The sequence below is a fragment of the Dendrobates tinctorius genome, unplaced genomic scaffold (genome assembly GCF_039654945.1).
Source record: "Dendrobates tinctorius isolate UK_male_01 unplaced genomic scaffold, ASM3965494v1 ptg000036l, whole genome shotgun sequence".
In the NCBI taxonomy this organism is placed as follows: domain Eukaryota; kingdom Metazoa; phylum Chordata; class Amphibia; order Anura; family Dendrobatidae; genus Dendrobates; species Dendrobates tinctorius.
In genome coordinates this window covers 25,727,147-25,799,235 of record NW_027361704.1, presented here as the reverse complement: position 1 = coordinate 25,799,235, position 72,089 = coordinate 25,727,147, and the positions used below count along the sequence as shown (strand labels likewise).

The window sequence follows — 72,089 nt, the reverse complement described above, 5'->3', positions numbered from 1 at the left end:
CCGGGGAAACGGTACCCTTTCTAACCTTTGTGCAATCACGTGCAATCCATACTGGGCCTAACACCGTCTGAGCCTGCCTCCTGAGACATATATTTTGAATGTGTACGCTATCCATACATGTTATCTGGGGATACGGTACCCTTTCTAACCTTTGTGCAATCACGTGCAATCCATACTGGGCCTAACACCGTCTGAGCCTGCCTCCTGAGACATATATTTTGAATGTGTACGCTATCCATACATGTTATCCGGGGATACGGTACCCTTTCTAACCTTTGTGCAATCACGTGCAATCCATACTGGGCCTAACACCGTCTGAGCCTGCCTCCTGAGACATATATTTTGAATGTGTACGCTATCCATACATGTTATCCGGGGATACGGTACCCTTTCTAACCTTTGTGCAATCACGTGCAATCCATACTGGGCCTAACACCGTCTGAGCCTGCCTCCTGAGACATATATTTTGAATCTGTACGCTATCCATATATGTTATCTGGGGATACGGTACCCTTTCTAACCTTTGTGCAATCACGTGCAATCCATACTGGGCCTAACACCGTCTGAGCCTGCCTCCTGATGTATAGACATATATTTTGAATGTGTACGCTATCCATACATGTTATCTGGGGATACGGTACCCTTTCTAACCTTTGTGCAATCACGTGCAATCCATACTGGGCCTAACACCGTCTGAGCCTGCCTCCTGAGACATATATTTTGAATGTGTACGCTATCCATACATGTAATCTGGGGATACGGTACCCTTTCTAACCTTTGTGCAATCACGTGCAATCCATACTGGGCCTAACACCGTCTGAGCCTGCCTCCTGAGACATATATTTTGAATGTGTACGCTATCCATACATGTTATCCGGGGATACGGTACCCTTTCTAACCTTTGTGCAATCACGTGCAATCCATACTGGGCCTAACACCGTCTGAGCCTGCCTCCTGATGTATAGACATATATTTTGAATGTGTACGCTATCCATACATGTTATCTGGGGATACGGTACCCTTTCTAACCTTTGTGCAATCACGTGCAATCCATACTGGGCCTAACACCGTCTGAGCCTGCCTCCTGAGACATATATTTTGAATGTGTACGCTATCCATACATGTAATCTGGGAATACGGTACCCTTTCTAACCTTTGTGCAATCACGTGCAATCCATACTGGGCCTAACACCGTCTGAGCCTGCCTCCTGAGACATATATTTTGAATGTGTACGCTATCCATACATGTTATCGGGGGATACGGTACCCTTTCTAACCTTTGTGCAATCACGTGCAATCCATACTGGGCCTAACACCGTCTGAGCCTGCCTCCTGAGACATATATTTTGAATGTGTATGCTATCCATACATGTTATCCAGGGATACGGTACTCTTTCTCACCTTTGTGCAATCACGTGTAATCCATACTGGGCGTGAGAACGGCTGGCGAGCTGTTAAGCAAGCTACAGCACCTGTGGTTTGCACACGTAAGTTTTTCATTTTTTCAGGAATGACGGTTAGGCCTAATTCTGGAACTGCGGTTGACCTGCACTTACTGGGAAATCATTGTTCGCGGGTAATAATTGTAATCAGTGATCCCCATCACTAACGTTGTTCAGCGGGTTATCTGCACCTGTAAGCGACAAACGCTGGCCTTTTCAGTGTAGCGCACATGCAGCCACGGACATGTAAGGGCCTGACACACCAGTTATTGGCCAATCTCATGTGCCAGAGCCTCACGTGTCCCTCTAGTAAGCCGGACTCGGACCGCGGGGCATGACGGAGTCTCGTTCGTTAACGGAATTAAGCTTGCAATGTGTGCATCTGTTCTGTAGCTGGCATGGTTGAGGTTTCCCAGGTGGAGTCGAATTTAACCGTAGGCTCCACTCCTGGTGGTGCCCTTCTGGACATTCCTTTAAGGTTCAGCTTTGCAACCATACTGCCCACGTAAAACAAACACTTTGCCTTCATGAACGCTGTTTGGAGGGTCATGACTCGTGGGAATAACGCCGCCCAATCAGTTAACCTGCTAGAGAGATCCTTCGTTGCTCCCAAGCATGACATCACACTCCCTAGGAAGAAGGTAATGCCACTGTGGCGACCGTACTCCTGGGGGCGACACAAGTGCACTGATGCCCAGCCACTGCTCGATGAATCTGCTGGTACATTGACCCAGACCACTACATTCCCCTCGCACGCTACCCGGCCTGAATCTGACCCTGATGAAACTCAGGTTACCCTTCCCATATACAGTTCCATCTTACACGGTGACAAAGAGGAAGCTGCAGATGAAAGTGCAGGTTCGGCCCACCCGCCATCAGACACACCACCGTACTATCAGGGGCCCTGTGCCAGTGCCGTCGCCAACGAGTGGGCCCCCCCTGCTTGCCCAGGATCACAGCACTTGCAAAGTTGAAATACTGTGCAGTGAGATGGAAGATGGGGACGACGAGGAGTCTAGACTAGTACAGGGATTCCCTAGCGAGGAGACTTATTTGATTGTTTTCAATGTTGGGACAGCAATTTTTGGGGAGCACTATACTCTGGAGAATGATAGATGGGGCCCACCATACACTGGAACATTCCAAAGGTGGACATCAGACACTGGAGCAGCATTTACAGGGCCCATTATACACTAGAGCATTAGAAATGGGGCCCATTATGTTTGGAGCATTATTTGGGCCCATAAGACAGTGGAGCTTCATTCATGGGGACCAACATATACTGTAGCATTATGTGGAGCTCATCATATACTGTTTCAAACATTATATGGGACCAATGATTCTGTATGGAGAAATAGATGGGCCTCGTCATGAGATGTAAAAAGTGAAGTATTTTTCATTGTACTATACCGCTATTTCTCTGCCGTATCGGAGCATGATGAGTTGTGGTATGTGTTAAAGGGGCGCTCTTTCGCCCAGGGCACATGAAAACCTGGAGGCAGCCCTACCCCCCCACAACTTTAGCCAAATAACCCTCATTTTTCAGTGCGTAACTTGTATTATGAAGTTAATTAAGGTTGACAAGCTAAAGTAAGAAGAATTGATGCTTTTGGCATTCAAATGGGCACTGTAGGTGTGTTTCCTGTCCTCCTCTCACTGCCGACTTTTATTCCCCATTGACTTACATTGGGTTTCGTGTTTCGGGACGACCCCGACTTTTCCCTATAATCGGCCGATCTTGCTCGACCCGACTTTTGGAAAAGTCGGATTTCACGAAACGAAACTCGACCCTAAAAAACCAAAAGTCGCTCAACTCTAGTTGTCAGCAATGGTCAGTCTTTACCGCAAGTAGAATGTAAAGAAATTACTGTTAAAGTGGGGAGAGTAGAGTTAAATCTCATGGTCTGATAGTTGTAGACATTGATTGACGAGAATGTAACCCAATGATAACTCTTGGTACAAATGTGATTGAAAATTGTCTTTCCGAGGTTATTGTCTTGTTGCAACAGGTGGCCGAGACTGCTAGTTCCAGTGAACAACGAGTCCTGCAGAAGGAGATCAAGGCCCTGATGCAAAGACAGCAGGTAGAACTCTCTGGCGGAGAAATTGGCAGCATCAGAGTGAGTGATTCTTTCCCCAATGCAATACCCCCCAGATGTGAAATGTTGATTTGGTGTCGGGCAGCCATAGGCCTCAGAGGAAAAGATTACCAGGCAATGGTAGAACCAGTGTACTCTGATAGCAGGCCCACTGTCGTGACAGCCAGAGTTGATGTCCGTAAAGGGAGGGTACCTGTACGCCTCTTGAATTGTGGGGAGGAGGAGGCCACAATACCTCGGTATGCCACAGTTGCTAAGCTGCTTACTGTCAGTAACAATGCAATGCAGGCAGCAGAGCCCTTGGTCTCATCCGACCAGGTGGAGGACAATGGCTCTGTAAAGCAGCTGGAGGAATGGTGCCAGCAACTGCAGGTGGGAACTGACTCCACCCCTTCATACCAAAAGAATGGGGTTTACCGAGTGACTCAGGAGTATGAGTGGGTATTCAGTAAACACCCTCTAGATTTTGGGAAGGCAAAAGGGGTTCAACACCATATCCCCATTGTGGATCATCCACCCATTAAAGAAAGGTACCGGCCTATACCCCCAACACAATACCAGTGTGCCAAAGGTATGTTGCGAGAAATGAAGGAGGCTGGGGTGATCAGACACAGTTGAAGCCCATGGGCAGCCCCAATAGTCTTTGTGAAAAAGAAGGATGGTACCATGAGAATGTGTGTTGATAACAGAAAAATTAACAGCATTACACATAAAGATGCCTACCCATTACCCAGAATTGAGGAGTCATTAGCTGCACTTAAAACTGCTAACTATTTTTCCACCTTAGATCTCGCAAGTGGGTATTGGCAGGTTCCCGTGGCAGAGGCAGACAAGGAGAAAACAGTGTTTACCACCCCAATGGGTCTCTGTGAGTTCAACTACATGCCATTCGGGCTCTGCACCGCTCCAGGGACATTCCAACGGCTAATGGAATGCTATCTTGGGCACAAGAACTTCGAGACAGGCCTGTTGTACCTTGATGATGTCATTGTTTTCTCCAAGACTTATGAAGACCATCTGAAGCACCTGGCTGAGGTGTTTGAAGCCTTGTCCAACTTTGGCCTGAAGGTGAAGCCTTCCAAATGCCACCTCCTGAAGCCCAAGGTTCAGTACCTCGGTCATGTAGTGAGTGCAGAAGGTGTAGCACCGGATCCTGACAAAGTCACAGTCATCCAGGACTGGCAGAAGCCCAGCAACCTCCATGAAGTACGTCAATTCCTCGGGCTGGTAGGCTACTACCGAAGGTTCATCAAAGGCTTCACTGAGATAGCCACTCCTATGCAAAATCTTCTGGTGGGTCAGCCCAAGAAGGCCAGAAAGCAGAGTCCTACATTGGAATGGAATGAGGAGCTGGAGAGGTCCATCACTCGACTGAAGATGGCTCTCACAGGAGATGAAGTTCTGGCCTACCCAGATTATGACCAACCCTTTGTGTTGTATACAGATGCCAGCAACGTGGGACTTGGAGCAGTACTGTCACAGGTACAGAATGGCAAAGAAAGTGTGATCTCCTACGCCAGCAGGAAGCTTCGTCCCACAGAAAGGAACCCTGACAACTACAGTTCCTTCAAGCTGGAGTTCCTCGCCATAGTCTGGGCTGTGACTGAATGATTCAAGCATTACCTAGCTTCAGCCAGGTTTGCCATCTTCATGGACAACAACCCGTTGACTCACTTGGAAACTGCCAAACTAGGTGCACTGGAGCAGCGATGGATGGCCCGGCTGTCTAACTATTAATTTACTATCAAGTACTGAGCGAGGCACAAGAATGCCAATGGTGATGCGCTGTCCAGAATGCCCAATCTGCCAGATGCAGGAGAAGACCCTGAGGCACTCAAAGAGATAGAGTTACCTGCCTTCCACCTGCCAATTGCGGCCCAATGTGCCCAAGGACTGAGAAACCAACGGTCTGTCGTGAAAGAGACCACCCTAAATCCATTGCCTCATCATGACTGGGCAGAAACCCAGGATAGCGACCCCGCAGTCAGCCTGGTAAAGGAGCTGCTGTCACAAACTGACTCACGCCCAGGTCCAGATGCACCTGAAGAAACCCAGCAGTTGTGGAAGGAAAGAGGCAGGCTGTTCCTCTATGAGGGAAAGCTGTGTCGGAGGAGTATCAATGCCCGCACTCATGAGCTGTTCTGGCAGGTGATAGTCCCAAAGAGGAAGGCATCAATGGTCTTGGAAGCATACCACAATGGAGCTGGACACTTCGGAAGGAAGAAGTTGGAGGCCTTGCTCCGGGAGAGATTCTACTGGGCTGGAATGAGGAAAGCCATTGAAAATTGGTGCCGGGAGTGTGGACAATGTAAGTTGCGCAGAAAGGACCGTAATAGCCAGCGAGCTCCTTTGCAGCCAATAATAACCAAACAGCCACTCGAGTTGGTCGCCCTGGACCATGTGAAGCTGGTCCCAAGCCGTTCAGGCTACATTTATGCTCTTACCATCGTTGACCACTACTCAAGATTCTTGGTAGTTGTGCTTGTCAAGGATCAAACAGCCAGGACAGCAGCCAGAGCCTTCCAACAGCACTTTTGTCGACCACACGGATACCCCGAGCGAGTGCTTACAGATCAAGGTCCAGCCTTTGAGGCAGATGTGTTCCAGGAATTCTGTAACATGTACGGTTGCAAGAAGATCAGGGCAACACCGTACCATCCACAGACCAATGGCATGTGTGAAAAGATGAACCAGGTGGTGATCGACCTACTGAAGACCTTGCCTTTAGAAGAGAGGAATCTGTGGCCAGAAAAGTTGCCAGATCTGGTAGACTTCTACAACCACATTCCTGTGAATTCCACCAACTGCACTCCAGCCTACCTAATGAGGGCAAGGCCTGGTAAGCTGCCTATTGATTTGGATATGGGAGTCCTTACACCCGAGGTGACGTCACCAGTTGCTGACTGGGACACAGAGAGGCAGCAACAGTATCGAAGAGTACAAGAGTGTGTAGAAAAGAGTCTAGCTCAGGCAAGACAAAAACAAGAAAGGCACTACAATCACCATGCACCTGCAGTTCCCTTGTCACCAGGAGAACAAGTCCTAAAAAAGGAAGAGAAGGATGCATAAATTAGATGACCAATGGGAAGCTGAACCCTACACCATCTTACCATCAAACTTCGATAACATCAAGGTGTGCCTTATCAGTAAGGATGGGGGAGAAACCTCAGCAGCAGTATCAAGGGATCATTTGAAACTGTGGCCTGACCAGTTAAAAGAATGAATGGAAGAGCAAAAACAACATCCAACCCATATAAGAAGAAAGAAAAGGTCAGTACTGTACTTGGAGAATTCCCTGTAAATTGGACTCGAGCATAGTGGTGCCAGTTTTGACCTTTCCCCAACTGGTAGTACAAAAAGAAGTGACTCAAGAGAACTCTGAAAATCAGTAAGTTCAGGTAGCAGATGCCACACCAGCAGTGGAGCCAGAGAATCCTCGCCTTGCCAGTGTTGAATCTGTCATGCCCATGGTGAGTCTAAGAGTTTGCAGACAGCTACTACCCAGTTTACCCACAGTGAGTAGAAGTGGTCCTAGGAAATCTAGTATCCCTGTGCTATGCAGAACCACCAGTATTGTAGCCAGTACAGTACACACTACCCCAGTGGTTAGCACCAGACAACCAGTGAGATTCCCAACAACACCAGTGCTACGTAGGTCTGTCCGTAGTACCCAAGGTATTCCACCTCTCAGGTTTCGTGTACAAATTAGTTCATGCAAATGTTAAATTGTATGTATATATGTAACGTTTAAGTTTTGAGCCTACAGAGACTCTGTAAGAAATCCCCTTTTTGAATTCTCCAGTTTGTTTTGATGGACAATTGGGCCACAGGACTAGGTGTGGTCAAAAACTTCTTTTGTACATTTGTAATTGTTGTACATTTCATTTACATTTACATTTGTAATTGTACATTTGTAATTGTACTTGTAATTTGTAATTGTACTTGTAATTTGTAATTGTACATTTACATTTGTAATTCTTGTACATTTATGTTGTACAATTGTTGTACAAATGTACAAGTCTTGTACATTTATAATTGTTTATTTGTTTATATGTTCATATGTTTTTTTATGAGTCCAGGAGTACTGAATTGCACTAGGGGGGAATGTGGCGCCCCCAGGAGTATGGTCGCCACAGTGGCATTGCCTTCCTCCAGGGAGGGTGATGTCAGGCTTGGAAGCAGTGAAGGGTCTCTCTAGCAGTTAACCATAACATGCAACACAGTTCCCACACCGGGCCAGCAGAGGGAGCTCTGAACCAGAATTGGGGGAGGAGTGCTCTCTGAGGGCCAGGAAGGGAAATTAGTCAGTTCTGTGAGGAGGGCGAAGTGTGTAGACGTGGAGAGAGAAAATGGGGGACTGAGCAGAGTTGAGAGCTCATTCCCAGCTGGAGCGCATGATCTGGAGCCTGGTCTCCAAGGTTGTACAGTATGGATACTGACGGTCCTGCCACAGAAACCAGAGGAATAGGAATCTGTAAATGCTCTATTCCCTTCTAAGACTCGGAGGCACAACAACGATGTGTGAGCCAAAGGAGATAGAAGGCTACAGCTGTCTGCCATACGAGGTAGATCCAAAAGGGAAGAAGGAGGAACGTCAGTGTATCACCGTACTGCATGTACCTCAAGTAAGCGCTAGGAAGGAGACTACACAACCTATCTGCATAGAGAGGTTCCTGAGTTGCTTCCAGGCTAATCAGCTCCTGTGCCATTTGTAATCTGGACCCTGGACTGCACTTACAAAGTAAAGGTAAAGAAACTACATTCCGCTGTGTCCTTGCCTTCTTTCTGCAACTTCTCCAGCACTGCTACATCTCTGTGCCAGACACTGCACCATCTTCCCCAACACCGATCTACACTGCCCTGGAACTACAGCCCTGCCTGTGGAGGGCTACACCATCATTGCTGCACCACACCATCTGTCCCAGAGGATCTGTCTGCAGCGTCGGCTTAACATCTTCATTGCCGAATACCACAGGTGGCGCCACGAATCACTCATAAACTTTATTCCACCACTCTACCCCTTTTACATGGGTGCCCAGGGCCACGGACCGGGTCACCGCTACTGTGACATTCCCCTCTGAGAGACCGGCCCGGTACCGAGTACCCCACGGCCCTGGGAGTGTGACACACATGCAGGTGCCCGCATCCGTGCCATGTCCTCCAGGTCAGGGGCTCAGCCAACCTCCAGGCAAGATGAAATACTCCGTTCCAACACTCCGCCAACATATATGCCTTTTCTGAACATATCCTTTCTAGCGCTTGTAATGAAGTACTTGTGGTTGTGTGTTAAACCCAAGTTCCTCCTTTAAGATGTTCCTTTGAACTCTATACGGCAGACAGCTGTAGCCTGCTTCGGGGACTCCTTACTACCAAGTCCCGGCTCACTCACGTTGCTGTTGTGCCCCCAAGTCTTGTGTGGGAATAAAGTGGTGACAACTTCTATTCCTCCGGTGTCTGCTGCAGGACTATTAGTATCCATACAACCTCGGGGACCGGACCACAGCCATGCTCTTAGAACTTGAGGAAGGGTTCTACTCCGACCCTAGTCCTTAGTTCTCTTCTTCTCCTTACGTTCCGCACAAATCTTTCTTTCTTATGGAGAATCAGGCTTTCTATATCTCTTTCCAGTGCCAGCAGCTCCAGGTCACAGGAGACTGCTGCAGCACCTCCCTCCATCCATCCCACTCAGGGGATCTTCTCTCACAGACTGACCTAGTCCTAATGATCTCCCACTCACTTGTGCAACTAAGCTCCACCCACATCCCAGCACTCTTCGTGTTCCAAGCAGGGAGCCACCAAAGGTGCTTTGCTGCACTACTATGTTGTGTGGGATGCAGGTGTTGGAGTGTGGTCAGGTGTCTCCACCTTACCTGAATGGTGGGGTACCACACCTCAGGAGGAGGTGCAGTACCTCTGTGGCGACTGAACCCTCAGGGGCGCCACAGATGTCTGCCTCATGTAATAGGTGATAAGATGACATTTTTGTTTTTTAGCATTGTGATAGCATATAGATGGTGGTGGCTTCATGGGCATATATGGTGGGAAGGGGATGTCATCCTAGTGAATAAATGGAGCCACACAACGTTGATCAAAAAAATTATATTTTAAGTAAATCATCCACTCAATAAAGCTGTAAATTCTCTCATATCCATCACTACAGATTTCCCATTAATCTAAACTGGATTGTCAGGTATGAAAAATGTTATTTCGGTAAATCCTAATTAGTCCTAATGGGCTATATGTAGAGGCATACAATGGAATCATATGTCACCAATCAGCTATTCTTATAACCCCTACGAGTGGCTGAAGAGGGACAGAAGACAGCTTTAGAATGAATTTAGCAGGTACATGCCCTCTGTTCCCCATGAGTACGAGGGGCACAAAACACCTGGAAACAAAAGTAAGTGTAAAACCATTAGACCCCAAGAACTATGGTACAAAATCACCCGACTCTCAGGGTCTATTTATCTTGAGTATACGCTCAGTCTCCGCAAGATAAATAATACAGTCTATGGATATGATGCGGTGATACCGCTGCATTCAAAGAGCCGGCAATACGCTATGTGGAGACTCACCCTTAAATGTCACCTTGATGCTTCAGCCAATTTTCAGTTTTACTTTTGGATTTTTCTTTCCTCTTCTTCCAAAAACCATAGCTTTTTTAATTTTCCATCTACATAGCTTTATGAGGGCGGCTTGCTTTTTTGCCGGACAAGTGGCTGTTTTGAATGACATCAAAATTCCGAATGTGGTGATATGGTGAAAATAAGGCAATTCTAGCTTTACAGTATTAATTGCACGGTAAAAATGACATGGAACCAAGAGTCTCCAGGTCAGTATGATTACCGCAAAACTACTTTTTTTTAAATTTAAGTAGTAAAACATTTTTCTGTCACGGAGATGTGTGAGGGATTTTTTTTGCATGATGAATTGACATTTTTTATTGTTAACAATTAGATAGCTATTGGCCAACAGTCATCTACTATGTATCGGGGAGGTGATGGAGAGTTAGCTATTAGCCGATAGTCATCTATCTATCGGGGAGGTCATGGAGAGTTAGCTATTGGCCGATAGTCATCTACTATGTATCGGAGAGGTGATGGAGAGTTAGCTATTAGCCGATAGTCATCTATCTATCGGGGAGGTCATGGAGAGTTAGCTATTGGCCGATAGTCATCTACTATGTATCGGAGAGGTGATGGAGAGTTAGCTATTAGCCGATAGTCATCTATCTATCGGGGAGGTCATGGAGAGTTAGCTATTGGCCGATAGTCATCTACTATGTATCGGAGAGGTGATGGAGAGTTAGCTATTAGCCGATAGTCATCTATCTATCTATCGGGGAGGTCATGGAGAGTTAGCTATTAGCCGATAGTCATCTACTATGTATCGGAGAGGTGATGGAGAGTTAGCTATTAGCCGATAGTCATCTATCTATCGGGGAGGTCATGGAGAGTTAGCTATTAGCCGATAGTCATCTACTATGTATCGGAGAGGTGATGGAGAGTTAGCTATTAGCTAATAGTCATCTATCTATCGGGGAGGTCATGGAGAGTTAGCTATTAGCCGATAGTCATCTACTATGTATCGGGGAGGTGATGGAGAGTTAGCTGCTAGCCGATAGTCATCTACTATGTATTGGGGAGGTGATGGAGAGTTAGCTATTAGCCGATAGTCATCTATGTATCGGGGAGGTCATGGAGAGTTAGCTATTAGCTGATAGTCATCTACTATGTATCGGGGAGATCATGGAGGGATAGCTATTGGCTGACAGTTATCTAATATGTATTGGGGAGGTCATGGAGAGATAATTATTGGTGAACAGCCAATTAAAAAGGACCTTTCAATTGCCAGTTTGAGTATGTTAAACTAGCCCCAAAATGTAATAGAGGCTTCAGAGTTGAATAAAGCATACAGTAGTTTTTATTTTTTTTATTCTCATCTCCTTTGTAGAGATATTAATCTGTAAAGTATAGATTCTAATTTAGGGGGCACTAACACTGATTTGTCTCTGGAAGATAAAAAAAAAATAGTATGCCCCAGAGAAGGTTAGACCTACGTTTCTCTGTAACACAGCAACACACTACTAAATGTGCTATAGGCATCAGAAACGCGTTGGTGTCTGCTCTTTGGACACTTTGAGGATTTTTATCAAGATTTAAAATGATTTATCTTTGTGCAGCCAGATCCATCTTTTCTTTTTTCGTGTTGTTCCCGTCCTTGGTAGTGACGCTGTTACAATCGCCGAAAGACTACAAGCTACCATGGTGAGTTAGCTCATCCTCTTTATTTGCTGCTAATGACACACAGCTCGGGTCTCCTCTCCTCAACGAGCTCACTGCTAGAATTTATGGTGTACAGTAAAGTAAAGCAGAGCTATGTGTCATTGTCAACACCTCTTGCAGTTCTCACCTCATGGCAGTTAGTGTGGGGTGGAGGGAGCAAAGCAGAGCTATGTGTCATTACAAACACCTTACTATTCTGATCTCATGGCAGTCAGTGTGGGTGGAGTAGAGCAGAGCTATGTGTCATTGCAAACACCTCTTCCAGTTCTCATCTCATAGCAGTCAGTGTGGGGTGGAGTAGACATAGGGGAGTATAGCAGGGCTATGTCATTACAAACACCTCTTCTCACACTCTCATCTCACAGTGCTCTCAGCTCTGAAGTACTCCTCCTTTCCCCACACTGACTGCCAGAGATCAACAAGTGGTGTTTGCAGTGACACATAGGTCTGCCATACTATACACAGTAAGAGCCAGCTGTGAGGTTAATGGATCGCCCCCACCCAGGGCAGTGGGGTACTCGGTACCGGGCCCGTGGAGTTCAATGGGAGATGTCACGGTAGCTGAGACCTGGTCCGTGGCCCTGGGCGTCCATTGTAAAAGGGGAATAGAGTGGATGATGATGTTTAAAGTTTATAAGTGAATGATTCGTGACGCCACCTGTGGTGTCTGGCAATGAAGATGTTAAGCCGACGCTGCAGACAGATCCTCTGGGACAGATCGTGTGGTGCAGTAATGATGGTGTAGCCCTCCACAGGCAAGGCTGTAGTCCCAGGGCAGTGTAGATGGAGAGCTAGTGAGGAGAGCGTAATGGTGCAGTGTTAAGCACAGAGATGTAGCAGTGCTGAGTGGGTTGGCGCAGGAATAAGCGGAGGACACCAGGGCATGTAGTTCCAAAGCTTTACTCACAGTCTGTTGTGCATACAGGTGCCCGCATCCATGCTGTGTCCTCCAGGTCAGGAGCTCAGCCAACCTCCAGGCAAGATGAAGTACTCCGTTCCAACACTCTGCCAACATATGTGCCTTTTCTGAATGTCTCCCTTCTAGCGCCTATTTGAAGTACTCACATTACTGAGTTACACTGGAGTTCCTCCTTTCAGATGTTCTTAGAACTCTACTTGTACGGCAGACAGCTGTAGCCTGCTTCGGGGACTCCTTGCTACTAAGTCCCAGCTCACTCTCGTTGCTGTTGTGCCCCCAAGTCTTGTGTGGGAATAAAGTGGTGACAACTTCTTTTCCTCCGGTGTCTGTCGCAGGACCATTAGTATCCATACAACCTCGGGGACCGGACCCCGGCCATGCGCTGAGAACTTGAGGAAGGACTCTGTTCTAACCCTAGTCCTTAGTTCTCTTCTTCTCCTCACGTTCCGTACAAATCAATCTTTCTTATGGAGAATTAGGCTTTCTGAATATCTCTTTCCTGTACCAGCAGACCCAGGTCACTGAGGTCTGCTGCAGCACGTCCTTCAATCCATCCCACTCAGGGGATCTTCTCTCTGACTCTTAATCAGACTGATTGACTGACCTTGTCCTAATCATCTCCCACTCTCTTGTGCAGACTAAGCTCCACCCACCTCCCAGCACTCTTCGTGTTCCAAGCAGGGAGCCACCAAAGGTGCTTTGCTACACTACTATTTTGTGTGGGATGCAGGTGTTGGAGTTTGGTCAGGTGTCTCCACCTTACCTGGATGGTGGGGTACCACACCTCAGGTGGAGGTGCAGTACCTCTGTGGCGACTGAACCCTGAGGGGCGCCACATCACAGACAAGGGCAGGGCTGTGTGTCATCACGTTTTACCAGAGAAACCCTGTTCAAGCTTCTCTGGGACAGTGTTCTTTTTCCCCCTGCATGGTGTTGACCAATCAGAAGCGGCAGGAGGTGTCATGCATTATACATGGTCACTATATAGCCGCTGTGTCTTACCAGCCTATAGTAAGGGCCACTGGCAGACACAGTACAGCGGCCTTTGAAGCCAATAGCTCATTATAATGTATTATTGCACCCGCTTTGGCGGTAGATGTGGCCCCCTCACTTCTTGGGCCCTTGTTACACCACTAATGACATGTCCGCCCCTGATAAGGGCAGTTTCCTGCAGCTTGTTCCTCTGTGAGGCTAAGGCCGGCGTCACACTAGCGAAAAATACGGACGAGTGCTATGCGAGAAAAAATCGCAAAGCACTCGGACCTATGTTTATCTTTGGGGCAGCTCCCATCCGCCGTTTTTTTCTTGGCCGTATTATACGGGCTGAGAAAATCGCAGCGTGCTACCATTGTCACCATTGTCAGCGTTTTACACCCATAATACGCCAATGCAAGTCTATGGGGGCGAGAAAACTACGGATTACACAGGGACCAGATGTGTGACTTGCGAGAAATACGCACAGGTGTCCTTTAACAAAAGCCGGCAATTCATTTTGTGATACAGTAAAATCACACTGACATGTTTCATAAACAATAATGTAGATATATACACATAGAATATATATATATTTATATATATATATATATATATATATATATACTGTATATATGCATACATGTCATTGAGACACATATATATATATATATATATATTTATATTTCATAGAGTTCTGCATAGCATAATAACCGCTAAATCAATTGTCGGCTTCTATAAAATCATTCTAAAACTCGACATGAAATGACACATGATTTACATACATTAAACCATTTCATTTGATTTAGTTTTTATATGTCTTTGACTATTAATTAGATTAGTGTATGTGTGTAAAATTTGGAACAAGTAGGTGTTAAATTAATGGGTAAATTCGTTGAAATAAAATGCATGGGCTCCCACAGAAATTTCTCCACCAGAGAGGGAAAGCCAGTGAGTGAGGGAAGATATTAATAGCCTGGAGAGGGACCATTGTTTTTGCTCCCCCCGACTAAATAAATCTGCTCCCAGACACCCCAGAAAAGGCGCATCTATAAGATGCGCTTTTTCTGGCACTTATCCTCTCTATTCCCATTGCCTTTAGAGGTGGCTCATGGGTTAATAATAATGGCTTGTCACGTTGCTATTGAAAGTCGGGTTAATAACGGAGAGGTGTCAATAAGATCACACAAAGTTTTTGACAAAAGGGATTCTGTTGGATTAGCAGAATAAATTTTGTCAAAAACTTTGTGTGATTATTTCTTTAAAAGAATTTTTAATTAATGTGTGTGTGTCTTTTAACTCTTTACTACTATAGGATTAAGAATAAAAAAGGGGAAAGGAAACAAACACACGATATTTGTATATAATGCAATAATCTCAACAAAGTATAAAATAATGAAAAAAAAATTTTTTTAAAAGTGTGATAGAACTAATCCCCTAAACGAAGGATGGCAAACAATCCGGATATAAATAAGAAAAATTCAAAGATGGATTGGAATAAAAAATCCACAGGATAAAAAAGGTGTAACAATGTTGGTAATAAAATAATAACAATAATAATAATAAATAACACAATCTGTTAAAAATAAAAATGCCTTTATTGAAATATTGGCACAACAATTGAGTGCATTAAAAATGTATATGTATATAATAAAATAAACAACCACATAAGCAATATATTTATGGACAATGGAAAAACCAATCCGTAACAAAAGGCTTAATTAATAATCCAGGTACAAAAAGTGCATAAATAAAGTGACTCAAAATATCTAATAAATGTGCCCAAAGTGCAAAAAGTGCAGTTGTGCAAAAAAAATTATTTATACGAATCGCCAAAAGGCGTGTGCAACAAAACACAAAATATGAAATACCTGTAAGCCAATTGGCGCTATATGGGTTGTGTGAGAACGCGCCCCGACGCGCGTTTCGGAAATAAAATCTCCTTCGTCACCGGCTTTCCCTCTCTGGCGGAGAAATTACTGCAAGAGCCTACGCAATTTTTTTCAACGAATTTACCCATTAATTTAACACCTATGTGTCCCAAATTTTACACACATACCCTAATGCGTATTACGACCGTAAAATACGGCCCGTATTTTTATACGCTGTGTCTGACTCCGGCCTAAAGCTCCATAGTTAGTGGGTCCCAGCAGGTGTGAGGTGAGACCCCCGTGTAGCTGCGTCACACAGGCGCAATGTCGGGCCGGGACAGTAATGCGCCCCTTTTTGCCGTGACAGGCACTGACACGCGATGTACACACGGAGCATCACGGGTCACATGATCTGACGCAACCTTTCTCCAGGAACTTTTCGGTTGTCACTCTTGGAATGTTCCATATTCTCTATCAGGAGGGGGGTATTGGTGACATACAATTGGTCTCCTGGGTGTCACAGAACGCCACGTTTAGTTCGCACATAATTATGTAATAAGATTGTTTCTGTTTCCAGCAATGTAATCTGCACTTTCCTCAGTCTGGGAAGGAGTGGGAGAAGTTTGCGCACCCCTCTGTTACTGGCCGAATGGTGCGCTCCGAGGAACGTTCTGTTCTGCCCTTTTTGGGGCGCTGTAAACGTCATCGAGGCTTGTTTGTGCCAGGGCTACAGAGCGAGCAGCGGCGGCGGCCGGGCCTGGGCTCCCGACACCCGCTCTCCTCGTCTGTTCCTCCGTCCGCCTCAGCGAAGGCCATGTCCACCCCGGCCAGGAGGAGGCTTATGAGGGACTTCAAGAGGTGAGTAGGGCGCAGCCCCCTCCACCCACTTGGGACCCTCCAACTTTGCCCGTGTCGTGCGCAGGCCTCGGGGGGGCCGTAAGGGCCATGCTGGTACTCGGCCATGATCTGCGGAGCTCCTGGTGTGGCTGGGGACGTCCTGGGCCCCTGGTCGGACGGTGCGGTTTCTGTCCAGCCGTGTTCTCACCTCATGGCTTCCCTGCCGTCCTGATGTGCAGCGGGCCGCACATTCTCCTCTGTGGCCCTTCGGTGAAGCAGCAGGTCCGCTGACACGTGTACATCTCTATGGCCGCTGTCTTGGGTTCAGTTCCCAGTATGAGTATTTGCTATTTTTCTTGTGTGTAAAAAATCCATCATCTTGCAAAGCAGATGGGATTTCTCAAAATCTCCCAACCGAATGGTTTTTATTCCTGCCAGCGCTGCGGTGCACATTATAACTTCTTTTGTGGTACATAATTGTTTTATTTTTGGATTTTCCATGTAGATGTGAAAGAGATGAGGAAAATCTGCAGACCAAACCGTGTGCGCGCCTTTAGTGCGTTTCTGCAGTGGAAATACAGTAGTAACACATGTAATGCGCACATGACTGCATCAATAAAGTTTTATCAAACTCAAGTAACTACGTATAGCCGCTGCAGAAAGACCCTCGGCCTCTGATCATCGGTGTACGTGCTGCAGATGCCGCGCCAATAACGGGGGCATTGCCATCTGCAGAGTTTGTTGCAGGAATTTCTCCACCTGAAAATCATTCATATTATGACTAGCTGAAGAGCTCGGCGTTGCCCGGGTATAGTAACTAACTGTGGTTAGTTATAACAAATTGTAATGATTATCCCATAGTCCAGTGCCCATATACCCATCATACGTATCCTCCATTCCATAGTCCCATGCCCATATACCCATCATACGTATCCTCCATTCCATAGTCCCATGCCCATATACCCATCATACGTATCCTCGATTCCCATAGGCCAGTGCCCATAAACCCATCGTACTTATTCGCCATCCCATAGTTCCGTGCCCATATACCCATCATACGTATCCGCCATCCCATAGTCCCGTGCCCATATACCCATCATACATATCCTCCATCTCATAGTCCCATGCCCATATACCCATCATACGTATCCTCCATCTCATAGTCCAGTGCCCATAAACCCATCGTACTTATTCGCCATCCCATAGTTCCGTGCCCATATACCCATCATACGTATCCGCCATCCCATAATCCAGTGCCCATATACCCATCATACGTATCCCCCATCCCATAGTCCAGTGCCCATAAACCATCGTACTTATTCGCCATCCCATAGTTCCGTGCCCATATACCCATCATACGTATCCGCCATCCCATAGTCCAGTGCCCATATACCCATCATACGTATCCTCCATCTCATAGTCCCATGCCCATATACCCATCGTACGTATCCTCCATCCCATAGTCCAGTGCCCATAAACTCATCATACTTATTCACCATCCCGTAGTCCCGTGCCCGTATACCCATCATTCGTATCCTCCATCCCGTAGTCCCGTGCCCGTATACCCATCATTCGTATCCTTAGTCCCGTGCCCGTATACCCATCATTCGTATCCTCCATCCCGTAGTCCCGTGCCCATATACCCATCATACGTATCGGCCACCCCATAGTCCCGTGCCCATATACCCATCATACGTATCCGCCATCCCATAGTCCCGTGCCCATATACCCATCATTCGTATCCTCCATCCCATAGTCCCGTGCCCATACACCCATCATACATATCCTCCATCCCATAGTCCCGTACCCATAATATGTATCCTCCATCCCATAGTCCCATACCCATAATACGTATCCGCCATCCCATAGTCCCGTGCCCATATACCCATCATGCGTATCCGCCATCCCATAGTCCCGTGCCCATATACCCATCACACATCCTCCATCCCATAATCCCATGCCCATATACCCATCATACGTATCCTCCATCCCATAGTCCAGTGCCCATAAACCCATCGTACTTATCCGCCATCCCATAGTCCTGTGCCCGTATACCCATCATTCGTATCCTTCATCCCATAGTCCCGTGCCCATATACCAATCATACGTATCCGCCATCCCATAGTCCCGTGCCCATATACTCATCATACGTAATGGCCATCCCATGGTCCTGTGCCCTTATACCCATCATTCGTATCCTCCGTCCCGTGCCCATACACCCATCATACGTATCGGCCATCCCATAGTCCCGTGCCCATATACCCATCATACATATCCTCCATCCCATAGTCCTGTGCCCATCATACATATCCGCCATCCCATAGTCCCGTGCCCATATACTCATCATACGTAACGGCCATCCCATGGTCCTGTGCCCTTATACCCATCATTCGTATCCTCCATCCCATAGTCCCGTGCCCATACACCCATCATACGTATCGGCCATCCCATAGTCCCTTGCCCATATACCCATCATACGTATCCTCCATCCCATAGTCCCGTGCCCATCATACATAACCGCCATCCCATAGTCCCGTGCCCATATACCCATCATACGTATCCGCCATCCCATAGTCCCGTGCCCATACACCCATCATACATATCCTCCATGCCATAGTCCCGTACCCATCATACATATCCGCCATCCCATAGTCCCGTGCCCATATACCCATCATGCGTATCCGCCATCCCATAGTCCCATGCCCATATACCCATCATGCGTATCCGCCATCCCATAGTCCCATGCCCATATACCCATCATGCGTATCCGCCATCCCATAGTCCCGTGCCCATATACCCATCACACATCCTCCATCCCATAATCCCATGCCCATATACCCATCATACGTATCCTCCATCCCATAGTCCAGTGCCCATAAACCAATCATACTTATCTGCCATCCCATAGTCCCGTGCCCGTATACCCATCATTAGTATCCTCCATCCCATAGTCCCGTGCCCATATACCCATCATACGTATCCGCCATCCCATAGTCCCGTGCCCATATACTCATCATACGTAACGGCCATCCCATGGTCCTGTGCCCTTATACCCATCATTCGTATCCTCCATCCCATAGTCCCGTGCCCATACACCCATCATACGTATCGGCCATCCCATAGTCCCGTGCCCATATACCCATCATACATATCCTCCATCCCATAGTCCTGTGCCCATCATACATATCCGCCATCCCATAGTCCCGTGCCCATATACCCATCATACGTATCCGCCATCCCATAGTCCCGTGCCCATATACCCATCATACGTATCGTCCATCCCATAATCCAGTGCCCATATATCCATCATACGTATCCGCCATCCCATAGTCCCATGCCCATATACCCATCATGCGTATCCTCCATCCCATAGTCCCATGCCCATATACCCATCACACATCCTCCATCCCATAGTCCCGTGCCCATATACCCATCACACATCCTCCATCCCATAGTCCCGTGCCCATATACCCATCATACGTATCGGCCACCCCATAGTCCCGTGCCCATATACCCATGATACGTATCCGCCATCCCATAGTCCCGTGCCCATATACCCATCATTCGTATCCTCCATCCCATAGTCCTGTGCCCATACACCCATCATACATATCCTCCATCCCATAGTCCCGTACCCATCATACGTATCCGCCATCCCATAGCCCCGTGCCCATTTACCCATCATACTTATCCTCCATCCCATAGTCCCATGCCCATATACCCATCATACGTATCTTCCATCCCATAGTCCAGTGCCCATAAACCCATCGTACTTATCCGCCATCCCATAGTCCCGTGCCCGTATACCCATCATTCGTATCCTCCATCCCATAGTCCCATGCCCATATACTTATCATACGTATCCGCCATCCCATAGTCCTGTGCCCATATACTCATCATACGTAACGGCCATCCCATGGTCCTGTGCCCTTATACCCATCATTCGTATCCTCCATCCCATAGTCCCGTGCCCATACACCCATCATACGTATCAGCCATCCCATAGTCCCATGCCCATATACCCATCATACATATCCTCCATCCCATTGTCCTGTGCCCATCATACATATCCGCCATCCCATAGTTCCGTGCCCATATACCCATCATACGTATCCGCCATCCCATAGTCCTGTGCCCATATACCCATCATACGTATCCGCCATCCCATAATCCAGTGCCCATATACCCATCATACGTATCCTCCATCCCATAGCCCCGTGCCCATATACCCATCATACGTATCCTCCATCCCATAGTCCCGTGCCCATATACCCATCATACGTATCCTCCATCCCATAGTTCCGTGCCCATATACCCATCATACGTATCCGCCATCCCATAGTCCCGTGCCCATAAACCCATCATACGTATCCGCCATCCCATAGTCCCGTGCCCATAAACCCATCATACGTATCCGCCATCCCATAATCCAGTGCCCATATACCCATCATACGTATCCGCCACCCCATAGTCCCGTGCCCATATACCCATCATACGTATCCTCCATCCCATAGCCCCGTGCCCATTTACCCATCATACGTATCCTCCATCCCATAGTCCCGTGCCCATAAACCCATCATACGTATCCGCCATCCCATAGTCGAGTGCCCATATACCCATTACACATCCTCCATCCCATAGTGTGTGTGTGTGTGTATGTGTGTATATATATATATATATATATATATATATATATATATATATATATATATATTATACAGTGGGGAAAAAAAGTATTTAGTCAGTCAGCAATAGTGCAAGTTCCACCACTTAAAAAGATGAGAGGCGTCTGTAATTTACATCATAGGTAGACCTCAACTATGGGAGACAAACTGAGAAAAAAAAATCCAGAAAATCATTGTCTGTTTTTTTTTTCATTTTATTTGCATATTATGGTGGAAAATAAGTATTTGGTCAGAAACAAAATTTCATCTCAATACTTTGTGATATATCCTTTGTTGGCAATGACAGAGGTCAAACGTTTTCTGTAAGTCTTCACAAGGTTGCCACACACTGTTGTTGGTATGTTGGCCCATTCCTCCATGCAGATCTCCTCTAGAGCAGTGATGTTTTTGGCTTTTCGCTTGGCAACACGGACTTTCAACTCCCTCCAAAGGTTTTCTATAGGGTTGAGATCTGGAGACTGGCTAGGCCACTCCAGGACCTTGAAATGCTTCTTACGAAGCCACTCCTTCGTTGCCCTGGCGGTGTGCTTTGGATCATTGTCATGTTGAAAGACCCAGCCACGTTTCATCTTCAATGCCCTTGCTGATGGAAGGGAGGTTTGCACTCAAAATCTCACGATACATGGCCCCATTCATTCTTTCATGTACCCGGATCAGTCGTCCTGGCCCCTTTGCAGAGAAACAGCCCCAAAGCATGATGTTTCCACCACCATGCTTTACAGTAGGTATGGTGTTTGATGGATGCAACTCAGTATTCTTTTTCCTCCAAACACGACAAGTTGTGTTTCCACCAAACAGTTCCAGTTTGGTTTCATCAGACCATAGGACATTCTCCCAAAACTCCTCTGGATCATCCAAATGCTCTCTAGCAAACTTCAGACGGGCCCGGACATGTACAGGCTTAAGCAGTGGGACACGTCTGGCACTGCAGGATCTGAGTCCATGGTGGCGTAGTGTGTTACTTATGGTAGGCCTTGTTACATTGGTCCCAGCTCTCTGCAGTTCATTCACTAGGTCCCCCCCCCCCCGTGGTTCTGGGATTTTTGCTCACCGTTCTTGTGATCATTCTGACCCCACGGGGTGGGACTTTGCGTGGAGCACCAGATCGAGGGAGATTATCAGTGGTCTTGTATGTCTTCCATTTTCTAATTATTGCTCCCACAGTTGATTTCTTCACTCCAAGCTGGTTGGCTATTGCAGATTCAGTCTTCCCAGCCTGGTGCAGGGCTACAATTTTGTTTCTGGTGTCCTTTGACAGCTCTTTGGTCTTCACCATAGTGGAGTTTGGAGTCAGACTGTTTGAGGGTGTGCACAGGTGTCTTTTTATACTGATAACAAGTTTAAACAGGTGCCATTACTACAGGTAATGAGTGGAGAAAAGAGGAGACTCTTAAAGAAGAAGTTACAGGTCTGTGAGAGCCAGAAATCTTGATTGCTTGTTTCTGACCAAATACTTATTTTCCACCATAATATGCAAATAAAATGAAAAAAAAACAGACAATGTGATTTTCTGGATTTTTTTTTTCTCAGTTTGTCTCCCATAGTTGAGGTCTACCTATGATGTAAATTACAGACGCCTCTCATCTTTTTAAGTGGTGGAACTTGCACTATTGCTGACTGACTAAATACTTTTTTTCCCCACTGTATATATATAATAATTTGGTTCAGAGAAATGGGGCTGTCACAGCACATCCCTCGGCTCCATGGGACAATGGACCATCAGGTGAAGGAACTGCAAGAAACCTGCCATGTGTGAAGGTGAAGGTGCCCATTGGACCAGTTGTGTAACCTGGGCCTGGTGTCAGTACTGCACAACAGATGTTGTAGGACTACATTTCCCAGCATGCTCTCTGCCAGAGATTTGAATGTGGTTCCCCCAGGTTGGATACAGCGTAGTTTTCTGGGTGGGACAATCCACAGCATATTACAGACCTGCATTGCCCTTAAATTTTTGTGAATCTGTATCTACACGTGGCTGGATTCACCGGAGTTGTGGATTTGGAGCGGCTGCTTCTCAGTTTATGCTGTGGACATTCACCAAGGAGTTTCTCCCCGTAATCTGTTATATCCACTGCTATATCTGCACAGTTTGGTGTGGATTTTCTGCTGTGGAAAGTATATCTGTACACTTGGGCTGTGGCAGCACTGTGACCTCTTCCGGCTAGTCTCAGACAAGTCTATTTCAGTGCTTTGACTTTTGCTGTAATAAACAAACAGATCTGACCAGTCACATACAGCTTGTACTGGAGTCCATGGCCAGAGAGTCTCTGGTGAAAGTCAGACACATTTGGAAACTGTTTGTGATACAGCTGTGGCAGGTTGCAATGTGACCTCACATTTCACAATTTCCTATGATGTCACAACACGACCCTCTGATCTAGGTGTCATCGTGTAGCCAAAGTTTGTCATAACTAAAGTCTCTTGTGTCAGTCCCGTAAAAATAAATAGGATCTCTCCACTGATTGGTTATGATCATTTCCTTACTACTGTGTTTTTTTTTTTTTTTTTGGCTTTAAATTCTTTCTCCATAGGGAGCACTAATGCATGATTGAAGAGTTTTCCAGGATGAGAAAATCTCTGTACCCAGTCTGTTTGTTTTAAAAATACAAATTCTGCTCTACTCATCCACCCCTGGTCCTCCACTGAGTCTGATTGATGGTTCTGAGCGGCTTATCCCTTCTGCTGGGGTAGTCTCTGAGCTCACTGACTGGCTGCTGTGCTGTCAGACAATAACAGACATCAGTAGCAGTAGTGAAGACTTGGTCCTGGGGATTGTGAATAAATAATTTTGGTTTTCCTTTAAACAAACTGTGATTGAGGACAGAAACCCCAGTCTAGTAATCAACACAAAGCAGGAAAAATGCTGATGAGCCAAAAAAGCCCTTGTTTATAAACAACCTGCTAAACTATGGGGCTAGGGTGTGACCTCTCCTCTCCTCTCATGAGTCAGCATAGCATAAATCTGTGAGTGCTAGTTCCTAGAAAACTAGTAAGAGACTAGTTATGTGTTGTATATTGTGCAATTACAGAGCTGCACTGCAGTTACATAGGGTATTTGTCTTGCGGGCATATATGTAGCAGAGATGCCCTCAGAACAGCGCTCAGTACCTGGAGCTTGACCCCCTGGACACTTCTGCTCCGTGCATGCAGATATACATTGCAAAGGTGCAGATATCCAGTATTTGTCATGGTGCCTGTGCTGACGCTGATGGCACTATTTGATGTGGTGTGCCAAGTGTACGGTAGACTACCCTGGTCCAGTGTGGTTCTCCGTGGTAGCCGGACCGGGGCAGAGTTCAGCTCTCTGAATTTTTTGTTTTAACTTGCTAAGTCTTCATGATGTTACGGTAAGACTTATGTCATGACCGTGCACAAGTGAGCCAAGCCCCTGGTTCAGCAGGAACCAAATACTGTCCTGGGCCCGGACCTGGTTAGTTCAAAGCTGCTTGCTCACTTCTTGTGTAGAAGTGTTCAGTTGCTTACGTCTGACACCCATTAACCTCTTAACGAAGAATGACTAATATTTCCACCACAGGTACAGGTTGCACTACATATTTTACAGCAGTGTAAAAATACGCCTCTAAAATTTTCCGGAGTATTCTTAGCCAAGGAGGAGTAACTTACTGGCCCTGTTAGACCACATGCATAATAATCATGCCCACCTTAAGCTGCTGTGGCCCCTATACAGAAGCTTTGCTACCTTTTGAGTGACGGGTTAGTCCCTGCGTGTGTGTGTGTGTGTGTGTATATAGGTAGAGACTTGTCAGTCATTAGCAGCAGGTGGGCAGAAGCCTTTTTATCACATTTTAGAGTTAAGCCCCCGTCACACACAGTGATCGCGATCAGAGATCAAGTTTTGTGACTCAACAGCGATCTCACTAGCGAGATCGCTGTGTGTGACACTTATCAGCGACCGGCCCCCCTGCCGGGTATCGCTGATTGTGCTCGAATGGCCTGGCCTTTTTTTGGTCGTTGGTCTCCCGCTGGCCAGCACGCATCGCTGCGTGTGGCAGGCGGGAGACCAGCGAGCTGGAGCTGGTAACCAAGGTAAACATCGGGTTTCTAAGCGCGGCGCCTGCCTGGCACTGTCCTAATGGCTGGTGAAGCTGCCTGTTTGGCTGCTAACCAGCGATCATGTAGCGACACACCAGCGATCCTGACAAGTTCATATCATTGTCGGGATCGGGGTGAGTGGCTGTGTGACGGGGCCCTAATACATAAATATCTGAAAACTTACAGCAAGTGTATCATACATGTTCCCGTGGTTCGGGCATTGTTTCTGCTGGCAGGTTCCTTAAGGGGTAGCTGACAGCTGTATCAGCCCCTAATTACATGACTTCATTTGTCCTTAAATATTGTGGCACAGGTTTACAGTGCATATCGGGGGTGCACAGCTTTTTCTGGGCCAAGGACCACATTATCAGACTGAACAAATTCCAAAGGCCACAGTAAAGCCTAAAGCAGTGTTATGATCTGGGCCATTTATAGAATATTGTAATCAAATGAGATAAATGTCAGCTGCAGCTTTGAGTTCCTGGACGACAATGTGGCGTTACCTTCTCACCTGTTTGCATGCATGCGGCAACTTCTACTGTACTTATTGTAACTTGCGAAAATGTTTCACTCCCATAAAAACTACATTGTGGGGCACCTCACTCATGTATGGCCACATCTCCACTTCATCTACTTTTTTCTGAAATATTACTTTGGAATTAATTGACTCATATTCTGCTAATATTTGGGGGTTCTATAGAGCAGGGGCCCCCAACCGCCGGTCCGCGGCCCAGCACCGGGCCGCTGCAGTGCCCTTGCCGGTCCGCGGACACAAGGGGAGCCAGGGGCGGTCAGTGGCGTAGCGGGGGCTGGGGCGGCGCGCAGCAGTTCTTAGCGGCGGCCAGGGAGCGATCCAAGCAGCTCCGCTGCCTGCAAGAGGGAATAGCAGGAGCGGAGCTGCAAGGACCCGTCCAGCTTCCTGCCCGCCGCCCGCGCTTCCTGTCTGACTGACACAGAGAGGGGCGCGGCCGCTGCTGTGTCAGAGCGAGGAAGCGCGGGCGATGCTGCGGACAGGTGAGAGGAGAGAGGTGGTGTCTGTGTGTATGTATAATGTGTGTGTGTGTGTGTTGGTCTGTGTTTGTGTAGCCTGGCCCTGGAGGAGATGGGGACATGAGGAGAAGGCCATGAGGGGAGTGATGGAGAGACGGCAGTGATGGGGTGAAGGCAATGATGGAGAGATGGCAGTGATGAGGTGAAGGCAATGATGGGGGAAAAGGGAATGATGGGGAGAGGGGAGTGATGGGGTGAAGGCAATGATGGGGTGAAGGCAATGATGGGGAGAGGGGAGTGATGGGGTGAAGGCAATGATGGGGTGAAGGCAATGATGGGGAGAGGGGAGTTATGGGTGAGAAGGGAGTGATGGGGTGAAGGCAATGATGGGGAGACAGCAGTGATGGGGAGACAGCAGTGATGGGGTGAAGGCAGTGATGGAGAGAAGGCAGTGATGGGGTGAAGGCAATGATGGGGAGAAGGGAGTGATGGGGTGAAGGCAATGATGGGGAGAGGGGAGTGATGGGGTGAAGGCAATGATGGAGAGACGGCAGTGATGGGGTGAAGGCAATGATGGGGGAGAAGGGAGTGATGGGATGAAGGCAATGATGGGGAGAGGGGAGTGATGGGGTGAAGGCAATGATGGGGAGAAGGGAGTGATGGGGTGAAGGCAATGATGGGGAGAAGGGGGTGATGGAGCACTTATTCGAAACCTATGGTGAGTTGAGTCACATTATAAATGTTGTTTAATTATAAGTATGTACTGCTACACTACAACCGTGTCCATAGCCCCGCCCCCTTATGACCAAAGCCCCGCCCCTGCCACACCTCCATCCCCGCCCTGCCGGGCCATGGAAGAATGGTCTTGCTTGAAACCGGTCCCTGGTGCAAAAAAGGTTGGGGACCACTGCTATAGAGGGACATTGTGAACCATAGGCATTGCTTATCCTTAAGCCGCACTACACCTGACCTCTTCTGTGACCGAAGCCACCAGACAAAGACCAGCATGAGTATGACCAGATGGCTGGGGGCTACAGGTTGTGGACCCCTGACATAATGATACTCACTAAGTGTGCACTCCACGCGGCCCCATCAGCTCATGGCACGCTTAATGTGGTGTGACTGACATCCCTGAGATGTCCTCACCTTCTACTCCTGGAACTTTGAATCCCACGGCTGTGTGTGAATACTGTAACTTTGTGACTGTGACACACAGGGAAAGATCCACTGCACATACCTAAAGTCATGGGATTAAAAGTTTCGGAAAATAATGTATGGATAGCTCAGGAATCATAGAGTCAGATAATATCGGAGTGAGGAGGGATTTCCAGGGTCATCGTGTCCAACCCTCTGCTCAATGCAGGATTCACTAAACCATCTCAGACAGATGTCTGACCAACCTCTATTTGAAGACTTCAGTTGGAGGAGAACTCACCACCTCTCGTGGCAGCCTGTTCCACTCATTGATCACCCTCACTGTCAAAAACTTTTTTTCTAATATCTATTCTGTATCTTTTTCCCTTTCACTCCATTGCTTCTCATGTTTCCATGTGCAAATAAGAATAACGATGATCCATCTATACTATGACATCCTTTCAGATATTTATAGACGACTATTAAGTCTCTTCTTGGCCATTATTTTTTGCAAGCTAAACATCCCCAGAACCTTTAACCATTCCTTGTAGGACATACTTTGCAGTCTGCTCACCATGCTGGTAGCTCTTCTCTGAACTTTCTCCAGTTTTTCGATGTCTTTTTTTTTTTTTTTTTTTTTTTTTTTTTTTTTTAAATGTGGTGCCCAGAACAGGACACAGTATTCCAGATGAGGCCTGATCAAGGAGGAGTAGAAGGGATAATTACTTCACGTAATCTAGACTGTATGCTTTTCTTAATACATTATAGAACTGTTTGCCTTGTTTGCTGCTGCATCACGCTTTTGACTCTCAGATCTGTCACACCTCAGTAGGTGTGCTATGCAGAAGGGGCAGGACTGATCAGGGTGAAGAGCCCACCTTCTAGTCTGGACATTTGAATGTGTGACAAAATAAGATATATAAGGTGAGTATTACTATATACTGTAACCTAGCACCACATTATGGGGTTGCCTGTAATGAACTTTAAAGACAAATGCAGTCATGTAATTAGATTATATTTGTCAAAGAGCTGATGTTATGTGGCTGTAGTGGGGTTATAGGGACAGCCTTTCCACACATATATGGTGTATATAGAGTGTATGCAGCTAGGACTGATTGATGAGTTCAGTAAGCTGGTGCCAAAGAAGGCGTCAGATGCATCTCATGCAGATGTTATGCCTGCGGCCTGAGAAATTTGTCATAATTTCCACCGTGCATTGGGCAGCATACATAGCTGTCAGGTTCACTTTAAGAGCATGCACCTCTTAATAAATTAGGCATAACACACAAACCCACGGCATTTCTAGTAAATCCTGCTCTGAGTAATTTGTGTACATGCTGTACACCAGCAGTGAAGCTAGCATTACTGCTCCAGATACTGGCCAGAACTGTCACCCAAGGAGGACTCCCCACCCAGCAACAAGGAAGAGAAGAGCCTGGAGAGCTGTGTGCTGATGAAGACACATGTTGGGAATATCCCATTCATGGGTGAGAGAACCTCGGAAACCTTTTATTTATTGAATATACGAGAAAAACAGGTAATGTAAAAACCAACACACTGCACAAAAAGGATGAATATCTGCAGCACACTGATGAAGAAGCAGTCTGTTTTCTTCACGTTCGAGGCAAAAGATCCTGAAATTGTACTGCAAAATGGGTTCTGAGTCCATGCACCACATCACTGTAGCTGTCGTGTGGGACACGTTGGAGGTTCCGGAACTTTCTACGGTAAACCTCATGAGTCAGTTGGTATTTCTTTATCAGGGCCTGATTGATGGCCTCTTAGTCTCCATCTTGGTCTTGGGGGGGAAGCAAATGCCTCCAGAGCTTTTCCTTTGAGCCCTGGGGTTAGATATCGGGCCCATTGGATCACAAGCAGCTGGTACGGTCTGCAGGCTTTTTCAAATCCCCGCAGAAAAATGTCCAAGCCCCCATCCTTTTCCATCACCGGAAAGTGCTCTGGCCATGGTTTAACCCCTTTACCCCCAAGGGTGGTTTGCATGTTAATGCCCGGGCCAATTTTTACAATTCTGACCACTGTCCCTATGAGGTAATAACTCTGGAACGCTTTCATGGATCCCGGTGATTCTGACATTGTTTTCTTGTGATGTGATATGACTTGTGTTTATTTGTGAAACAAAAAACAGAAATTTGGTGAAAATTTTGAAAACTTCACAATTTGCCTACTTTGAATTTTCATGCCCTTAAATCAGATGTCACACAAAATAGTTAATAAATTACATTTCCCACATGTCTACTTTACATCAGCACAATTTTGGAACCAAAATTTTGTTTAGTTAGGAAGTTATAAGGGTTAACAGCTGACAAGCGATTTCTCATTTTTAAAACAAAATTTACAAAACCATTTTTTTTGGGACCACATCACATTTGAAGCCATTTTGAGGGGTCTATATGATAGAAAATACCCAAAAGTGACACCATTCTAAAAACTGCACCCCTCAAGGTGCTCAAAACCACATTTAAGAAGTTTATTAACCCTTCAGGTGCTACACAGGAATTTTTGGAATTTTTTTAAAAAAAAACTTTTTTTCGCAAAAAATTTACTTTCAGATCCAATTTGTTTTATTTTACCAAGGATAAGAGGAGAAATTGGACCCCAAAAGTTGTATAATTTGTCCGGAGTATGCCGATACCCCATATACACTGTGTGCAGAATTATTAGGCAAGTTGTATTTGAGAAGATTCTTTTTATTATTGAACAACAACTATGTTCTCAATCAACCGAATAGACTCATAAATATCAAAGCTTAATATTTTTGGAAGTTGGAGTGTTTTTTTTTTTTTTAGGAGGATATCTGTTTGTGCAGGTAACTATTACTGTGCAGATTTATTAGGCAGCTTAATAAAAACCAAATATATACCCATCTCACTTGTTTATTTTCACCAGGTAAACCAATAGAGCAACACAAAATTTAGAAATAAACATTTCTGACATTCAAAAACAAAAAAAATCAGTGACCAATACAGCCACCTTTCTTTACAATGACACTCAAAAGCCTTCCATCCATAGATTGTCAGTTGCTTGATCTGTTTACGATCAACATTGCGTGCAGCAGCTACCACAGCCTCCCAGACACTGTTCCGAGAGGTGTACGGTTTTCCCTCCCTGTAGAGCTCACATTTTATGAGGGACCACAGGTTCTCTATGGGGTTCAGGTCAGGTGAACAAGGGGGCCATGTCATTATTTTTTTCTTCTTTTAGACCTTTACTGGCCAGCCACGCTATGGAGTATTTGGATGCATGTGACGGAGCATTGTCCTGCATGAAAATCATATTTTTCTTGAATGATACCGACTTCTTCCTCACTGCTTGAAGAAGGTGTCTTCCAGAAACTGGCAGTAGGTCTGGGAGTTGAGCTTCACTCCATCCTCAACCCGAAAAGGTTCCACAAGTTCATCTTTGATGATACCAGCCCATACCAGTAACCCACCTCCACCTTGCTGGCGTCTGAGTCGGAGTGGAGCTCTGCCCTTTACTGATCCAGCCTCGGGCCCATCAAGAGTCTCTTTCATTTCATCAGTCCATAAAACCTTAGAAAAATCAGTCTTAAGATATTTCTTGGCCCAGTCTTGACGTTTTATCTTATATTTCTTGTTCAAAGGTGGTTACTTTTGGGATATTACTAGCACTTGTTTTGCGCCAGAAGAAACTGGTGTGGTGTCGGTGATCGGTGACAGCAGGAGCTGTGGTGGTGCCAACAAGGACTTGTGTGGTATCGTAAAAGAGACAAACTGTGTTGTATGAACTGTGGTCTGAGAAGACCGGTATAACGGACATGGGGAAATCCCGAAAGGGGGTGGAGTCCCGGAAGGGGGCGGTGACCCAAAGTGGGGTGGTAACCCAAAAAGGGGTGGAGTCCCAGGAGGGGGCGGCAACCCAAATTGGGGTGGTTCAGGAAATGGCAGCACTGGTTGACTCAGTGGGTATGTCTTGAGACCCGCAGTGTGTCTGTATGAGTTTTGAGGAGTGCGGCATGGATTTTCCGGATAATGACTGGCCACAGGTGTGTACTGTGATGCTGCATCGGGAAGGAGCCTCTGGTCGGCAGGACTCGGTCAGGTGACTCTGACAGGAACACCTCTCGTTTTCTCTCTGACCGAGAAAAACGTCAGGATTCGCTGTAAACACGGGGTCACGGTGAACTATGCAGTAGACAGAGTAATGTTCGAGGGGACCAAAGGTGGTGCATGCCAAGGGGGCGGGATACCGCGGGACTTAGTCTATGCCTTGGAGAGGTGCCAGGACTTTTGTTTGACGTATGGACGGATGATGGAGACGTTTCGACTGTGGGGCTAGTAGACACTGAGACAGTGACGGCTCCTGACGTGGATAGGTCAGAGGTAGAACTGACCAGAAGAAGTACATCTGCCCAACTGACGGACCTGACGTCTTGTGACAAGACGGATGGTGGACTGGGAGATGAGACGTCTGGACTTGACACATTGGTGGATGGTAACAGGAGGGTTCACTCGACTGGTGTGACTGACCCAGTGGTACCCTTTGACAATATAATCAAAGAGGTCGTGGTGAGACACGTGCTGGCCAAAAGAGAACAGGATCGTGAGATACAGTTGATAAGAGACAGTGGAAGAACGTCTCGAAAGAGGAAAAAGTCCTGAGACAAATGGCCGAGCACAGGGTTAAGGGGCTCAAGAAAGAAGTCTTGGAGCTCAGAGGTCACTTGTCCGCCTGGCATACGGTGCGCAGATCATGCGCTGGCCGTGCGCTAGCAGGATTTTGCCGTGCGCTGCGCACTTTTGAAGGTGCGCCGAACGCAGCATGTTGCATTTCGGCGCGCATGGCGCACTTTCAGAAGTGCGCAGCGCACGGCAAAATCCTGCTAGCGCACGATCTGCGCACCCTATGCTAAAGATAGGGTGCACAGATCGCAAGCGTCCATGTGCGCTAGTAGGCGGCGATGACCGGATGGGGCGGGCAGGGAGCCAGGAGGGGGCGGGGCTTAGCGGCGGCCGTGCGCAGGCCGTCGCTGCGCTATAAAGCGCAAATGTGAAACCGGCCTAAGACTGATGACCGTACCAACTGGGAGAGCCGGTCAGTGGGAGAAAGGTCAGGTGACGAAGCGCACTATAAGAGTGTAGTGACTAGACAGGGTCTGATGACGCAGACAGACCGTGACTGGAGGGTCAAAGCCAATGACCGATATTCTGACCGCTGGGGGTGGGGGAGGCCTAACGTAGAGATGAGGCCGTATGATAGATGGAGACGGTTCTCTCGACCTGTGGGGCAAAGTGTAATGAGTGCCCGGTCTCGAGCCTGATGTGATGTGTGTTCAACCCCACAAGTTTGAACAGAGGGAGGAGGTATGTGGTGTAGTGACCACTGTGTCCGCTAGGGGGCGCTGTATGGATGTCCCAGGAGATGTGGATGAATGGCGAAATACGGAATGACCGTTATGTATCTCAAGGTGAGTGGCCTTGAGATGGAGATTTATGTGTGTGTTAATCAGCAGTGATACTGCTGAGGTGCTGGTTCAATGTGTCAGGAACTAGTTACACCCCCTGGGTGGGTTTGTAGGTATTTAAAGCACTGTTGTAAAGAGTGTGAAAATGCCTGAAGGACCTGTGATGACGTCAGTCATGTGACAGTGGGCGTGGCTATGAACGATATAATGTGGCCAGGGTGAGTCACAAGGAGTTAATGCAGGGACCTGGTTGGTCCAGAGCGGAAGGTCCCGTGAGGAGAGTTGTCTCCTGGCTGTGTGTAATGGCTGCCAGCGTCTGAGAGTCCCTGAGAGGAGAGAGTGGATGTCTGCAGCGTGGAGCAACAGCCATGAGGAAACCCTGACGTGGGTGGGATAATGATGAGGCTGAAGAGCCTGTGTATGCTGGACATTGCTAACAGAGGGAAACTCTGTAATGGACGCTATGCTGGTGAAATGAACTGTCTGTTGCTGTGATGGTTTATGCTGCATAATAAACCGCATGGACTGCCGGATGCGATTTGTTCACTGCCTAGCGAGAATCCCCTAACTAAATGACAGCGCTATATATATATATATATATATATATATATATATATATATATATATATATATATATATATATATATATATATATATATATATGTGTATTATATTCAGCACTCACCAATATAGCTGAAAAACTGTGCGTCTTTATTTCACATGAATTCCATCAATGGATATGTGGACATGCAGGATGTTAGAGGAGTGCTAGGGGAGGGAGCCTGGACCTGTAGAAGCGAGTAATCGCGAAACGGCCGTTGTCCGGCACCTCCCTCCCCTAGCACTCCTCTAACATCCTGCATGTCCACATATCCATTGATGGACTTCATGTGAAATAAAGACGGTGTTTTTCAGCTATATTGGGGAGTGCTGCATATTTCTTTTTTCATTTCATATTGAAATATTCATGTTTCTTCATGCAAGTACCTCCGTTTTTTGACTGAAATATATATCGCAATACTTCAGATAAATAGCTCCATCTGTTAGGCTATGTGCCCACGTAGCGTTTTATTCCGGACACTAAAAACCGGACTCCTTCCCAAAAATCGTGTGTTTTTTTTCAGCGCGATTTCACCACGATTTTACTGCGATTATGATCGATTTTGCCGCGATTTTCGTGTGCGATATTCAAGCACTTTCCAAGCGATTTGAAGCATCGCTTGGAAAGTGATTAACAGGTTGGTCACACTCGTCAAACAGTGTTTGACAAGTGTGAGCAGCTTTTTACTATTGAGGCCGCCTATGTGGCATCAATAGTAAAAGATAGAATGTTTAAAATGCTAAAAAAATAAAAAAAAAAATCAGGGTATATTTACCTTCCGGCGTCACGCGCTGCATTCCCGGCCTCAGCGATGCCTTGCGAGACCTGTGATGACGTTGGTCTCGCGTTACTATAGCGATCTCGCGAGACCACGTCATCACAGGACCTTGCCGCAAGGCATTACTGGGAACGCTTAGGCCTGGAATGCAGCACGTGACGCCGGAAGGTAAATATACCCTGACTTTTTATTTTTTATTCCTTTTTTTTTTACAGGGGTATGGTACCCAGGGCCTGGAGGACAGTCTCCTCTCCTCCACACCGTGGGTACCAACCTCACATGAGACGCTTAACTTCCCGCATGGTGGGCATAGCCACATGCGGGAAGTAAGTGATTCTCATGCATTCCTATGGGTGTGGAATCGCAGCAATTCTTTGCGATTCCGCACAAAAGAGTGACCATGCTGCGATTTTTTTTTTTTTTCCCGCAATGCGATTCCGCCGCGGAAAAAGCGCAGCATTAGCACAGCATGTGCGGAATGCCATAGGAATGCATGGGGGGCGTTCTGTACACGATTTTTAAACGTTTTCGCGCCGAAAATCGCGGCAAAAACGCTTAAAAATCGCTACGTGGGCACACAGCCTCAATGTGATTTGTGTGCCCTGGTTTGCTGTTCATATGTTTGCTCTTTGCTGGGATATATATGGAGATTATATATAATTAAATTCCAAACAGTTGATGGTGTATTAAATATACAAAATCAGACTTACTTAATGATAAAATCAAGTGACCTCAAATGTGAGAGACACGATGGCTATTGTCGCCTTTACTCACATCATGCAGTAATAATTCTAGTGAATTTATACACATTAAATGGAGCGAAAGAATGTCTTCCTGAAGTTAATATTACCTAGTGCAAGACATTATGGTTACTTAGCGTGCCTGTGCTGAGGTAGAATCATTAGAAAAACCCAACATCTGATAGATATTGATTTAGTACTCTACATGAATATGACCCTCATGTTTTTAGGCAGAGTACTGCAAGATGTGTGGAGTGAGTGCTGTGTTCCTCCACTCACCTTGTTAAGTATAACTTGAAAAATTCATTTGCCTGCTTTCATTATACAACTAGAGAGGTCAGTTGCGGTACTCTGCCTAACGTGCTTCTACAATGCTGCAGAGGTGGCCACTGCTAGCAGCTTGGTGGACTTTAGACCATCTGCATAAACATACTACTAGTCTGACCTGTTGATCTTCAGGAGTGCGCGGTCCTATTTAAGTATCAGTATGAAGATAGAAACTTAAAGGAGATTTGGTGCCGAGTATTCTTCCCATGAATCTTCCATACAAAATGATGGCATGTCCTTTTTATTCTGTGATAGAAGACCTTTTTAAGATTGTCATTATTAAAAGACAGCTAAACTTAAGTGCTGCAGATATGCGCAAGTAGGAATTGTATAGGTAGCTTTAAAATATTTGAGATCATGCTGACATAAGTAGTTACGTCATTACTAACATGAGCATTGCATATGTCCAGCTCATGGAGTAGTGCTTAGTATATTCATGTGGACAGCCCCTGCAGAAGAATGAGGCCCCATACTGCGTCTCTGATCTTACATTCTCAATTACATGCTGGATTATGGTTTCCTCCTCTAAAATGTACTCATGGATCAGTTTCTGTCTAAATCAGGAGTCCCACAACTTGCTGAGGGCTCGTTATTAAGTTGGGGATCTTAGTTACATTCACCTGTGACCCGTATAACACTCTGTTAGGATTACTGTTGCTATGCATCCTGTATTTAGCGAAGGGCTTGTATGTGGATCAAGATATTTTATTCTCTGTATTTTCTATCCAAATCTTAGGTTACAGGAAGATCCCCCTGTTGGAGTCAGCGGTGCACCATCTGAGAACAATATTATGGTCTGGAATGCAGTTATATTTGGGTAAGTTTAGAAATATGACATGAATTAACTATATAATACTTGCAAGAAAAACCACTGAATAATTTGGATCTCAGACTGTGGATGTATCTTGCAGACATTAAGTCCTTTTTAAATGTACATTTTGTAACACCAAGAAGGAAATGTCATGGAATTATGGAAATCACAGGATCGATTGTTATTGACATGTAACATGTAAATGATGTGCAGTTTGCTCCTGCTATTGTGAGCAGCCTGCAAGGCCTACATGTGCTACCATGGCCTGCAGCATCTCCAAACTTGTCTCCCTTCAAGCACATCTGGGACGTCATAGGTCGGCAGTTGTATAGGGAGCTGCCAGCAGTGGATTTTGATGATTTGCGTGCTAGAATGCATTCACCATGGCAGAACAGTCCTCAGATAACCATTAATGTCCTCATTAACTGCATGCCAAATTATGAAAGTGCATATATGATATTTAAATCAGTAACGTGATCATGCGATTTTCATACTTCCATGACTCTTCCTTGTTGAAATCTCAATGTGGATTAGTGCACATACATTCTTTACAGTACAGTAACTAGTTATATTCTGCCACCATACATGTGATATTGGCAAGAAATACCAGAGAAAAGGAGTGTTGTTTGATCAGACTACAGAGATTGTTTCCTAAAACCATGTAACCAATGGCATAGATAGGAGCAGATACAAGTCTTAATGGCTATAATGCCTGCTACGTGATTGCAATTGTGCACTTTTACTGATCTTCGATATTACTTCTGCTGTGTTTTTAGACTGTTCCTTTAATTACAAACAAAATTGCATAATACAATAATAGTTTTGACGTGACTGAGCTGCTGTCATGTCTTCTTTTTTAGGCCTGAAGGAACACCATTTGAGGATGGTGAGTTTTTCTTGCATAACCCTGAGACTTTTGTATTCCTGGCGTGCATGTTATGAAATGTCCTGCTAAAAAAGAGATAAATACAACTAGATCCACAGTTCTTTGTCTCCAGAATTGTCTAATTCTGGTTAATTATTGGTTCACGTTGACATTATTGGATCTTATTCCACATGGGACAGATTGCTTGCAGGAATTGTTCTGATTTTGTCTCTGACTGACACTATTGGATGGATTTGTTTCTGGAGGAGCTGAATGATTTCTGCAAAACCCATTTAAATATGGTGCCTATAGATATTTGGTAAATCTTGGCTGAACGTGACTAATTATGCATGACAGCTATTGAATTATATGGTGGTCTCAGCCGGATATAGAAGAATCGGGCATATTTGATGTCTGCATACATATCGCTGTGTGCATACGACGTCTTTTTCAAGTGGATTCCCCCGGGAATGTGTCTGAGAAAGTGCCGTATCAAATGAACATAATGCGCAGCAATGTCAAAATGACAAGGAAACCCTGAGGTAATTAAAAAGTGACTTGTCAATACTCCATGCAGCTTCCGCTCTCTATACTTCACAGAACAAAGTAAAAGAATGATGGCTTCACTGTTGTAAGAACGATGGCAAAAACCACCGGTGAAGCCACTTTGGAAGACGACTGCTGGCATTTTCCTTAAGTGGCTTTGCTTGGGAAAACTCAGCAGCTGTACCAGTGTATAAAAGGCACTGTGTGACGTTGTTTAACCCCTTAATGTCCAATGACGGACACAGTCCGTCATTGGACACAGTCCGTCATTGGACTTCTCCCCTGCTTTGATGAGGGCTTCGGCGCTGAGCCCGTATCAAAGCCGGGACATGTCAGCTGTCTTGAACAGCTGACATGTGCCCGCAACAGGCGCAGGTGGAATCGCGATCCACCTGCACCTATTAACCCATTAAACGCCGCTGTCAAACGCTGACAACGGCGTTTAACCTGCGCTTCCGGCTGCCGGGCCGGAAATGATGTCATTGCTGACCCCTGTCACGTGATCGGGGGTCAGGGATGCGTTGGCATAACAACCAGAGGTCTCTTGGAGACCTCTGATTGTTGATGCCGCTTTGCTATGAGCGCCACCCGGTGGTCGGCGCTCATAGCTATGCAGTAATTCTGCTACATATAGGCGATCTGCTCATCGCCTATATGTAGCAGAGCCGATCAAGTATGGCATGCTTCTAGCCTCCCATGGAGGCTATTGAAGCATGACAAAATTTAAAAAAAAAAAGTATTTTAAAAAATATGAAAAAAAAAAAAAAGTTCAAATCACCCCCCTTTCACCCTATTCAAAATAAAATAAAAAAATTACACATTTGGTATCGCCGCGTTCAGAATCGCCCGATCTATCAACAAAAAAAGCATTAACCCGATCGCTAAACGGCGTAGCAAGAAAAAAAATCAAAACCCCAGAATTACGTTTTTTTGATCTGACAATGCATTAAAATGCAATAACGGGCGATCAAAAGAACGTGTCTGCATAATGTCAGCTTGGCATGAAAAAAATAAGCCCTCACCCGACCCCAGATCACGAAAAATGGAGACGCTACGGGTCTCGGAAAATGGTGTGTTGTTTTTTTTTTTTTTTAGCAAACTTTGGAATTTTTTTTCACCACTTAGATAAAAAAGAACCTAGACATGTTTGGTGTCTATGAACTCGTAATGACCCAGAGAATCATAATGGCAGGTCAGTTTTAGCATTTAGTGAACCTAGCAAAAAACAAGTGTGGAATTGCACTTTTTTTGCAATTTCAACGCACTTGGAATTTTTTTCCCGTTTTGTAGTACACAACATAGTAAAATCAATGGTGGTGTTCAAAAGTACAACTCAATACAAAAAGGGTGGGGGAACAAGAGGCGCAATAGTGCCCTATCACTAGTGACACTACGATGTGAGTGATGTAATGCAGTTCCACTCACCTATTCCAGTTGTGTGACCCACAACTGGCTTGAAGACATAACACAGTATCAGCTGCTGCAGGACCTCCACCGACCACTCCAAAGTGGAAAAACTGCCAGAGAATATGGGAAGCAAGATGTGCCACAGTCCGCGCTGCTGAATCCACAAAATCACCTGGGATGCAAGATGTAGTAACAAAGTACTTCTTTATTCCTTGGAAGGAATAAAGAAGTACTTTGTTACTACATCTTGCATCCCAGGTGATTTTGTGGATTCAGCAGCGCGGACTGTGGCACATCTTGCTTCCCATATTCTCTGGCAAAAGTACAACTCGTCCTGCAAAAAATAAGCCCTCACATGGCCATATTTACGGAAAAATAAAAGTTATGGCTCTGGGAAGAAAGGGAGCGAAAAACGAAAATAACTCCGGTCCTTAAGGGGTTAAACAGGGCTTGTGCTGCCGAGAACAATGGGAGCCTATGCACACTGAACCAATTATTACAGATCGCTCAGCCGTGCCTGTGTAAATGAGATGTTAGACAGCCGGCTGGTAAACATACTGGTGGTCGCTTAAGGCCTCTGTCACACTTCAGTCTTTTGCCGTCAGTCGAAATCTGCCCTTTTGTGAAAAAAATGGATCCGTTTATTTTTTGGCGGAATCTGTTTTTTTTCCCCATAGACTTATATTAGCGGTGGATTGTGACGGATGGTCGTGCGTTGCATCCGTTTCTTTGACGGATCCGTTGGAATTTAAGCGTCCGCATCTTGAGTAGACTGACAAATTATGCAATTTAACTCTAAAAGCCGTTCTGGAAGAGGCCAAAAAATTCTCTCAAAGTTTTTTCACACTTTGACAGTTTGCAACTGACGTCAAAAGACTGAAGTGTGAAAGAGGCCTAACGCTGCACCCTGAGCAGTGTAAGGGTATGTGCACACATAGTTTTTTGTCTCTGTGGATTTTGTAGAGAAAGCCGTAGGTAAATCCGCAGGACAAAGTCCTGTGGTTTTACACCTCATAATGGATGAGGTGTAAAACTGCAGCGTTTCTGCACCAAACAATTGACAAGCTGCGTTTTGAAAACCGCAGCAAAACCGCGCGGAAAAAAACGCAGCATGTGCACAGCTTTTTTAAATTTCCATAGGAAATAAAGGTACTGTACAACGCAGCAGAATCTGCTGCGTTTCTGCAGAGCCAAAACTGCTGCGGAAACGCAGCAGAAACCGCAAAGTGTGCACATACCCTAACAGGCCTTGTAATCAGCTTCCATATTAAAATTACATGCACTAAAGTAAGCAAAATCTGATGAACACCTGCAGAAAAAAAATTTATACGGCCTGCTTGCTGTAACGTTGCTTTGGAGGCCAGTCACGCCATGGCAACACAATGTATGACCTCTGCAATGGATCCTGCATCCAATCTCACTTGTGCAGCAATGTAGCATCTAATGCAAAAATGTAATTGGGGTTTAAAGAAATATGTAATGACAAAAAAAAGCAAATAAAACAATGTATGGGATTTTGTGCACACTGGTTCCTTCGCACACCTTGGTCTGTTGCAGCCCAGGTTTCTCCAGTCTTCAGGATACCATAGGTGTTGTGCTATATTCAGATTTGTATTGGAGACTACATTTTACTGAAAGGCTTATTTTTCTGTTTCTTAAGGTACATTTAAACTCTTGATAGAATTTTCTGAAGAATATCCAAATAAACCTCCAACTGTTAGATTTGCCTCAAAAATGTTTCATCCTAATGGTAAGTGGATGTAGTAAAATGTTCTTTCCTTGCGTTGGAGCAGTAATGTACTAATGGTAGATCACTGCCCTATTGAATAGAGCAGAAGTCGCCATCCTGTGATCTGCTTATTGGAAACGTGGACATGCTGAGAGTTGTAGTTTTACAACCACTGGACAGTCACACAAGCTGGGATTACTGGTGTTCCATATGGCTCATCAGGATAAGGCTGGGCTCACAAAGAATTAAAGGGGTGCGTTTAACGCATCCGTTACATAGCGGCGTTAACACACCTATACACTGCTATAGACGAGCGCATCGCTAATGCATGTCATAATCGGCATGCGTTAGCGATGCGCCGTCATTCTGTGATGGACCCTCGGACACGGGTTGCAGCGTCTGAGGGTCCGTCACTGCTAGTGCAGATTAAGCATCTGCGCTAACGGTATAGCATAACGCGATTGCGTTAAGTCAGTCAACTCTATGCGTTGAACGGATTGCTTTAACGCTATGTGAACCTGGCCTTATTTGCTGTGGGATACGGTAGTAGCCATATGGATGAGAATTTCATATCTACAGGCATTTTTTGCTCAGAAATGATCTTGCATAATTTGCAAAGCACAGGGTAAAATCTGCCTGGTAGGTGCAGTAACCAAAATAGTTATTTGTAGGTTGTATCGGGCATTTAAAGAGTTAACTGAACTTTTCACTACAGACAATTATTATAAAAAAAGCTGCATTGCTGTCAGACTACTTATTTGTAGTACAGATGCTGGCAGTGAAAGGCTCACATCTGTCCCCTCCTGAGCTTATCAGAACAAGCTCCTGTCACTTTTTGGCTGATGTAAGCTACTGCTCTATCTGCTTGGTGAGCCATTACACCCAGCTTCCCCGCACCCTGGATACTGTCAGCACCTTGTTCTCAGAGAACACATGCTGACCCCTTCACTGCCAGCATCTGTACGCCAGCGGAGTGCATTCTGATACCAATTCAGCCGAAAGCAGGTAAATGGGCTTAGGGTGAAGGGGATTAGGAAGGCACCTACATGCAGCTTTTTTGCCTACTAAACTGTCTCTTCATACTAGACAAAATGAAGAAAAAAAAAGTATCAAATCAGATAGTTGTGATTTGTGGTTTTAATAGTAGGTATCTGCATTTCTCAATCACCTTTCCATGTACATTAATAAAAACAGCATTTTCTCTTCTCGCAGTTTATGCTGATGGCAGCATATGTTTAGACATCCTTCAGAACCGCTGGAGCCCAACTTATGATGTCTCTTCCATATTAACATCCATTCAGGTGAGACACTGCAGGGTTCCACTTGTGGGGGGGTCTAGTTTCCTTAATTATGTTGCTCATATGCACCTGCAGGAGGCCACAATGTCTTTCTGCGTAGCTTTATACCATGAAGGTCACTCTCCGTGATCAAGACGACTATTTTGTACACCAGTCTTCCTGATGGACATGCAGGAGTAAGATGCACCTATTTCATAATCGCACGCCACCCAATGAAGTATGTGAATACTGGCGTGCACCTCGTTAGAAGTGTTAACATTTCTGGTGCAAGTTACACCACAAGTTCATATGAATTTATGGGGTGGGCTTCACCACATCCTATCTACGGCAGAGCTGGCCAAAACTGACATGAAAACTCAAACTTGTGCAAATACTTTGCAACATCTGATGGCAATGAATTCCTGAACTGGAGAGAACACATTCATGAGTCGGGCCAAAAGTATATACCCTACTAGTCCATTTTTTGTTTTTGACAGAAGACTGATTTTAGCTGTTGGGGCAGCATGTGTACATGGTGGGATGGCACCATAGCTTGGCAATCTTTCCATGGAGCACTGCAGCCACTACAGTGTCCATTGTGTCACTTACTGGACCTCCCTTCTGCACACAGTTGTGATGCAGAGCTAGATGAGATGGCTTCCTTTGTTAAGTTATAAAGTTTCCTCCTGGACTATGTCCACACATAATGTAACCAAAATGTAACATAAAATGGTCAGTTGGCTAAAGCGAGCGATGGAAGAATACAACTAGGTGATAATTACATTGTTTTTCTACTTATTCCAATATATCAAACTTTAAGTTACTTTTTTTCTTCTTCAGTCTCTACTTGATGAACCAAACCCAAACAGCCCCGCGAACAGTCAAGCAGCACAACTTTATCAGGAAAACAAACGAGAATATGAAAAGAGGGTATCGGCAATTGTAGAGCAAAGCTGGAACGATTCCTAAGCGCTCACACTTGCCAGTATTGTTCTTCTCCTTTGTGAATGTCTTAACATTGGAAGAGACAGAATTGCGAACTACTACAAATGCCTCAAGTTTTAGAGATTTTCAGAATATCTTTTTGGTTCTCCTGCCCCGATAATACTCTTGTGTGGAAAGTGTAAAAGCTTGTGTAACTTAGTGTATTTTTTATTGCATGTTGTGCATGGTTTGAGAATAAGTTATTGCTACATTTGTAATATATCCTGTTTATTACCCCTACTTTAATGTAAAAGGTTGGCATGGAGTTTTCATGCAAATACACATTTTGTAAATCCGTACACTTTCTTTTCTTGTTGAAATTTGAATGCTTCAGTTAGTTCTGTGACTTATATTTTATAGGAGAGCACTTGCAATTTTTCCTTTTTTAAAAAAAAAAAAAAAAAATATTTTAAGGTTAGCTGTCAATCTTCTCACAATAGAGTTGACTAAACTGGTTCTGGGTGTTCTTGTTTCTTCACTTGTTTTATCACAAGATCAATTCTTACCAATCATCATTGAACCATACCTGACATACAAGGGAAGGCTCCACTTTCACCACTAATGCTTATGAAATATTAGGCTGATCTGTCTTCCAGCTGTGACTAAACTACAGCTCAGGGAAAGTAGCAGCTGGAGACCAGGGGCCTCGTCTAGTTATCAGACATGGCTGGCACACTTTACACCAGACACCTGTCATGCACATCCTCTGTGTGGGCAGAGGGTATGTCAGCATGTACATTGGGTCACATTCATAAAAAGGAGTGTGGAAACTAAATGTAAGTTGGTGTTCCAGATAATGCTTGTTTCTGATAAATTGGTTATTGTACACAGGCTACCAATCGCCTATCAAACAAATTGTTCATGAGTGCAGTGATCTCTGCACTTAGAAATAGTTTGTGGCAGTACATTGTCCCACAAAGAACAATTATATTCTATGCACACAGAAGTATCTTGTTATCAATCTTTCTGTGAGTATGAAACTGCACCCATCCTGACAACAGGTTACCAATGATCTTCCTACATGTAGCCAATCTGCACCAGTTTAACAGCTGTGACTTTAGTGCAAGTGTACACTTGGAGAAGAACCGTTGTTTAAACTTTTCAGAAATCTGTATTACTTTATTAAATGGAAGAAAAAAACCTCAGAAAAATTCTTTCTGCTCCCTATCTGATCACTCAGTTATTGTGTAAAATCTGTATTCAGTGAAGAGACAGTTGGTACTGATGAGATTCTGTGTCAATGGGGGAGCTCTTCCTCTAACTCCTCCCTCCTGCAGGGAATCCTATCTGTAGCAACTGCCATCTTCATAATGTAACAGTCTGTCTTCACTGAATATATAATCCTGTGAATGAAGAATTTTGAAAATTAATGACCAATACTGAAGGAGAGAGTCTGAATGGATCAATTACAAAGTTTATTAGAATGGATTTACGAAGTAAGAATTAAAAAAACGGTTACTCTTATGCTGCCACCAGACAGTGGAAAAGTTCAGGGGTTGCCATCCAAAATGCATGATCCGTCACATTAGATGGTTGGCCCTTTACACTGTATAGTGACCATTTACAGGTAATGCAGTTAGGCTTATATTTATGTCAATGGGAGTTGAGCTGCAGAATCTGAGAATGGCTAAAAAAAAAAAATCTGATTGCACTCAGACCAATGTTATTCAATAGGTGACATCTCATTTGCGGTTTTTTTTCTCAGCTGAAATCGGACGGAGAAATCGCTGCATATTGCTGCGATTCTTGGACAAGACTCACCAATGCAAGTCAATGGGTGCGTGAAAAAAAATCTGACAGCACTCGCACCATGCGAGTGCTGTCTGATTTTTACACATCGGTCTCCTTTGAAAAGCTGGCAATTCATATGCGGCTATGCAGTAAAATCACACTGACATGTTAGAATACATGTATACACAGAGATATATATATATACACACCTATTCTAATTCGTCGGCTTTTGTAAATTACAGAACCCGACAAGATATGAGATATGGTTTACATCCAGTAAACATTGTGTATCTATTATATTTATATGTCCCGCACTAATAATGGTAGTGTGTGTAAAATTTTGGAGCTGGGAGCTGTAGGTGTTAAGTTAAAGGATTAAGTCATGAAAAAACTTGTGTGGGCTCCTCCCATGCAATTTTCTCCACCAGACAGGGCAAGCCAGTGACTGAGGGCAGATATTAATAGCCTAGAGAGGGACCATGGTTATGACCCCCCCCCCAGCAAAAAAAAAAAAAAAAAAGTCTGCCCCCAACCACCCCAGAAAAGGTGCACCTGTAAGATGCACCAGTGCCAGCACTTACCCGCTCTCTTCCCATTGCCCTGTGGCATATGGGGTAATAAGGGGTTGATGATACCTTGCTATTGTAAGGTGACATTAAGCCTGGTTAATGGAGAGGTCACACACCTATCCATTATTAATCTTTTTGGTTCTCCTGCTCCAATAATACTCGTGTGGAAAGTGTAAACGCTTGTGTACCTTAGTGTATTTTTTATTGCATGTTGTGCATGGTTTGAGAATAAGTTAATGCCACATTTGTAATATATCCTGTTTATTACCCCTACTTTAATGTAAAAGGTTGTCATGGACCCGCAATAGGCGTGGGAGTAGTTGCGATCCGCCCGCGCCTATTAAAGGGAGTCTGATGCGGCCACCGCCATCAGGGGCTTATCTACAGCATTCTGTAATGTTATAGATAAGCCCCCAATGTAACCTGAAAAAAAAAAAAAGATTGGCGTTCGGTCCGCTGGGTGTCGCCGTCCGGTGCCTCCATCTTCATACGATGTCCTCCTCCTTGCTTCTCCCTCGGCTCCTGTGCAGGCGTACTTCATCCTGTTGAGGGCAGAGTAAGTTACTACAGTGCACAGGACCTATGATGTTTCCCAGCGCCTACGCACTGCAGTACTTTACTCTGCCCTCAACAGGACAAAGGACGTCATTGTATGAAGATGGGAGGCATCGGCCTGCGACACCCCCTGCCCCCCGGGTGAGTATAATATCTTTCAGGTTACATCGGGGCTTATCTACACCATTACAGAATGGTATGCTTCTAGTCTATGCCAAAAAGTAAAAAAAAAAAAAAGTGTTTGAAACTTATTTTTATTTTGATTGGGGCGAAAGGGGGGGGTGATTTAAAAAACCATAAGTTTCAATCACCCGCCTTTAGCCCCAATCAAAATAAAATTAAGACAAGAAAAAAATCAAACCTACAAATTATTTGGTATTGCTGCGTTCTATCAATAAAAAGGATTAACCCAATTGCTAAACGGCGTAGCGAGAAAATCAAAACACCAGAATTCTTTTTGGTTGCCGCGACATTGCATTAAAATGCAATAACCGACGATCAAAAGAACGTATCTGCACAAAAGTGGTATTGTAAACGACAGCCCGGCATGCAAGAAAATAAGCCCTCACCCTACATCACGAAAAATGGAGACAATATGGGTCTCAAAAAAACTGGGCTTTTTTTTTTTTTTTAGCAAACTTTAGAATTTTTTTTCACCACTTAGATAAAAGAAAACCTAGACAAGTTTGGTATCTATGAACTAGTCATTACCTGGAGAATCATAATGGCAGGTCAGTTTTTTCGCATTTAGGGAACCTAGCAAAAAAGCCAAACAAAAAACAAGTGTCGGATTGTACTTTTTCCCGTTTTCAAGTACACGATATGGTAAAACCAATTGTGTTGTTCAAAAGTACAACTGGTCCCGCAAAAAATCCCTCATGGCCATATTGGCGGAAAAATAAAGTTATGGCTCTGGAGAAAAAAAAAACAAAGCTCCAGTCATTAAGGGGTTAAAATTGCATACGCAGATCATACAGATGTCCCGTGGGGAAATCGCATGTTTTTAAGTCTGGAAATTGGCTTTTTTTTTTCTCAAAAACTGTTATGAGCCCTTAGTGTGAACTGTATTTCCAGTAGCCATTGATCAGTGGGGGTTCTCCTAACATTGATGCTATTTGCTAAACAATTACGGTAATCAAGCCAGGAAAATATTTTAATTGCTAGTACAAAGTACTAGACACAGCTTCTGAAGTTGTACTGTTCCTGGGGTGGGAAACCTTGTTTAATCTTGAACTAGCCCATTAAAGATCAGAATGTGTACCTCCCAACCAGTTACACAGCACACTGATAAGTTGGTGGCTTCCATGAAGAAGCTGCTTGCCACTAGTGAAAAGTACAGAGAAAAACATTGATTGCGGAGGTGGTACAAAAGTCAACACCACAAAAAGGACTGCCAGTATTCTTTGCTTAGAATGAAGGTGTGTGCACATATCCTTCAGAAATGTCTTCCTGTTGGTGGAGTGAGTTATGGTATAGTTTCTACTTTGATACAGAAGTTATTTGGCAGCAGACACCTAGATCAGCAAGTGATTATCTGGATGAGGCAACTGCAGAACATGTCCATGTGTCAATGCATAGCCCAAACTGTAAGGATACACTATAACATCACACTAGCAGATAGTAGCACGTTCCCCAGAACAGTCAAGTTTTTCCCAAATTGATTTTCTGCCATTGACACTCGAGTGCTTGGATCTCTCTTATCAGGTATATCGGGGATGGTCAAACTTCTACACCAGCCTCTCGAAGGAACGTGGTTTTAATCCACCATAATAACATGTATTTTTTTTTTTTTTTAAAGAAATCCTCTACTTTTCTAAGGCTTTGCCCACTATTTTGGTAACTTTAGCCAGTGTGTGAATGTTCAAATCAAAACTTACTAAAAGTATATGTAAAAGCAGTTTAATTTGTCTTTGCCCAACCAACACACAATTTCAGTCTTGATACATGGTGTGAAGTTTAAAAGTGTTAAAAATCATGTAAAAAAAACAATGTCTGGAATCCAGAGTCACACAACAGTATTTACAGTTTCCAAAGAAATTAAAAACCATTGATCCGCTTCTCATCGGGTTCCCCACAAATAAATACTGTGATCGCAGCAGAAAGTCCTAGTAAAAAAAGATCAGTTCTAGGGAGCCAGACGTCAGTGATTCTGAAGTAAAGGAGAAAACATCAATCACAAACCACAACCACCTAGGAAGAATGTATTAGGCCATGTGCACACGATGCAGATTTGCAGCGTTTCCGCAGCGGATTTTACCGCGCAGAAACATTGCATATCCGCATTGTGATGTACAGTACCTTTAAAATGAATGAAAAAAAAAAAAAAACGCTGTGCAGACGCTGCGGATTTTTCCGCGCGGTTTTCCTGCGGTACAAAATCCGCAGCATGTTGCTTCTTTTGTGCGGTTTTCTATCTCCCCTGTTACCAAATCCGCAGGGGGAAGACCGCAATGGAAAACCGCACAAAAACCGCGTGAAAAATGGAAGAAATCCGCAGGAAAAATGCAGGTCATTTGACCTGCGGTTTTCTTCCATTCTCCACGGAAAAATCCGCAGGGCTCAAAACCCCGTCTGCACTCAGCCTTATTAGCATCAAGTTAATGAGGTAACATACCCGCTTCATAATCTCATCTCTAGTGGTAAAGTGTGGGGCATCTTCTACTTCAATCCCTTCTGCCATACTCAGCACCCTTTCCAGAAGTTCATCACTATATCTTAGAAAAGAAAAGGCATATAGGCATTTAATTTGGCCCAAAAACCATTGTAAAAGTTTCAACACTTTGCTCAGAAATCCTAACCAGATGTAAACACTATTGAAAATTGGTGGAAATCAAGTAAGCAGCCTCCAATCCTGATGGCGAAGACACACACTGCAACTGCAGAATCGGCTCTGTCATCTGGATATGATTGTCTCTGCTACCAGAGGATGGTTTTGTGCCGGACGATAAAGGGCACGTTCAGATGTCAGTTTTTATCATGAGTTCTACATTTTCCACAGCTAGAACTCGTACCTATTGGCAGTTCACACAAAGTCAGGCAGCTTGGTACAGCATGGCGGGGCCAATCATTTTACTAAACCTTCCCACCTATTGAGGAAAGATTGAGGGAAAACAAGCAGGTGGTAAATTGTATATAAATAGTGGCCCCCACCATGACGCACAGAGTGGCCGGACATAGTTTGAACAGTCATTCTTTGCTTACCCACACAAAATTACAGAGTTGTACAAAGTCAATCTGATTGTCAGACTTGCTATGGTCAATCAGACCCATGTGACAGTAAAAAAAAAAAAAAAAAAAAAAAAAAAAGGAGAGGGATGCCATCTCTGTGCTGTCCATTGTTCATGGACTGTTTTTCCTGACCGTAAAAAAAAGACTGATGAAACTCAGGACTGTATGAGAATAATCCCTGCTGTGTGAACGAGAGCTAAGCCTCGGTAACAAATCTGCTGCACTTCACTATACCTAAGGCCATGTTCAGCATTTTACATGAGTATCTGTAAGCCAAAATCAGGAGGGGAACAGCCAGAGGAAAAGTTTACAGTGGGGCAAAAAAGTATTTAGTCAGTCAGCAATAGTGCAAGTTCCACCACTTAAAAAGATGAGAGGCGTCTGTAATTTACATCATAGGTAGACCTCAACTATGGGAGACAAACTGAGAAAAAAAAAAATCCAGAAAATCACATTGTCTGGTTTTTTTTCATTTTATTTGCATATTATGGTGGAAAATAAGTATTTGGTCAGAAACAAGCAATCAAGATTTCTGGCTCTCACAGACCTGTAACTTCTTCTTTAAGAGTCTCCTCTTTTCTCCACTCATTACCTGTAGTAATGGCACCTGTTTAAACTTGTTATCAGTATAAAAAGACACCTGTGCACACCCTCAAACAGTCTGACTCCAAACTCCACTATGGTGAAGACCAAAGAGCTGTCAAAGGACACCAGAAACAAAATTGTAGCCCTGCACCAGGCTGGGAAGACTGAATCTGCAATAGCCAACCAGCTTGGAGTGAAGAAATCAACTGTGGGAGCAATAATTAGAAAATGGAAGACATACAAGACCACTGATAATCTCCCTCGATCTGGTGCTCCACGCAAAATCCCACCCCGTGGGGTCAGAATGATCACAAGAACGGTGAGCAAAAATCCCAGAACCACGCGGGGGGACCTAGTGAATGAACTGCAGAGAGCTGGGACCAATGTAACAAGGCCTACCATAAGTAACACACTACGCCACCATGGACTCAGATCCTGCAGTGCCAGACGTGTCCCACTGCTTAAGTCTGTACATGTCCGGGCCCGTCTGAAGTTTGCTAGAGAGCATTTGGATGATCCAGAGGAGTTTTGGGAGAATGTCCTATGGTCTGATGAAACCAAACTGGAACTGTTTGGTAGAAACACAACTTGTTGTGTTTGGAGGAAAAAGAATACCGAGTTGCATCCATCAAACACCATACCTACTGTAAAGCATGGTGGTGGAAACATCATGCTTTGGGGCTGTTTCTCTGCAAAGGGGCCAGGACGACTGATCCGGGTACATGAAAGAATGAATGGGGCCATGTATCGTGAGATTTTGAGTGCAAACCTCCTTCCATCAGCAAGGGCATTGAAGATGAAACGTGGCTGGGTCTTTCAACATGACAATGATCCAAAGCACACCGCCAGGGCAACGAAGGAGTGGCTTCGTAAGAAGCATTTCAAGGTCCTGGAGTGGCCTAGCCAGTCTTCAGATCTCAACCCTATAGAAAACCTTTGGAGGGAGTTGAAAGTCTGTGTTGCCAAGCGAAAAGCTAAAAACATCACTGCTCTAGAGGAGATCTGCATGGAGGAAAGGGCCAACATACCAACAACAGTGTGTGGCAACCTTGTGAAGACTTACAGAAAACGTTTGACCTCTGTCATTGCCAACAAAGGATATATCACAAAGTATTGAGATGAAATTTTGTTTCTGACCAAATACTTATTTTCCACCATAATATGCAAATAAAATGAAAAAAAAAAAAAAAAAAACAGACAATGATTTTCTGGATTTTTTTTTTCTCAGTTTGTCTCCCATAGTTGAGGTCTACCTATGATGTAAATTACAGACGCCTCTCATCTTTTTAAGTGGTGGAACTTGCACTATTGCTGACTGACTAAATACTTTTTTGCCCCACTGTATAAGAAACACATCACCACTTGTGGATTTATCACCTACTCCTGGCTTGGCTTACAAATACTGAGGTCAAATAGTGAGTGTGGCCTAAGGTTGGACAGATCACAGAAGCCAGATGGACAGTCAAACTTGGTCACTTGCCATTTTTTTCCCATAACCTGTATATCTACTTCTTGTATGTACGTACAATATGTCTTCTGAGCAGTCACCAATATTCACATACATTCCCAAATTAGTGTTTAACATCTAATGTACTCACTATTAACCCGTTGCCAACATCTGCCAAACATGTACAGTGGATGTCAGGGTTGTGTGTAAAAGCATGCTCAGGAGCTGAGCCTGCACTATATACAGCAGATGCCAGCTGTGTTATAGAGCCAGCCATGTGTCTCCAACAGCAGCAATTGGAGCCAACTCTTAACTACTGAAAATAAATTCAAGAAAAGTTTTTCCTATGAGCTGAGCCAAACACAACTGTTTAATCATTTAAATGCAGCTGTCAATCACTGATGGAGCACTTAAAGGGTGCCCTTCAGCCCTACCCCCTAAATCAAGAGGTCATAATGGGTTGTCATGACAGTCACTGAAACTGTGGAAAACGGACAGCATTAGTGATGAGCATATAAGAGTATCTCTGGCATGCTCGTATATTATGTTCGAGTCCCTGCGGCTGCACGATTAGCAGCTGTTGGACAGCCTCAACTCAGGATTCCTCATGAAAACAGGTAATCCCCATGCGTTGGGGCTGTCTAACAGCTGTGAATCATGCAGCTCGCGGAGACTCGATAATATACGAGCGCATGCGATACTCTGATAACACCCGAGCATGCCCAGATAAGACGTTATCCGAGCACGTTCACTCATCACTAGACTGCATCCAAATCTTATGCACTGATCTACTGCAGCTTGTCATGGAAGGCAGGGGCCTGTTGAAAGCCCCCAACTGCCATCTTAATCCGCCTATGAAGCTCAGCCACTGGCTTCATATACCTGCTATTTTCACTATTATATATATATATATATATATATATATATATATATATATATATATATATATATTCATAAGCAAACGCTCACATGTTCAAGTCCCCTAAGGGGATAGATAAAGATAGAGATATTTCTCACTCCAATTTTTTTTTTAAATTCAAAATAAAGTTGTGAAAAGAATAATATCAGTACTGCAACAATAACTTATTCTATGAAAATATTAAACCCTCATGATAAACACTGTAAAGAGAAAAAAAAAATACATTTAAAACCTTTAAATGCATTGTTTTTGGTTCTTGCACCTCCTAGGGCACGTAAACACCCGTTTTGTGCCCCCGTTGGGGCATATGTCCGAAATCCAGCGATGGGGCCGGCAGAGCGCTCCCCCCCCCCTCGTGTGCTTTGTCAAGGAGTGTACGCCTACATGAGGTAGACACTCGGATGTAGTAGACTGCGTCTGAGTATCCCTTCCTGTAGGCGTACAATTCTGGGAAAAGTGCACGGTGGGGCGCTCTGCCGTCACCATTGCAGTCTATTGGCCATGTAGGTGCATGGGGGTCGGACCCCATTTTCAGGGCATTTCGGTGGGGAAATAACGCAATGTGAAAGCACACTTAGAAAGAACTCTGTCACAACATGTGATCTATGTGAACTATTCATATGGGCACACAGGTTACAGACTGAGGAGACCTGTGTCTCAGATCAGTCCCTTCTCTTCCGGACTCTGCCTCCAGAGCTTATCTTACATGGAGGTGGGTTACCGCTGCGACTTCAGCATTTGTCACCTATTCCTGGATGTGCCTTACAAGTACTGATGGAGAAGCCAGGTGTGAACAAGCCCTCTTGTTTATATCAATAGGAAATATTAAGTGACCTCTCTTGGAATAAGGGGAGGAAAAACAAAAGCGCCAAAAAGAAAAAGTTTTAATCCAAGCGAGCCATCAGCCCGGCGCTCCTCACCAACATCACAGTCACCCTCTCCCCGACCAGAAATGGCGCATTCTCCCGCACACGGTGTACTGGCCCTTTAAGAGCAGCCGCCCCAGGGAGGTCGCGTCTACCTGCAGCCCATGAAGACATGATTGGCCCACACCATAGACAGCGCCAGCAGCTTGTCCATCTCATTTTCTCCCTGGAAATGGTCGAGGTTCTGTAACAAGAACTCCTTTCTAGCCCGCCATTGCTTGTCACTCTCGCTGAAGCTCTGAAACCCCCTGACGAACTCCGCCGCCATCTTCTATCTTGTGACCACGGATGGAAACAACAATCTACTTCCGGGTTCTGTTCTATGGTGGCGACAGTCTGTTCCGTGCTCGGCCACATCTCTATGATATGATGACGTAATTAGCGTCAAGGGGACAGCTAGGGAACGTATTTGCTGTGCTGGCTCCATCTAGTGGTCAGTGTTGAGAATGTCCCACTTGCTGTGACCTGCAGTGCGTATGATCTGTCTGTGATTCCAGGCTCCGTGTAATAGTGACTGCATACTCCCCAGTCCCCACCAAGACATAGTCACATAGTATTTGCAGGCAGCTTGTAGAAGAGTGTTCTTACTATAACACCTGAAGGATCTGACACATTTTTGTTTTTGCACTTCGTTTCCCCTTGTCCCCAGACCGTCTCTTTCTTCCTCCGCTGTACACATAGTGGGCTGAGGGATGGTTCCTTGCTGGTCGAGCTGTAATTGAGACTTCACCGTTCATTTGGCCCCATCATCAAAGCTGAGGACTCTTCCCCAGCCCATAGGGTTGCAATCATTCAGGCGCTCCCCTCAGACTTGCCTCTTGCTCCTGAGATCCCGCTCTGCCAGGGCCAGTCTCTGTTGTTGGCGCTCCCTCTCCTCCTGCTCAAACTTGCCTGCGGACAGCTCCTCGGTTGATATAGGGAACCCCATGACATCTGCTCCTTCCCACTGGGGAATCCCGTCCTGCTGCACGCTGGAGGTGACCGTGGTATGGGGACAGGTTCCAGTATCCCCCCCGGGCGCTACTTTCTGGTCCCAGGCAACATCCATTACCACCTGGCCAGACTTTGGGGTTGGTGGTAATCCGATGGGACCTAGCAGGGCCTCCCATGTCCCAGGGGCGATGGCTGTACCTGCTCCTCTAGGGCCGTGATGACCCTCCTCAGACTCCCATGATGGGAAGACTGGTGCAACAGCGGGTACCAGTGATGATGGTACTGGGGGACTGCAGGTGGGTACGGTGGTGAGGGTACCTGGTGTGTGACTGTGGGTACTGGTGGTGATGGTACCTGAGGACTGGCAACGGGTACCGATGGTGGGGGTACCAAGGTGGTGGACTCCTACTGGGCAGCCTGTCTTCTCTGTGCAAGCAGAGCCTGTCGCTGCTGCAGACTCCTGTTCAGCTCTTCAATTTCCCTCCAGCTGTGCCAGGTTGAGGTCTGTTGAGGGGCCGGAGCCTGATTCCACAGAGCTGGGAAAAGTTGGTATCTCTTCACAGGCCTCCTGCCGTTCTCCATGATGGCCTCCTGGTCTTATGGCTTCTTTTCCGCTCTTTCCTGCCGCGGAGCTTCTCTCCACCACCTGGGGGCGGTGTCTCTTTCCTTTGCCGCCATACCAGGCTAGGATCCAGATCCCATTCGCTGTGGGCCATGACGCAGGTGCATAGAAGTACAGGCAGGGGAGGTTCAGGCTGTTTCGCACTCTTTCTTGGGTGCCATCCATGATGGCACACCTCACTGCACACCTCGTGGGACCGTCATAGCCGCCATCTTTACAGTCAAAATCACAGTCCAATTCACAATTCAATAATCTGTTCCTTTGCACATTTTGGTTTGTCATTTCTCAATTCAATCAAATCTTTGGCACACAGGACCCGGTGACACGGGCTTCGATATCCTGTTCGTGATGCCAAAATTGGAGTGCCCACCAGGGCAGTGAGGTACTCGGTACCGGGCCGCTTCTTAAAGGGGCAGTGTCACAGCGGCGGTGACACGGTCCGTGGCCCTGGGCGTCCAATAAAAGGGGTTTATTTACAAGGGATAGAAAATAGTTTGTAGTAAAGAGTGTTTGTGACGCCATCTGTGGTATCTGTTCATTAGTGACCAGCGCTGCAGTGCAGATCCTCTGGGACTGATGGTGTAGTGCAGCAGTGTTGGTAAAGCTCTCCACAGGCAGAGCTGATGTCCCAGGGCAGTTGTGGTTGGTTGAAGATGAAATGGTTGCTGATGATAGATGTAAAAGTGCTGAATGAGTGTAGAGGCAAGAATTCAAAGGACACATTGGAGTGCAGTTCCAAAGCTTTACTCACAGTTTCTGGTGCACACTGATGCCCACTTCCGTACCGTGTTCTTCAGGTGAGGGGCTCAGTCAACTTCCAGATCAATGAAGTACATCTTTCCAAGACTCCCTTCAATATGTGCCTTCCCTGGCCATCTCCACAGTGCTGCTTTCCGCTTGCCTTCCCTTCCAGCACCTCACAGTCAGTGTCCCAGGCCAGCTGCCACGAATCCTGTCGGACAACGTGACTCACTACGTTTCCTTGATTCTTTCTTGCTGCCTTTCCAGAGAAGATAACTGTGGTAGTTGGCTGTGGCCCCTAAAGTTACCACAGCTGTCGACTTGCTAGCTGAGTCTTGATGTCCACTCCATTAGGTTAGGGGCCAAGACCCTTCTGCGACCTGGATTCTCCCCCACCTGACGTCTGTCAGCGTGGAACAAGCCCCACGGGGAGCACTCTCCACCTGTACTTCTGGGAGAACCCCTTTTCCCTCTCAGGGAACCTCCTTCCTAAGATCACTCCGTCCAGCAGCTCCTCCTGACTAGGAGCTGCTCCAACTTCGTCCTCTCACTCCCTTCCCCTAAGGGGAACTGTCCTAACTTCCTACAGTTCTCCCGCTCTAACCTAAGCTACACCCACTTCCCAACACCCTTCATGAACCAAGCAGGGGTCATAAAGGGTGCCCTGCTGTTCTAAGTGTGTGTTGAGTGCAGGTGTGTGAATGTAGTCAGGTGTCTCCATCTCACCTGGGATAGTGGGATACTACACCTCTGGCTGAGGTGCAGTACCTCTGTGGTGACTGAACCCTCAGGGGCACCACAGGAACGCTGCTGGGGAGAATAAAGTTCATTTTCTCTCCACAGCATTTGGCTACATAAAGGCGCCGGCCAGCAATATAGTGCTATTAACCTGCAGATTAAGCCCATAGCTACAAGTTAATAGCATTTGGCAACAGCTTCCCTGTAATTCAAAGTGAAATAAAAAAAGTTACTTTTTTCCTCTGTGTTACTATACCTAGTGCTATGCTATTTTAGCATTTACTAAATAAACAAAAAAATCTTTTTAATTCGTCCTGGGGCAGCAACGTTTTTTTTTCTCTTTTACAGTCAGAAGTATACAGCAATTGCCATGGATGGGAACGTGGAGAGAAATGATCCCTTTTTGCTAGTGGCCCTGGCTCAGGTACCGAACCTGCTTGCCACAGCCTCGGTACGTGGGGTACCTTCTGGTCGGGGTGCTACGGCAGCATTTGCCAAAATACGATAGTAAAAACATGGTGGGGCAAGATTGGACAGAAAGGGTATGTGGTGTTTTAAAATTAGCAACCCGATCCCAGAGTTGCGAGCAGAGGATGCCCTGGAGGGCAAAGCCAGATGCACAGTAATGGTGCTGCTCAAGTTCAAAAGGGACACCTTAGACAAAATAATCGCGCTCATAGAAGGAATCCGCAGGGGGCGTATCAAAGTTACTTAACTGATAAGTTTATTTACCCGTCCACAGAGGGAAGGAGAGATTCTAATGTAATACTCCAATGCCTTGCAAGAAATGTTGAATGAGGTACAGCAGTGGGACCCCAAGGCCATGGGAGCTTTTCGGGAGGTGGATAGGCTATTGCAGGATTAGTTCATAGCTGGGTTAGCCAACAAATTCCTATGGAACAAGTTGGAAGAGGTGACCCAGATGATGGCTGACCTGATATTTTACAAAGTCTACCTTGCCGCAATAGAGAGGAGGAGGCCACATAGTGGTAGAGAAAGCAGTGAGTAGTGCTCAGGTGACAGGAATCTGTAAGGGGTCCGAAGACTTGGAGACTTTTACCCCATACCGACCTTGGTCGTACTCGGTACGTCTTGGTCACTGGTACTTACTGACCTTAGATGTACTGAGTACATCTAGGCAATTTGTGAAGGCGTGATCATCGCAGGGTGTATCAGCTGATTCTGACAGCTGACAACCACCACTCAGTGCCTGTCCAGCTCCCATCACTTCAATCCTTTAAAAACTTTGATAGTTTGTAACTGCAGTATTTAGCAGACGTGCAGAGGATGGGACCACCACTGAACTCCAATCGGTGCCCCCGCAACGACATCACAGGGGCCTGATTGTTGCCATGGTGACCCAATGTCATCATGACGACATCCGGGTCCCCAGGTTACGGCAAGCCACTCAGATCATGCGTAGAGCATGGGACTTGTGTCAGTGCAGCACTGACAGTTAAAATCCATTGCAATGCTCATGCATAAGAAAATGGAATCTCTGAAAACGTCATCTTGTCCCACAAAGGGATAAAACCACCAGATAGCTCCATCAGTGGAACAATAAAAAAGTTATAGCTCTGAGAACACAGCGATGCAAACAATTTTCTATAAAATAGTGTTTACTGTGTAAAAGCATCATAGCATAAAAAAAAAAATTAAATTTGGTATCGCTGTAATTATACTGACCCAAAGAATAAAGCTGCTTTACCAATTTTACCACACGTAGAACAGCAAAAAAAATAAAAATTCCTGCATTGCTGGTTTTTGTTCATTCTGTCTCCCAAAAATTAGAATAGAGAGTGATCAAAAAAGTTATTTGAGCGAAACTGGTACCACTAAAAACATTAACTCGTCCTGTAAAAAAGAAGCCCTCATATGACTGTCAGACGAAATATGGAATATACATAGCTATGTAAATATGGCAATGCAAAAAAAGTGTGTGACAGCAACCAAACAGAAAAAAAGCCATAAATATGCTATCACAGTAATTGCACCGACCCGAAGAATAAAGTCGTCTAACAACTTATACCGCAAGAGGAACCATGTTAAAAATAAATAAAACCAATTCTTCACCTACTGTTGATTTGTTCATTCTGCCTTCCAAAGATCGCAGTAAGACTCAGCCTACATTTATCCTGTGCTCTATGCTGAGTGCTTACACCGGGGTTTCCGTGTAAATCTCTGAAAAACGTGATTCAGACAGAACCTCTGGCGCATGATTCTGCCTCATTACAGTGAATGGATCCCTTGGGGGTTTTATCTAAATCACATCACTTGGAGATTTAGATGGAAAACTCAATGTCAATGCTCAGTGTAGAGCACCAGATAAATGTGATCCCAAACATTATGTAAAATGTTCCCAAAAAAAACTTCAACTCAATCCATGTCATGGAATCCTCTTTAGATCCCACTTATATGTCAGGAATTTATTTGTATATCCCCCTTTCGAGTTCCGGTTAGGAACTTGCAGCTCTCTGGCACCCCCCTTACCCTCAGGTCAGTCAGGGAACTACACATAGCATAAGTAGATGCAGGGCCGGACTGGGATGTCTGGGGCCCTCCAGGGTAATAGACTCTAGGGGCCCACCCTACAGCTATATGCAAATATCTGTCAGTCATTATCCCCATTATAGAGAAGCATCGGCTGTAAAACACAGGCGGCTCCTGCACATCTACTGTGCGCCCCCATAACTGGGATGTATTAATATGGTAGTTTACATTAATGGGGTTCTTTGGTTGAAACAAGTTATCACCGATCCATGGGCTCTACAGGATAGGTGATCACTTAGGTCTGACCATTAGAAACTGCACCGACTAAGAATGGCGAAATTTTATCGTTGATAGTACACTTATCCCCATTTTAAAATGGAGCGGCAGGTGGGATGTCTGACCACATCTCCATTCATTCTCTTTGGGGCTTCTAGAAAAAACAAGTGCAGCCACGGAGGGAATGAATGGATCAGTGGTCAAGTCAGACATGCCACTCCAGTCTAATGTGGATAAAAAGTTCCACATTTTGCTGAATGGGTCCGAGCAGTCAGACCCCCATCAATCAATATGTTATCACTTATTCTGTGAAGATGGCTTTAAGGTGCAATGATACACTGCACTGCTGTAGGTATAATTCAAGGAAATTTATTGGTGCCTACGCGTTTCCCGAGCTGTCCCAGCTCACTTCATCAGGGCATAATACAAGCATGCAATGCAGGAGTTTATATATAATCCAAAGTGGAAAAAAAAAAAAAAATAGGGGGCAGGACAAGTAACTGCCACATCAGCAAGGCAATAGTATAAAACACATTAAAATAATTGTATTTTCATAGAATATATTAAAGCCGCATATAATAAGAATACATACTCAAGAACAATAAAAAAGAAAATGTATATATTTCTTTTGAAATAGACACAGGGGATCACGGGGTCCAATAAAAAAAGTAGTTAAAACCATCCTCAAGGAGTCTAGAACACAGTTCTAAAGTTGAGAGTGTATGGTGTTTTAATCCACATGACCATGGTGACTAGTGAGGAATTGAGCATGATTTTTCGGATCAATGTTAAGATCAATCTATTCTCTTCCAGAATAAAGAGTAAATCCAAAGAGATGTACCCTGAATAGCGGAAAAAAAAAATTGATTAAGGGCACTTATATATAAAAAAAAATACAGATTGTAAAAAAGAAAAAAAAAATTGAAATAAAGTGCAGTAGTGTTTTAATTTAAATATATTAAATCATAAAAACATGGCAACAATGTAAAAAAGGGGGGTTGTAGTATTATAAAGAGACACTAGATGGCGCTAACACGAGCTTCAAGGAAGTGTCAGAAGCTTGAAGAGAATACTACAGTTAAAAGAGAGAACTTTCTATGTGAAACCGATGTGTGGAATGGAAGGATAAAACAAGATGGTCAGGCTAAACATCCCAATGGAGGGTTCAGTTTGCATGGGAGACAGGGACAAAAGTCTCCAAAAAATAAAATGGACTTTTAATAAAAGACATCAGAAACAATATTTAGTCCAAAGGGTTCCAGAGATTTTAATTTGTAAATCCAGTACACCTCTTTCCTATTAAGTGTCTGGATTCGGTTTGGTGTATTGTCTGGTATCTGTTCAATGGGGTAAATAGTCAGTTTCTTGATGTCATGACCATGTATAAGGCCAAAGTGACCTGTCAGTACCCCGCCAGGCCAGACCAAGCCTGAGTAGATGCCAGAAAGGCTGCCTCACCATGTACTGGCTATTGGGCACTCTGCAGTGAGGGTGGCATGTATATCCCCAGTCTCAGGCAGAAAAATACACACATAAACCTCCGCTTCATCACTGTCAGGGTCTCCCAAATCCCCAGAACACTTTACTGCCACCAACTCCTCATTTAAAATTAAATCCAATATCGGGTCAGGAGCCCACCCACAGGGTAGCATAATTTAGCGCGGAGGTTGTAGCAGTTCATTTATAGAGCAAGGAAAACAAAACTAGTAAGTTTTATATATTTACTCCAGAAAATATAGGCAGTGTCTACAAAAATATAAAAGATGTTACAAAAAAGACAAAATACACTATATACAGACAATTGCAAAATAAAAAGGATTAAAATATGATACTTACACAGCTCAGTCACTGGCACGCCATGTGGAGGAGGGGGAGGGGAACCATTCCAGAACAAAATGATACATCTGGGCATCTCATGTAGCTGATTCCCCATGCAAAAGACACCCTTTGTCTGGGCCTCTGAGCTTTATATCTTTGCCCAAACCAAGAGCCTCCCCCCTTGATGACCTCATAGAGTGGGCTTGGTACACCCCCTTTAGAAAGTTATTAAACTTCTGTGGGCCATATCTCAGGCTGCGAGGCTCCCAGAGTGACAACAGGAGTATTATAGGTCTTCTTACAAAATTATCTTTCATTTAAGACTGAACATGCTGTGTCTGGGAGGTACGAGAGGGCAGAAATCCGTTTCTCAATTTCTGGTGGGTGCACAAGCCTCAAAATCCACCTGTGGATAGCTTTAATTAAGTAGATTCCAAAAAATATAAGTTTCCTGCCTCTATGATTATTCTGGGTTATTATATTGGATTCTGAGGGAACAAAGAAAACATGTGCTTTGGACAAAGCATGATTTAACTGGTCATTAACCACATTTCTGAGGGGAGGGGACAGAGTGGGATAGAATTACACAGTGCAGGGGGAGAGAGAGAGGGGGGTTGGATGCTGTAGCTATGTGTCTGCACATGAGAGCTCAGTGCTGCAGGGCACAAACATAATGGGGGAGTAGCAGCACAATCTTTGGACGTGTACATAGAATGTAAACATACTCATATTTTCCTGACAATCCACAAAAGAAACACTGGAAATATAGGGGACTTCCATGTTACTGGTCGCACAAAGGGTCTGGAAAAGCTCTATGGCTGCTCGCACCCCAAATGAAACCCAGCAAATTCTGAGCTCCCAAATCCAAATGTCCCCATCACTTCTGAGCCCCAGAGTTTCAAAACCACATTTAGCGTCCACATGTTTGGTATTTCTGAAGTGATGAGAGCCGTCTTAATTTACGGGAGCATGTTTCCTGAAGTACAATCTGGGTACAACATACTGGTCACTACAACGTACTGGTAACTACAATTGCAATTTACAAATTACCCAGTAATATCCACTACTTCTAGTCTCTGGAAAACACTCATGGAGTCAAAATAGTCACTACAACTGTAGATAAATTTCCAAAGTGGTATGATTTCCAAACTGGGGTCACTTGAGAGGGAATTCCACTCTTATAGCACTTAGGGGCTATGTATATGGAGTCTGCAAACTATTCTAGGAAAATCTGAACTCCAGGAGGCAAATAGTACTCCGTTCCTCCCAAGCAGTACTGTACAGCCACATATGGGGTATTTCCACATTCAGCAGAAATTGTGGAACACATTTTGGTGCCATTTTTACCTATTTCTCCTTGTGAAAATGTTAGATTTGGGGCTAAAACAATTTTTCGATGTTAAAAATGTAATTATTTTTTCTTCACTGCCCAATGGTATAAATCTCTGTAGCACACCTGTGGTGTCACTATGATCACTGCACCCCTAGATTAATTCATCAAGCAGTGTATTTTGTAAAATGGGTCACTTCTGAGGAGTTCTGCTGTTCTGGCACCTCAGGGGCTCTCCTTGTGGATCATGGCACCTGCAAACCATAGAAGTCTAATCTGCACTATAATATGGAGCTTCTTCCCTTCTGAGCTTTGCACTGTGCCTGGAAAGTATTTCCTGTGTACATGTAGGGTATTGGCGCGTTCAAGAGTAATGTTTACAACAAACTGAGGTCCATTTTTGCTATTAGCCCTTAGAAATGTAATTATTCTTTCTTCACTGCCCAATAGTATAAAAATCTACGAGTCACATATGTTGTCAACATGCCCACTGAACCCCTAGATGAATTCATTAGGGAGTGTACTATGTAAAATGAGGTCATATATGGGGGTTTCTGCAGTTTTGGCATCTCAGGGGCTCTGCCGATGTGACAGGATACCCTCAAACCAGTCCAGCAAAATCTGAAGTCCAATATGGCACTTCTTCCCTTCTGAGCTTTTCACTGTGCCTCAAAAGAAGTTTTCATCCACATTTGGGGTATTGTTGTACTCAGAAGAAATTGCACAACAAATGTTGGAGTCCATTTTCTTTTATGCTAAAACAACAGTTTTTTGGGGATTTTTTTTTTCATTTTCACAGAACAACATTCTAAAACTCTGTGAAGCACCTGGGGGTTCAAGGTGCTCACCACACATCTAGAGAAATTCCTTGATGGGTCTAGTATCTAAACTAGGGTCACTTGTGGAGGTTTTCCACTGTTTAGGCACACCAGCGTTTTTCCAAACATGACATGACACCATCACACAGCTACATCAAAGTATGCATCCCAAAACATCACTCCTTCCTTTCAGAGCTATACACCCAAACAGTAGTTTTCCCCCACATCTGGGGTATCATCGTACTCAGAAGAAATTACACAGCAATTTGTATTGTGCAATTTCTCCTATTACCCTTGTGAAAATAAAAAATTGGGGCTAAAATAACTTTTTTGTGGGAATAAAGGGATTTTTTATTTTTAAAGCTCAATGCTATACACTTATGTGAAGCACCTGGAGGTTCAAGGTGCTCACCACACATCTAGATACATTCCTTGAGGGATATCGTTTCCAAAATGGGGTCACTTGTGGGGGGGTTTCTACTGTTTAGGCACATCAGGATATCTTCAAACGTGACATGGAGTCCGCTAATTATCCAGCAAATTTTGCATTCAAAATGTCAAATGGCGCTCTTTCCCATCCAAGACCTGCTGTGCGCCCAAACAGTAGGTTATCTCCACATATTGGGTATCTCAGGAAAATTACAAATTGTAGGGTGTAATTTTTCCTGTTACCCTTATGAAAATGCAAAATTTTGAGTAAAAAACATTTTTGTGGGAAAAATGTGATTTTTTTATTTTCATAGCTCAATGTTATAAATTTCTGAAAAGCACCTGGGGGTTCAAGGTGCTCGGAACACATCTAGATAAGTTCCCTGAAGGGTCTAGTTTCTGAAAAGGACAGAAAAAGAAAAAAGGATAATGTGTAATTAAAATTTAACTTTTATTCCTTATGTCTTAACATTAATAGTATATGAAATTTATATACATACAACTAGAGTTGAGCGAAACGGGTCGAAAAAATTCAAGAGTCGCCGACTTTCGCCAAAGTCGGGTTTCATGAAACGAAACCCGACCTTAGCGTGAGGTCGGCCACGAGGTCGGTGACTTTAGTATCAAAGTCGAGTTTCAAAAGATGCTTTAGCGCCCTTTTTCAGCCAATCAGGAAGAACGGACACTGTGGGCAACGTGATGACATAGGCAGCGGTCACCACCATCTTAGAGAAGGGCATGCAAGTGATTAGCTTGCTTTGTGTGGCGTCACAGGGGGTATAAAAGGGCGGGGACGCCGACCGCCATGTTACTCATGCTGATCTCAGAATAGGGAGAGCTGCTGCAGCTGCTGATTCTGTAGGGAGAGCGTTAGGAAGGCAAAAAGAAAAAAAAACTGCTTCTGCTGCTAGCGCTTTTCACTGTAGTTACTGTGCAGTGAAAGGTGGAGATTTTTGCTTTTGTGCAGCAGCGCTGGTGGTGATTAGCCTGCCTTTTAAGGCTAGCTGCATTGCTGTGTGCACACTGGTGTTCAAACTGCTTTTTTAAAAGCAATCCAATTTGTATTGTTTTGTCCTGGTAAGGTAGTGAGCGTTCATTTTTTCACACACCGTACAGCGGTGTACGCTCCTCACACAGTACCGTGTAATGACTGTTATCACGGCCAAATTGAAGCTATCTATGTGTGTGACTCTGTAAGGAAAAGTCGAGGAGTTTGTCCGTTCTTACAGACCTACACCTTATAGGTTTGTCCGTTTTTCAAATAGTTTAGTATATTTGCTGTTTGATTATATTCAAAACTAGAGAGACAGCGTGTGTCAGTCCGTATACAAAAACACGGAGCTTGACAATTTTACATACACCGTACAGCGGTGTACGTGCATGCTCCTCTCTCAGTACCGTGTAACGGCTGTTATCATGGCCAAATTGAAGCTATCTACGTGTGTGACTCTAAGGAAAAGTCGAGGAGTTTGTCCATTCTTACACACCTACACCTTATAGTTTTGTCTGTTTCTCAAACAGTTTAGTATATTTGCTGTTTGATTACATTCAAAACTAGAGAGAAACAGCGTGTGTCAGTCCGTATACAAAAACACGGAGCTTGACAATTTTACATACACCGTACAGCGGTGTACATGCACGCTCCTCTCTCAGTAACGTGTAACGGCTATTATCACGGCCAAATTGAAGCTATCTACGTGTGTGACTCTGTAAGGAAAAGTCGAGGAGTTTGTCCGTTCTTACAGACCTACACCTTATAGTTTTGTCCATTTTTCAGTTTAGTATATTTGCTGTTTGATTACATTCAAAACTAGAGAGAGACAGCGTGTGTCAGTCCGTATACAAAAACACGGAGCTTGACAATTTTACATACACCGTACAACGGTATACGTGCACACTAGGGTGACCGCAAAAAATCGATGTCGGAATTTTTCCGTCTGGACCCCACGAAACGATTCCCCTTTCCAGATATTGAGATAGCCAAAATTTGAGCTTGATCAAACGACGTTAACCCGTGCCGCTTGTCGCTCAAAGTTTGAAAAAATCCAAATTGAGGTATTTTAAGATTTAGGTATTTTGCATAGTCTGTTAGACTATAAAGAATGTGACAACAACATTGCAGAAATAGCCCTGACCAAATTTTCGAACCATTTGTGGTATTTGAATGCAGAGTTGGTGGGATTATCGTTTTTTGATCCCACCATTACAGACAATGAAAAGTTGTTAATGGCTAATAAATTGCTCAGTAGCACAGATGAACCATCAGAGCACGCTAGGGTTGTAAATCCAAAAGTTAGGAAAGAAAAATTAAAAGAGGTAGGAAGTAACCGACTTTAACGACCTTCTGACAAAAGATGAAGAACAAAAGCAATATGTCCTGCAAGTTGTAAGCAAATGCCGAGCATTATATTCTGACGTTTCAAAAACTACTTTAACAAAAGCTCTAGAATAGATTAGATAACTATGTAAAATTATCAACTCATGTAGGTTAGTGTGCTCTGATGGTTCATCTGTGCTACTGAGCAATTTATTACCATTAATAACTTTTCATTGTCTGTAATGGTGGGATCAAAAAACGATAATCCCACCAACTCTGCATTCAAATACCACAAATGGATCGAAAATTTGGTCAGGGCTATTTCTGCAATGTTGTTGTCACATTCTTTATAGTCTAACAGACTATGCAAAATACCTAAAACTTAAAATACCTCAATTTGGATTTTTTCAAACTTTTAGCGATGAGCGGCACGGGTTAACGTCGTTTGATCAAGCTCAAATTTTGGCTCTCTCAATATCTGGAAAGGGGAATCGTTTTGTGGGGTCCAGACGAACAAGATTCTGACATTTTTTCCCCCCCATATGAGATCCGGTCACCCTAGTGCACACTCCTCTCACAGTACCGTGTAGTGGCTGTTATCACGGCCAAATTGAAGCTATCTAAGTGTGTGACTCTGTAAGGAAAAGCCAAGGAGTTTGTCCATTTTTACAGACCTACACTCTAGGGAGATTCCAATTCTGCCCAATTCTATATACACCTTGTAGTTTGTCATACACTAGACAATTTCTGCCTGTCACATTGTGGTGTAATATAGACAGGGCCTGACAGAATCCAACTGTGTCCTGAAGTCTAGAGAGATTCCAATTCTCACCAGTCCTCTATACACCTTTCTTACACCATCCAGAATCTGCCTGTCACATTGCGGTGTAATATAAACAGGGCCTGACAGAATCCAACTGTGTCCTGAAGTCTAGAGAGATTCAAATTCTCCTCACTCCTATATACACCTTGCACCTTGTTTTACAGTACCATATAGTTGGTGTTTTTTTGGGTACATTTTCCCCAAAAATGAGGAAGTGTGGTGGAAGAGTCTGTGGAAGTGGGCGGGGGCTGGCAGCTGGTAAAGATGGTGTTGGTGGTGGATCTGCTGGTAGTGGCAAAAGCAAAATAGCACCTAATGCAGGAGGTGTTGAGCCTGCGCCATCGTCTGGCTCCACAAGGCCTCGAAGGCTCCCTTTTCTGGGAGTAGGTAAACCGCTTTTAAAGCCGGAGCTTCAAGAACACGTTTAGGCTTACATTGCTGACTCAGCCTCCAGCTCTATCGCCTCCTCTTCTGAAGTTTTAAAAAATAAAAGCACTGAGTCGTCATTGGAGGCTCATGGTCATGAACCACACCTTTCCTTCTGTCCTTCACCCCAACCAAAATTGAAGGATGCGGCAGGCCACACTACAGATTACTCCATGGAGCTGTTTTCACATACCATGCCTGGGTTATCAAGTCAAATCGTGAATTCCCCAGTCCAAGATGAATCTGACATGGAGTGCACTGATGCACAGCCACTGATAGATGATTCTGCTGGTACATTCAGTCAGAGCACTACATTGTCCTCGCAGTGTACTGAGGCAGAATCTGACCCTGATAAAACTCAGGTGCCCCTTCCCGCATACTATACCACCATACACGGTGACAGAGGAAGGTGCACATGACATTGAACAAGAGGTGATGGATGACCCAGTTGTTGACCCAGATTGGCATCCATTGGGGGGAAGAGGGTGCCGCTGCCAATAGCTCAGAAGAGGAGGAGAAGCATCCGCAGCGGGCATCGACATCACAACAGCTGTTATCTGGCAGGCCCGGAGCAGTCCACAAACAGGTTACAAAAACCAAAAGAGTTGCAGGACAGCTTGGCCAGACAGTCAAAATAGCACAACGTGCAAGGCCTCAAAATGTCTTCCATAGTAGGAAGAGTGCAGTGTGGCACTTTTTTGAACAAAATCCTAATGATCAGGCAAAGGCTATATGTAAGAAGTGCGCAAAGACCTTTAGCCGAGGGAAAAATCTGAGAAATTTGAATACCAGTTGCATGCTAAGACATTTAACCACCATGCACTTGCAAGCGTGGACAGACTACCAAAACTCAAGTACCACATGTGCAACTGCTCCCAAAGAAGGTAGTCATCAACGCTACATTGTTTCCCCCACTGTCCACCGGTTAGCACACCACCAGCAGCAAATGTTGAGTTGTCGTGGCAAGGGCAAATCAGTCAGGGAATCACACTGTTATTGCAACAAAAGACTGAATCTAGGCCATCAGAAAGAACACCAACTCCATCACCATCATCAACCCTCTCTCAGTCCGCCATGTCCACCGCTAGTTCGACCATATGCAGCTCTCAAGTCCAGCTCACCCTACCAGAGACTATGAGTAGGACAAGAAAGTACTCATCCTCTCATCTGCGTACACTGGGTTTGAACGCCCACATTGCCAAACTAATCTAGTTAGAGATGATTCCCTATCGGTTGGTTGAAAGCGCAGCTTTCCGCAAACTCATGGCCTACGCAGTAGCATGCTATGAGCTACCCAGTCGCCACTTCTTTTCTCGCAAAGCCATCCCAGCCCTCCACCTTCATGTGAAAGACCGCATTGTACATACACTCAAGCAATCAGTGAGTGGAAAGGTACACCTCACAACTGATGCATGGTCCAGTAGGCATGGCCAGGGCCGTTACTTGTCCATCACTGCGCACTGGGTTAATGTGGTGGATGCAGGGTCCACAGGGGACAGCGGTGGTGGGACAGTGCTGCCTAGCCCACGGTATAGGAAACAGTTGGCTGTAGGCGTTCGACCCTCCTCCTCCTCCTCCAGAAGCGAAAGCTCGTCCACAGAACGCAGTCGCACAAGCACTTCCTCCGCAGCTGCCAGTGTTGCACATGAGGTGTCCCCCTATCGATCAGCTAGTGGAAAGCGTCAGCAGGCTGTGTTGAAGATGATGTGTTTGGGCGAAAGACACACCGCGGAGGTACTGGCCGACTACTTTCAGCGACAAACTGAGTCATAGCTGGGCAGTCTACATCTTGAGGCAGGCAAGGTAGTTAGTGATAACGGCCGGAATTTTGTGGCAGCCATAGCCCTTTCAAAACTCAGACACATACCTTGCTTGGCTCACACCTTGAACCTGGTGGTGCAGTGCTTCTTCAATAATTATCCGGAGTTAACAGGCCTGCTCCAGAAGGTCCGAAGACTGTGCTCGCACATCCGCCGGTCGCCGGTACACTCCAGTCGTATGCAAAAGCTGTAGCGATTGCTCCACCTTCTCAAGCACCGCCTAATTATCGACGTTACAACAAGGTGGAACTCCACCCTGCACATGGTTGAGCGGCTGTGCGAACAGAGGCAGGCCGTAATGCATTTGTGGGAGGATACACGGGCAGGCACTTTGAGGGCAGACATAGCATTGACAGGTGTGCAGTGGTCGAAGCTGAAAGACCTCTGTAAAGTCCTTCAGTGTTTTGAGGAATGCACAGGGCTGGTAAGCTCAGAGGACGCCATCATAAGCATGAGCATCCCACTTATGCGTCTGCTCATGCAAACTTTGACGCACATTAAGGAGCAGGCGTCTGTAGCCGAGGATGATGAGGAAGAGGAGGAGGGAAGCCTTGATGACAGTCAGCCATTGTCTGCTCCGGGAACTCTCCTGGACGAGGTGGAGGAAGAAGAGGAACAGGAGGAGGAGGATGATGATGGGGATGATTATTTAGGGGAGGAGGATGCTTCTCGTGGGGCAAGAGAAAATGTTGGCGTGGCAAGGTCTGGTACAGGGTTTGTGTGTTACTGGAGGGATGTGGATTTGCCAGAAAGTGCTCCTCCACCCAGCACTCGCAGTGCATCATTGACACCGGGAACATTGGCCCACATGTCAGATTATGCCTTGCAGATCCTAAAAAGGGACCCCCGCATTGCCAAAATGATGAACGATGACGACTACTGGTTGGCCAGCATCCTGGATCCACGCTATAGAGGCAAATTCCAAAACATCATGCCACAGGAGAACCTTGACCTAATATTGGCTAACAAACAAGCAACTCTGGTAAACCGGTTGGTTGAGGCATTCCCAGCACACAGCAGCGGTGATGGTTCTCACACGAGCCGTAGGGGCCGGGGCAGCTTGGAAGAGGTGTTGGTGGTGCACACATCAGAAGTGGCGTTGGAGACAGGGGTTTCATGACCATGTTGTGGACTGATTTTTCAAGTCCCGCTCACATGACTGGTAATACTGCATCGATTGAAAGTGACAGGAGACAGCACTTGTCAACTATGGTTACGAACTACTTCTCGTCCCATATTGATGTTCTCCCTCACAGGTCATTCCCATTTGACTATTGGGCCGCTAAACTGGACACCTGGCCTGAATTGGAAAAATATGCCTTACAGGAGCTTGCTTGCCCAGCTGCAAGTATGCTATCGGAAAGAGTCTTCAGTGCTGCTGGATCAATCCTGACAGAAAAAAGGACCTGTCTCTTGATTCAAAATGTGGATGATCTAACCTTCATTAAAATTAACTATGCATGGGTTTCCAAGGATTTTGTCACACCATACCCTGATGACACATAGGTTGCCAGAAAAAATGGCTTGCTTTGGTCCTCCTCTTCCTCGGACTTGACCAAGTTCACCTTTAGCAGCAGGTGAATGTCCCACATCAACATATGCCATTTTGTAAACCTCCCTAACTGAGCTGCCTCCTCCCCCCATGGCCGGGGTCACCACCTAGCACACGCAACCGTGCGAGTGCTGTTGCCCTGGACAGGTGGGTGGGCTGACTCTTGGGCGCGGGCACTGGCACAGGGTCCCTCATAGTGCAATCAAGTGTCTCTGACAGTGGGGGTGCACACTCGCCGTCAGACACACCGCCGTACTATGAGGGGCCCAGTGCCAGTACCGATGCCCACGAGTGGGCCCCCCTTGCTTGGGCAGGGCCCCAGCATTTGCAATGTTTACCTCTCCCTGCTCCTCCGCTGTGTAGTCTGGGTTGTCAAATCCTTCACTGGCCACTACAAATTTGGTGAACTGATAGAAGATGATGGTTAAGACGTAGCTATGCCCTGTCCCGCTGGCCGGGCTCTAGCTTCAGATGATCAATGGCTTCCATTTCTTATGGACGTCGACTCACAATGAGATGCAGTGGTGGTTTCTCATCAGCTTTCACAGTTTTCCTACCCACAGACGTGTGACATTCCAGCGCACATTTTTAAATGTGCCCTCTCATGGCAATCCAATTGAATCGCCTACGGCCTGTGGCTTCTGTGTTTTGCACTCCAAAGTTACGTGACAGATCATGATAGGCAGTGAGCACCATGTTTACATCTCTCCCTGTGATCAAAATTGGATGGATATGAGTAACGGCGATGGAATCAACGGTACTGCGATACAGCAACACTTTCTTCACAAAGCAAGGTTTTTGCTGTCTCCACACACTAATTAATTGAGGGTCAGCATCACCTCTGAGAATTGTGACGGAAGTTTTTCCTGTGAATAGTAATTCCTAGATTTCTGCAATCACTAGACTTTATGTCAGTAATTGTATGCATCTCATTTCCTATTGCGGAGAGTCTGTACTTTCTTACTGAGACAGAAATATATATGAAGATTAAAAAATACCACCAAAAGTGTATACTGGTGTACGCTTCAAATACATTTCCTTTTTTCGACTTTTTAGATTGTTGTCTAATCCATACTGAGAACACGGAGATTTTAAATGTTTAAACTATGCTATATATACCTGCTATCCAGTGATAATGTACCCTTTCTCAACTTTGTACAATCTGGTCAAATCCATACTGGACCTGAGAACGTCTGAGTCTGCCTCCTGATCTATAGACATATATTTTTAATGTGTAAACTATGCTATACATACCTGTTATCCAGTGATACAGTAACCTTTGTCACCTTTGTCCAATCAGGTCGAATCCATATTGGGCCTGAGATAGTCTGAGCCTGCCTCATGATATATAGACATAGGTTTTTAATGTGTAAACTATGCTACATATATACGTGTTATCCGGTGAAACTGTACCCTTTATCAACTTTCTAGAATCTTGTCGAATCCATACTGGGCCTGAGAATGGCTGCCGAGCTGTTAAGCAAGCTACAGCACCTGTGGTTTGGACACGTAATTTTTTGCATTTTTTCAGGAATGCCGGTTAGGCCTAATTCAGGAATTGCGGTTGACCTGCACTTACTGGGAAATCATCGTTCGCGGGGAATAATTGGAATCACAGATCCCCATCACTAACGGTGTTCAGCGGGTTATCTGCACCTGTAAGCGACAAAAGCTGGTCCTTTCAGTGTAGCATGCATGCAGCCCCGGACATGTAAGGCCATGATAGACCTGTTATTGCTCGATCTCACATGCCAGAGCCTCGCGTATCCCTCTAGTAAGCTTGACGTGTACCGCAGGGGCATGCTGGAGTCTCGTTCGTTAACGGAATAAAGCTGACAAATCGCTAGCACAACTACAAATGGGCATACCACACCACACACAGAATCGACAAAACTTTCAATGTGTGCATCTTTTCTTGAGGTGGCATGGATGTGGTTTCCCGGGTGGAGTCCTATTAAGCCGCAGGCTCCACTCCTGGTGGTGCCCTTTTGGACGTTCCTTTAAGGTTCAGCTTTGCAATCATACTGCCCCCGGAAAGCAAACACTTTGCCTTCATGGATGCTGTTTGGAGGTTCGTGGGAATAACGCTGCCCGATCGCCAGTTGGCATAATTTATTGGTGGGAAGCCCGACGGTATATGATCGTATTCGATTTCAGAATTTTTTTTTTTTGGTTTGTATTTTACATTCTTATTCCAGCCT

The 72,089-nt window shown here is 45.1% G+C and overlaps 2 protein-coding genes across 2 annotated transcripts; one reads left to right on the top strand and one right to left on the bottom strand.

The window, feature by feature from the left end:
- The first annotated feature begins 16,222 nt into the window (after positions 1 to 16,222).
- UBE2B (ubiquitin conjugating enzyme E2 B) lies at positions 16,223 to 43,094 on the top strand. Its single transcript, XM_073573762.1, has 6 exons — positions 16,223 to 16,446; positions 35,913 to 35,993; positions 36,848 to 36,873; positions 40,466 to 40,555; positions 41,747 to 41,835; positions 42,652 to 43,094. Exons 1-6 carry the CDS (start codon positions 16,238 to 16,240, stop codon positions 42,778 to 42,780), a joined length of 624 nt encoding a protein of 207 aa, XP_073429863.1. The 5' UTR covers positions 16,223 to 16,237; the 3' UTR covers positions 42,781 to 43,094.
- A 4,439-nt stretch (positions 43,095 to 47,533) lies between these two features.
- CDKN2AIPNL (CDKN2A interacting protein N-terminal like) lies at positions 47,534 to 53,107 on the bottom strand. The gene is made up of 3 exons (XM_073573763.1): positions 52,851 to 53,107; positions 48,265 to 48,364; positions 47,534 to 47,799 (listed from the first exon to the last, which is right to left on the bottom strand). The coding sequence occupies exons 1-3, from the start codon at positions 53,021 to 53,023 to the stop codon at positions 47,791 to 47,793; spliced, it is 282 nt and encodes a 93-aa protein (XP_073429864.1). The 5' UTR covers positions 53,024 to 53,107; the 3' UTR covers positions 47,534 to 47,790.
- Between the last annotated feature and the right edge of the window lie 18,982 nt (positions 53,108 to 72,089).

Excerpts from the sequence above, each read along its gene's own strand:
- CDKN2AIPNL (XM_073573763.1), bottom strand. The coding sequence starts at position 53,023 with ATGGCGGCGGAGTTCGTCAGGGGGTTTCAGAGCTTCAGCGAGAGTGAC. Across the intron at positions 48,365-52,850 it reads CATGTCTTCATGGGCTGCAG|ATATAGTGATGAACTTCTGG; the intron begins GTAGACGCGACC and ends TTCTTTTCTAAG.
- UBE2B (XM_073573762.1), top strand. The coding sequence starts at position 16,238 with ATGGTGCGCTCCGAGGAACGTTCTGTTCTGCCCTTTTTGGGGCGCTGT. Across the intron at positions 16,447-35,912 it reads CTTATGAGGGACTTCAAGAG|GTTACAGGAAGATCCCCCTG; the intron begins GTGAGTAGGGCG and ends TCCAAATCTTAG. Across the intron at positions 41,836-42,651 it reads CCATATTAACATCCATTCAG|TCTCTACTTGATGAACCAAA; the intron begins GTGAGACACTGC and ends TTTCTTCTTCAG.